At 34.6% G+C, this 72089-nt stretch overlaps 4 protein-coding genes and 1 long non-coding RNA gene across 20 annotated transcripts; 2 read left to right on the top strand and 3 right to left on the bottom strand.

Moving 5' to 3' along the window:
- Positions 1–31821: 31821 nt before the first annotated feature.
- LOC147384316 (transcription factor ALC-like) lies at positions 31822–38201 on the top strand. 4 transcript variants are annotated; one of them, XM_086425886.1, is made up of 5 exons: positions 32598–32823; positions 33367–33465; positions 33553–33618; positions 33724–33789; positions 34437–38201. In XM_086425886.1, the coding sequence occupies exons 1-4, from the start codon at positions 32776–32778 to the stop codon at positions 33757–33759; spliced, it is 249 nt and encodes an 82-aa protein (XP_086282012.1). In that variant the 5' UTR covers positions 32598–32775; the 3' UTR covers positions 33760–33789; positions 34437–38201. The 4 variants fall into 4 exon arrangements, 2 of the variants coding, with proteins under 2 accessions (XP_086282012.1, XP_086282011.1); XR_015172729.1 differs by lacking the exon at positions 32598–32823 and adding an exon at positions 31822–32583 and having other exon boundaries at positions 33724–38201; XM_086425885.1 differs by having other exon boundaries at positions 32603–32823; positions 33724–38201.
- Positions 38112–39925, bottom strand: LOC147384315 (uncharacterized). 3 transcript variants are annotated; one of them, XR_015172732.1, is made up of 3 exons: positions 38616–39432; positions 38326–38403; positions 38112–38251 (listed from the first exon to the last, which is right to left on the bottom strand). It is a non-coding gene; the product is annotated as an uncharacterized LOC147384315 (long non-coding RNA). The 3 variants fall into 3 exon arrangements; XR_015172730.1 differs by having other exon boundaries at positions 38122–38255; XR_015172731.1 differs by lacking the exon at positions 38112–38251 and adding an exon at positions 39601–39925 and having other exon boundaries at positions 38282–38403; positions 38616–38966.
- A 7402-nt stretch (positions 39926–47327) lies between these two features.
- On the bottom strand, positions 47328–51496 carry LOC147384314 (F-box protein At2g32560-like). Its single transcript, XM_086425557.1, has 5 exons — positions 50068–51496; positions 49340–49419; positions 48963–49141; positions 48684–48758; positions 47328–47792 (listed from the first exon to the last, which is right to left on the bottom strand). The coding sequence occupies exons 1-5, from the start codon at positions 50542–50544 to the stop codon at positions 47605–47607; spliced, it is 999 nt and encodes a 332-aa protein (XP_086281683.1). The 5' UTR covers positions 50545–51496; the 3' UTR covers positions 47328–47604.
- Positions 51497–54061: 2565 nt separating this feature from the next.
- On the bottom strand, positions 54062–60162 carry LOC147384313 (uncharacterized). 11 transcript variants are annotated; one of them, XR_015172618.1, is made up of 7 exons: positions 59584–60162; positions 58829–58948; positions 58514–58633; positions 58281–58412; positions 56524–56595; positions 55998–56237; positions 54062–54326 (listed from the first exon to the last, which is right to left on the bottom strand). XR_015172618.1 is itself a non-coding variant. In XM_086425559.1 (4 exons), the coding sequence occupies exons 2-4, from the start codon at positions 58640–58642 to the stop codon at positions 54312–54314; spliced, it is 276 nt and encodes a 91-aa protein (XP_086281685.1). In that variant the 5' UTR covers positions 58643–58948; positions 59584–60162; the 3' UTR covers positions 54062–54311. The 11 variants fall into 11 exon arrangements, 2 of the variants coding, with proteins under 2 accessions (XP_086281685.1, XP_086281684.1); XR_015172616.1 differs by having other exon boundaries at positions 58281–58351; XR_015172613.1 differs by having other exon boundaries at positions 58514–58948.
- Positions 60163–67463: 7301 nt separating this feature from the next.
- On the top strand, positions 67464–70829 carry LOC147384312 (LRR receptor-like serine/threonine-protein kinase EFR). Its single transcript, XM_086425986.1, has 2 exons — positions 67464–70156; positions 70257–70829. The coding sequence occupies exons 1-2, from the start codon at positions 67465–67467 to the stop codon at positions 70622–70624; spliced, it is 3060 nt and encodes a 1019-aa protein (XP_086282112.1). The 5' UTR covers position 67464; the 3' UTR covers positions 70625–70829.
- The last annotated feature ends 1260 nt before the right edge of the window (positions 70830–72089 follow it).

Below are 72089 nucleotides of genomic sequence, written 5' to 3'. Positions count from 1 at the left end.
GATCTGCATATTTCGCATCATTCATGCACAAAATAAAAATATTTAAGTCTCGAAGACCAAGCTTATTGACTTGGTCTATTGTAAGAATTATGTCATGCAAAGTATACCAGATGAAGATAGCATATGTGGAACCTAAATCGAATTAACAAGAAACAACTACAAACAAGGTTGAAGATGAGATTAGTAAGAAAGATTTAATTGAGAATGCTCTAGAGAGATTTCTAACTCAAACTCTTTTATCACTCAACTTAGGAGACAAAAGAATATAAACTAGCCAAAAGAAGCCACCGCATCCACAAACCAATCATTTAATGCTCTCTCTTAAAGCCAAAGTAACAAGATGTTTCATTTCCTGACCTCACCAAAATGGAAAAAATTGGAAAAGCCTTCTTCTGTACTACCTAGAATAGGTTAGAGAACTAAACCATGAGCGACATGTCACCACACCAAACATCCTTTTAAAAGTGAACTCTCCTCTCTAATCCACTCTAAAGCAAATGCACAAAAAATAACATCAATGGCATCTTCAAAATAGCTTTCCAAACTGTGTGTGTAACCATAGGAAAGCATCGAAGAACTTGTCCGCACAACTATCCTCAATGGACTATTTTCCTCCACCCCAAAGCGCCAAAGCGATTTACCTACATACGTCGAGTTCATAACATTAGCAAAAACTTTATTCTTTTAAGTTTCGTTTTAAATATATATTTTTATTTTAAATGCGTTTTTAGGTTTAAAACGTTGCATTTTTTAACAACAACAAAAAATTATTTGCTTATAAGCATACAATTAAATTTCATAGCCATACAGTTGCCTGTAATTTAGTATATCAATGTTGTTTAATGTGAGATTTGATGATAATGTCATGATATTACAATTTTAAAAAAATTTACGTGTGTTACTCTACTCAAAAGAATACGTTAATGGTTAAACATTTTTAATATCATAAAATGTATAATTATGTGAAAGTAAATTATAATGCATAGAAATTCAATAGTATTAGTTTTACTCCCAAATGTATTGGAAATTTAGAATAAATGTCTAACGTATTAGATATTAATTTTTTTAATTTTAGTATATATTTTTATATTTATCATTTTTTTTCGTTTTATTCCCGTTTCATTCCCATCTTTTCTATTTTTTTTCGAAGATTTCCTTTGTCGTTTTAAACCCGTATTCCAACTTGGTGACTTTGTTGACACCTATTCCTTGCTTCTTTTGGAGACACATTGTCTTCTAAATTACTAAATGAAACTTCATTTTTTTCCTTTCGTGCATACAAAAAAAAAAAAGATGGCATAACTTTTTTAGTCACTACTAAAATAACGTTATTTAGGGGCATTCTCAAAGCGGCTTTTAGGAAAATGCTGCAAATTCCAAATCAATAGGGGCACTCTTCCACAAATGCCGAACAGACCAGATGAATAGGGGTGTTTGTTAGAAAAATCACCGCTAAATCTAGATCAACACGACGAGTCTGAAATATTTGATGTGATTCCTTTCTGTCAAAATTTTCGTGGTATTTTATTTATTCTTTGTAGCGATTCCCTCACTATCTATCCCTTCCATCCTCTCCTCTCTTTTTCTGATTCTCTCTTTATCCGAAAACCCTAAAAATTGGAACGTCTAAGTTAGACTTCATCGGCACCGTTGCCACTTCACTAGTGAGCTCTCTCTCTCTCTCTCTCTCTCTCTCTCTCTCTCTCTCTCTCTATATATATATATATATATATATATATATATATATATATATATATATATATATATATATATATATATATATATCTGTGTGCATGTGATCAATCGAGTTACCATATTCTATGCTCAATAATGATAGATTTGATAAGGAATGTCAACTAAAATTTCTTTCAAAAGGAATCCAATGTTTAATCATCTTAGTTTGTATCAAAACTGATCATTGACCATGCCTAGCTTATATAGTTGATTATTTGGAAGCTTTGTTTTCAATGTGAAGGGAATTAATAACATTTGTTCACCTTGGAAAGTTTGCCATCCTACCCTAGATATTTTTTTACCCAAATTGTTTGTTATTTGAATTTTTTTTACCTTTCTTGAATAAACCTTTGTCGGTGTGCTTGTGTGCGGAGCGTATTTATCATTTGTGATGATTTGGTCTATTTTATCCATTTTCTTCTGTATTTAAATTTTGAGAATATCCTCATTTTGTTCCTTCCCTCCCTCTTATTCAATCCATATCAAGAAATAAAATGGTGTTTGGTTGTCTGGGCGTCCATGTGGACCCAACCCATGATTGTCATGTATTACGACTCATCTTGGAGTCAAAGTCCTAATAGGAGACTACAATCTTATTTCTTATATTTATCTTTAGAAGTAGGTATGTGAAAGATACAATAACAGAATATCAGATTCTCTCAATATTATTCTTCTCTCTACGTAGGTAGTTTTCTACATTTCTATTAAAAGATCTTAAGGTTTAAGACGTGTAAATGGTGACTACTCTAGAAACGTCGACGTGATGGTATTTGAATTTTCGATCTCCGGTGATCAACTCAACGTGACACGACTCTAGGTTTGGATCTTCATTGTGACTAAAAGGTACATTCCCTAAAAATCTTAACATTGGTATCAGAGCCTTATCTGTTTCGTGCACCGTTGTTTGAATAAAAATCTAAATCGATTTTTAAAACAAAATTTTGGGGGTTTTCTTCTCACCCTCGTCGGACAATTAGAATACCTTAGTTTTTCTGATTTATGTTATTTCTTGTTGAAGTTCGTAATAAATAAATAAAAAATCAAGAAGGGGGTAGAATTAGAGGAACGAAATATAACAAAAAAATTTATAGAAGAGGAGATCTGAAAGAACTCACTCGTTCTGTCTCTTCGATCGAAGCTAAGGCACGACTATGGCTATTGGTTCGCCATCAAGCTCTCCTCCATTACGAAGTTGAACGGCTATGGCTTCATTTGGGAAGAGAGTAAGTGACGATGAGGTTGAAGATCTCAAAATCCATGTTTACCTGTGATGAATCAAAACAGGTCAAAGTATTAGAGCGTGGCACAACCATGGCACCTACTTTGTCGCGATGTACTCCTCCATGCCATGAAGCTCTCCTAATTTGTTTTCCCTCCATTGGTCCCCTTTTCCTCTTGGACTTCATCGATCCAAAAATAAAACAGAGTAGATCGACATGTTTGATCCTGTTCAAGTGAGGAAGAGTGCAGAAATTTAACTCGAATGTTCTTCTCTATTTAAGTACAAAAATATAAAAAAGAAACATGATTATATACATCAATAGACATCATGTTTTTTATGTGCATTCATTTGACTTATTAACATATGTAATTTGTGGCTTTTTTAATTGTTTGGCTGGGATTTCCAATAACAATTCTTTGGTAATTTAAGACTCCACATGACACAATGTAATGTTGTTTTTATTTTTCCATAACATGTCACTATTATGCAACAGTGTGTGGGAGTTCTTTTATTGCATATTTTGTTTTATATAAAATAAAATAACAACACACTATCGTAAGTAATAGGATAAGTATTGATCAAGGTTATGATTTACTTTGTCTTTATGCAAATGGTTTTTTATTAATTTTATTATAAATGCTAACATAGCCACCATTGTAATCTATTATTTTAGTCTACCTTTCTTTGTATGGATATTGAAGTAGACCATACATTTAATGTAACACAATTACATCTTTTTTTTTTATATTGAGAATAACCCCTCTCTCATTATAAATTACAAATTATATTCTAATATCTTTTTGTTTTATCTGACATTGAATTAGATTGAAAGATTGGAATATGCTCATTACAATTAGTATGCCCATATTTGATCTAATCCACCAAAGCGTGGGTCTAACACGTAAATGTTTAATTGGGTAGATCAAATGCATTTCACATTCATGATTGTTTTCCCACAATTAATTGTTTGATTATAGTTGTTGGAATAATATGATATAGACAATTATTTTTTGTGATTAATATAAATATTTATTTATTTTTATCTCAATTTATAATAAATTAATTTTAATATTTATTAGTTTATTACTATTAAGAGTGGTAATCTTTTGGCTTCATCTTTAAAATTTGCGGGGTCACAGATTTAGCAATTAAAATCAAAATTATGTTCAAAAGAGATGATTGCTAACTTCGACAATCATCAATGTTTAGTTTTTCGATCTAATGTAATAATATTGATCTTGATTGACTGATCTGAGGGATTGGGCAAATTTTTTATGTGTGGCATAATTGATAGATATAACAAATATATAAATATTTTTAATTTGTGCATATATTTTATTTTTCTTTCGAATACAGTAAATTGTAATAACATCTAAAAATGTAGTAGCTGATTTAAATAAGAGAGAAACTAGATGGTAATAGTTATGACATTTGACACCGTAAAATCTAGTAGCTCCTAGATGAGTAAAGGGTCCTGGATATTTTGACCATAGTTATGGATAAATTAGAAGAAGGGACTTTTATACAATACCGTGGAAGCATGGAAACATACCTAAATTGGCAAAATCAAGATCGGTGTGCTTGTTTTACTATGTTGAGTAGCATGCATAATAATTTTATTGGTAAATTCGAGGGTTATTAGACAACCAAAAAAATGTGGGATGTTTTGACGCTTTCTTTTACGGGTAGCACAATAACCAGATTGCTCACATTGACACTGATGTTTGACTTATATAAGAAGGCTCCTAATGACACCATTGTCGAGCATCCTAGAAAAATATCTTAAATGATACACAATCTGAAAGTTACTGAAAATATTTTGACAGGTGAACGGCAAATCCTTGCTGTCTTGAGATTTTTGCTCGATTTTTAAGAATAAATGAAACTCAATATGATGTACAATGATATTATTACCAACTTCTCTCAGTTGTTGCGACATCTTGAATTAGAAGTTGAACGTTAGTCTGCAAAGATTAATAGTGTCACTTTTATTGCTGAATCCGGTAAGCGTGAGAACTTCATATCCAAGTAAAAGCCAATGAAAAGAACTCAGACTAATGATATTGTGCCTAAGAAGAACTAGAATTTTAAACATCGTAGAGGAAAACGTAGTGGAAAAAAAGACAAATCTAAGATGGCATGCCACAACTATGAGAAACTGGGTCACTTCGCTCGTGAATGCACTAAGCTGAAGAAATTAAAAATCTCTAATAACCCCTTTTTATTGTTTTGTTTGCACATAGGTTCTTGTTGTTGATTCTTGTGATCTAGATTGGATTGTAAATTCTGGAGTAACCAAACATATAGCAAGGGATATAGTAGGATTTGCAGAGTTTTGTCGAATCCCGTATGGTGGTATGAAGATTTTAGTGGGAAACAATTCTAGTGAAAGACGTAGTGGGAGTGGGAACATACCAACTATGGATGCGCATAAGACGCAAATTATTACTCCATGATGTTCTTTATGCGCCAGGAGTTTGACATAGTTTGCTTTCAGTTACATTGTTATTAAATTTAGGTTTTGATTTTCATTTTTTATTAAAAATAGTTAGCATTTCTTTAGATTCAATTTTTTATCGATACGTTTTTATTTCAAATGGTTTATTTAAATTAGATGTTAATTTTAATAATTTAAACCCGAATGCTTATTCGATCTCTAATGATATTGTTTCTGATTTTGTGAAATGGCATGCTAGATTAAGCTATATTAGGCAAGATAGGATGAAAAGACTAGTGAAAGATGGATTATTAGGTCCACTTTCAATAGTCGATCTTTCGATCTGTGAATATTATCTAGTTAGAAAGTCAAGTAAGAAACCATTTGGAAAGGTGGTAGTGCGTTAATTCCCTTAGAGTTAGTCCATTCTGACATCTACGGACCATTTAATGTGAGGGGCACGCCATGGAATAACCTATTTCATCACATTTATTGATGATTATTCGTGATTTGAATATATTTATTTGATTTCATATAAATCTGAAGCATCAAATTGCTCCAAGAAATTTATGTTAGAAGTTGAAAATCAGTTAGAGAGAAAAATTAAGACTCTTACTGACTAAGGATGCGAATATTTATCAAAGACTATGAAGATGCTTTGTGAAGAAAAAGGTATTTGCATGCAATTAACAATTTTTTCTACTCCGCAATAAAATGGCATAGTAGAAATAAGGAATAGAACCCTTTTAGACATGGTGAGATCAATGATGGCACAAACAAACCTTCTTATTTCTTTCTATGAAGATGCTTTTTTGACTGCAACCTACATCCTCAATAGGGTACCTTCTAAATATGTTACATTCACCTTTTATGAGTTGTGGACAGGTAAAAAATCCGATTTGTGTCATCTACGTCTATGGGGATTATATGATTTTATTCATATTCTTTTCCATCAGATTGGGAAGTTAGACATGAGAGCTAAGAAATGCATGTTTATAAAATATTCTGAGCATTCTAAGGGCTTTATGTTATTTATAAACAAGACAATGGTAGAATAATAGAAATTAAGTTGCGAGATGTGGATTTCATTGAGAATGATTGCCCAAGTAGAAAGAAAATCTAGACATCACATGAGTTCTATGAGATGATAAAACCAAATCTGAAATCAAAAAAGAAACCTCCACATATTCTTGATGAGAGTGGGGTAACTAAACCTTCTAATGATTCGATGATCATCGAGCATAGTGGGAGTGTACCACTAGACATTAGTAATAATGATCTTGAGCTACATAGGAGTAAATATGGAATAATATCCCATCGTCGATTTGAGATTGAAGGAGATGATGATGGATCTAGGAATTATTGGAAGGCATTGTCATCATCTACTTCTAAAGAATGGATGACTGCTATGTAAGAAGAATTTAGTTCCATGATGAAGAATCAAGTTTGGGAACTTGTTGATCTCCATCCTAGACGCAAGATTTGTATAAACAAATGGATTTTAAAAGTCAAGCGAAAGGTTGATGGAACTATTAATAAATATAAAGCCCATCTAATTTTGAAAGGATATACCCAAATAGAAGGTATTGACTATGATAAGACCTTCTCACTAGTAGTGAGACTCACATCCATTCGTTTTATTTTAGTCATTGTCGCACATTTAGATTTAGAATTCTTCTAGATGGACGTTAAGACGACTTTTCTCAATAGAGATTTGGATGAGGATATCTATATGGATCAACCTATAGGCTTCAAAGTAGAAGGACATGAGTGCAAAGTTCATTTATAGTTTGAAGCAATCATTTAGGCAATGGTATTTTTTATTTCATCGAGCCATTACTACAAATGGATTTACGATACTGGAAGATGACCATTGTGTGTACGTTAAACGAAATGGAAAGAGTTTCTTAATATTATTTTTGTATGTTGATAACATTCTATTGGCTGAAAATGATATGAAGTTGATTGTCGCCACTTAGAAGTGACTACCCTCAAATTTAAAAATGAAGGATATGGGTGAAGTAAATTTTGTACTTGGAATTAAGATCACTCGTGATCACTCCAAGAGACTTATTTATTTATCTGAAGAGACTTACATTAAAAGGGTGCTCGAATATTTTCGTATGTAAAATTGTTAACCCATAGACACTCCAGTCCAGAAGGGACATTTTTTACATCTTGGTTTTTGCCCTATGACTGATGCAGAGAAGGTAAAGATGGCACAAGTGCCCTATGCAAATACAATTGAAAATCTGATGTATGTTATGATGTGTACTCGACCAGATATCTATTTCGTAGTAAGATTGGTCAGTCGTTATAAAACTAATTCAAGAACTGCTCATTGGAAGGTAGTAATGAGAATTTTTCAATACTTGTGTATTACTGTAGATTATACATTATGTTACTAGGGAGTAGATTTGTGATTATAGGGCTATAGTGATGCGGATTAGGCTAGTGATCTAAATGAGTATAGATCCACATCAGGTTATTCATTATTGTTTAGAGGTGGTGTTATTTTTTGGTCTAACAAGAAACAATCTTGTGTTGCATTATCCATGATGGAGTCGGAATATATAGCATGTAGTGCTGTAATTCAAAAAGCTATGTGGTTGAAAAGGTTCCTTATTCTACTCAGTATAGTACATAATGCTACACATCATGTATCATTGTATTGTGATAGCATGAGAGCACTAGCATATGCAAAAGATCCTAAATACCATGAAAAATTGAAGCACATCGACATTCCCTACCACTACATTCGAGACATGGTTGCGCATAAGGAGGTAGTCCTATCACATATTTCTTCAGGTCAGATGGTAATAAATCCTCTGACTAAACCTATTTCCTGAGATATTTATCATACTCATGCTAGGAGTTTGGGACTTTGTAGGTGTTGATATATGATTGTAATAGACTTCTTATTTTATTATCACTATTGGATATATATATATATAGGGAAATGTTCAGCACCCTAAGCTTTACCCTACACTTTAACAAACGTGTTTTGTCCTACATGGGTTAGAAGTTTTGGAATAGGCTGATTTTTGTTGAGGATGATCTCTATGATTAGAAGATCATCCTCCCCAAAAATCAGCCCATTCCGAAATGTTTAGCCCCATGTTTACAAGTTGAAAAATCGTGGACTGTCCATTTTTTGTAAACCATTTTTGATGGGGTTAGAAGTTTTGGAATGAGCTGATTTTTGGTGAGGATGATCTCCTCCCCATAGAGATCATCCTCACTAAAAATCAGTCTATTCCAAAAATTTTAACCCATGTAGGACAAAACACGTTTGTTAAAGTGTAGGGTAAAGCTTAGGGTGGGGAACGGGACCCATATATATATATATATATATATATATATATATATATATATATATATTCTTTCCATTTGATTAAATCATCAATATATTGTATTTTTTTGGATTATCTTATGCCCACACATTTTTAACTATGTTTTTGAACATGGATTTGTTTTTCGTCGTCAGGCTAAGGTCATTCACTAACATAATGACTATGTTGACGCATAGACTATGGGCAGGAAGGTATTATTTAGAAATTAAACTTTAAAGGTTGAACCAATTTATAAGGTGCAGTGATTACAAGCTTGACAATTGTATTATTGTCACCTCAAATATTATCGAGATGAGATTCCTAAGAATCAATTATGATTCATAGACTTATAGAATCATAAAGCTTAGGAAAGTCGGATGTGAACTTTAATCAAGTGCTTTAGTAAGCAATTGGATTAAAAAGTTCAGGTTAGGTGCTCACAATGCGACTAGACTCAAATCCGTATGGTGTCAAAGTTGACGAACTTTTGAGGAGCTCTACTATAGCATGTTGGTCATACTACTTGTGCTATTTATTTTTGACATTTTATTATCTATATGAGTAAGTGAATGATTCCATGTTTCCTTACTGTGTCAGTATATTGAATAATTAGGTAATTATTATGCCTTAGTGACTAATGACTATGTTATAAAGTAGAAGTCAGTGTTTATTGACTCTAGTGATAAGGTCTAATGGAACATGACTGGAAAAGTAACTTAATCAAAACTAAGCAACATGAGGGCTTGAGGAAGATTATTTGGCATCACATTCTAATGATAGATTGTACACAATAACTAGAGCTTGTGCTAGTACTGATATCTTTACTTTCAAAACTTTTATATTGTATATTCAACTAAATGTATAGATTTACAAATTATTTTATTTTTGGAAAAAAAGCTCGTGCATTTTGTACAGGGTTGAACATTGTTCTAAGCTTAGGCTCATGAGAGTTTGAAAAATAGTCAATCCGATGTGGCCAAATAAGTCTGGGGCATATGTGAGTTATAGTAGATGAGATGTGTTTCGTCAGTTAGATAGAAACTTGACATAATGCTCTCTCCAGAAGTTAAACTCCCATTAGTCGCACACCTTATTTTCTTGTATGAAGAAAATACATGCATAACTTGAGATGAGGAGATGATTGTTGAGTCCCACCCTAGATGAGTGAGAGATGTTGGTTGTTTGGGCGTCTATGTAAACCCAACCCATGATTGTCACGTATTAGGACTCCTTTTGGAGTTAGAATCCTAATAAGATTGAGTTCCTTTTGAAATAGGAGACTGCAATATTTTTCTTATATTTATTTCTATAAATAGATAAGAAGTAAGGACGTGAAAGATGCAATAATAGAATATCAGATTCTCTCAATATTATTCTTCTCTCTAAACAATTTTTTTGGATTTCTATCAAAAGACCCTAGGGTTTAAGGTGTGGAAATAGTGACTACTCTAGAAGGGTCAACGTGACGGATATTTGGATTTTTCAATCTCCAGTGATCAATTCAAGAGACACGACTCTAGGTTTGGATCTCTACTGCGACTAAAAGGCATGCTACCTGAAAATCCTAATAAATGAGACCATGAAGTTACTGCTTTTTTATACATATTTTCCTTTATCTTTCTTGCCATTTATATGTGTCAAGTAATGTTTGTGGAGATTGGAACATTATAAGATAAAAATATATATGCAAGTATGTTGTTTACATTGCAACATTGGAGTTGTTTAGGTGATGAAGATAGAAGTGTAATTGAGAATTTGTGGTAATAGATGTTGTTATTTTCTTATTAGATAAATCAATCCAACTTTTGGATTTTTTCTTAAATAGTTTTAAAAATGAATAGTGGAGCTAAAGGTTTTATTTTGTTAGGGAAATCTAATAACTAGCCTATCTGAATGATAACACATAACCCTTTTAAGAGAGAGAAAGTGTATCAGAAACTATTTGAATATGAATATCTAAAACGATATTGACCAATGTATGGTTTAGAAAATTTACACTTGAGAAAATGACAGTGTGACTATCTAGGCAAGATGACACCTTGAGATTTGGATTCTGATTATTAAATGACATTCAATCATCTGGCCCTGATTATTGAATGACATTCAATTATCTGGCCCCTGAAAATGAGAGCTGGCCTCATAACTAAATCAGCTAGTTTTGAATCCTGATTTAGGCAATATGTTGGCACACCTTTTAGGCTCATTAACTTTTGAGGCCACCTAATGTTGGTTCTAGGTAGCAAAAAATTGGCATAAGCTATAGATCCAAGTCCCCAACAAAAATTCTAAAACTCCAATGGCTTGAAATAATTATCCAAAATGATCAAATCCAATGAAATCATGGACTTAGTAATCCTAGAAAAGTATGCCGCAAGTTATTTTAAATAAGAAGACAATAAGCGATTCAGTACAAGTCAAGTGCTTTGAAACTAAATGACAAAAAGAGTGGCCATGTTCATCTTGTACCAATTCATGCACCAGAAATATAACAAATGTTATTTTTTTAGCTTCTAGATTTGCTCGAATATTTACTTGTTGCAAGTTTACCATTTATTGTATAGAACTTGAGCTAAGTTTACGCATGCAATCAACACAAGAGTTTCTATTCATCTTCTTCACATAAAATTTAGCAAGTTGTATACTAGACGGTTCATTCCTCATTTTTTTTTATTGTAGAAGTTAGAAATGGTTGATCTAAGGAACTTGCTGTAGTCCTTTTATTGAATGGGTTGCAATAAGATGATTAAACTAAATATAACCAATGCAACCAATAATAATGTTAGTTTTTTTTTTTTATATGATTGAGTCATCTAATTTATTGCATTATAGTTTAGGACATCTGAATTTTGGTTTTATTAAAAAAAATAGGATAAATTTAGACTTATACATAAATGTGATGTTTTAATGCCTTATATAAATGTAGAATTTGTGTGCGAGCTAAGATGGTTAAACAACCATTTCCAAGTGTAGTTAGAAGCTTGGAAATCCTAAGACTTATTCATATTGGAAAAATGGAATCTTGCCAGAAATGTAAATGCCATGTTAATATTTATGGTTTACCTTTTGATTACAAGAAACATAATTTCACCTAACTTTGGATATTTTGTAATGCGTAGCTATTTCATAGGTAAGAATTCCTATTATTAAAATTTCGAAAAACTTTTTGGGATGCATTGGGTGTTTTCAAGATATTTCTTAAATTCTTATAGGTATTTATTTAAAAAAAAATACCTAAAATATTTGAGATATCCCTATGTTTTAAAATTGATTCATGTTCCTTACCTCTATCTTTTCTTATAGACTGTTAAAAATTATCATCTTCGTCATCTCCTCATCTAGTTTTGGAAAAAAACAATCAAGTTTCTAGACCATTTAAGTCATTTTTCATTAGTCCATTAGGAGAAAACTGAGGTAAAGGGACATGCCAATAGTTTTAAAACATAGGGATATCTCGAACATTCACCAAAGCGCAAATGAGACGTTTTCTTCAAAACTTTAAAATGCATCTTTCACATAAATGCCTCAAAGGATCCTTGTAAGGACAATACCTTAGAAAATAGGTTGTAGATATACGGACTTCGAAACCTTTTGGGGAGGTTTAGAGCTCTCCTATACGGGTTTAGGAGTTGTCACCATTCAATTAAAGTGTGACTGGATACATAAAAAAGTTTCTAAAAATGATATTTTTTGGCTTGTAGTGACTCACATATCCAAAAGGTAATAGGGAAGTAGTTTACCTAGAAATTTAAGATAAGAAAATTCAGTTGAAGGACAAGGAAGGTGTTAGGCACCTTGTCCCCACATCCTAAGATGGTTACCAATATACGACCATAGATGAAGATTAGAAACTCTTTTAGATTCTGAAAATAGAAGAAATTATAAAGAAACTTAAAAGAAAAGAAAGAACTATAATCTAATTCTATAAAATGAGCAAAATAAAATAATGAGCAAGTTAAAAAAAATAAAAGAATGTGCTTGTTGGAATTTTTTGTGAGCCTAGGATTTTGGTGAGGATCTATATGGATTTCACCTTATTAGATCCAAAGGCTCTTTTAAAGGATTATGTACTTACTTGGAAGTATCTTTTTGTTGGTTTAGCCTTTAGGAAGTGTCTATAAGTTGGATACCACCATGGAAAGACTAAGATCTTATACATGGAATGTGCCCTCTTTGAGACTGTTTTTTTAGTTTAGAAAGTTAGGTGTAGATCCCCACCTTTAACCCTTAGCTATTTCAGATAAATATGTGATGTGTGTACATGTATTGGACTTAAAAAGAGAAGATTACCTCCAAAGAGGGATTACTCTCTAGCTCTTAAGCCATTATGTAAGAAAATAGAAAAAAACATTCTTCTAAGAATTTAAAGTTGCAAGAAAAGTAAAGAACAATTAATCTAGGAAATTCAAAATTGCAATAAAATGAATGAACATCTCATCTACTTTAATGCTCTTATGGAGCTCCTTGAGGGCTTATAGGAAGAGATTACCTATAAGAGATTTTATTCTCTACCTCAAAGCCTCACTAAAGCCATTGAAGATCTACATTGCTACAAGAAAATAAAATAGAAATGTAAAGAGGAGAGTAGATAGAGAAGGGATGTTTAGAGGGGGAATTACATTAAAAAAAATCTAAAAATTAACATTAACACCCCATATTGGTATCTTTTTCTTCTTTCTTTCTTCTTCTTTTTGGACGTTTGGGAAGGAATTTGGACAGAATTTTGGTAGACTAGAAGGTTTTGAGGAAAGACTTGGACATAATTTAGATTACTTGAACTCTTTCTCCCCTCCCCTCTTTATCTTGGATATGAGTCCTATTTATAGGATTTTGGGAGACCCTTGGGGGTAAACTTGTCCTAAATTATAGGGTTCCCAATATTCTCAATAAAATCCTCATGCAAAGTTTCACTTCCACCTTCTAGCCTTGGCTTTGATGGTTTTTATCCTCTTGTTGGGTCTTGTCAATCTTAATCATCAATGGGTATGATGGTAAAAATTTAAAAATTTTAGAGAATTCTTGGTGATGGTTAGAGTAGTCTTAAGACCTTGACCTTGAGTCAATTATTAAATAACCAAACTAAATGGCATGTAATTAGATGATAGCTTTTTGGCCTTTTCGGTCACTTCTTTTGAAAGAATCTCTAACAAATTAGAAATAGATTGGCCATTAGGCATAGATTCTAGAGAATTCCCTAGGGAGGATAAAGTAGTCATGAACTTTATAAATTGATCAAATTACATTGAATGCCATAGAATGCTCTTTGAATTGTGAAGAATATGAGAAGAGTAAAAAAATGATTTGTTTTTTATGAGTCTCAACAAACCAAGGCTAGTGAAGGTAATGGGCCTTAAGTGGGGATCAAGCAAAACTAAAGTCTTTGTTAGAGGATTTGGTAAATTACTTGAAAAATAAGGTGAAAAGATTATTTAAAGAAATAAAAAAATGATAAAATAATAAATTGATGGGACTTCTTGAGGGAAATGCTATTAAGAAGAGGGTTAAGGGGTAATTAACTCTAAGAAAATTCAAGTACACATGGGATAGAAAACTATCCAACATAATTGGCCTTAGATGAACCATCAAATTTTATGCCTGGACGTGGGTCACCCTTGGACCAAGCAAATTTTATGTTTGGCCATGGGTGACCCTTGGCTAGGCTTAAAAATTGCTCTGGCCGTGGGTAACCCTTGGCCAAGCTAAAAATTTTGCCTGACCTTGGGTCACCCTTGTCTAAGTTAACTTTTGTTGAAAATGGTCCTTGGATCTTAATTGCTTGCAAATTTGAGTTTTTTAACCTTCTAAAATTTTTCTCAGATCAAGCCCCTTCTCGAAAAAATAAAGTGTTTACAGTTGCCCCTCTTTGTGAGAGTTACGTGCAACGAATCACAAAGACGTAGACTTAAACTCTTTTTTATCTAGCCAAACTCAAGGTTGCTTGTTTGTTCACATATGACTTTAGTGAACTTAGATTGAATCTATTAAAATACAAAGTTGATCCTCCCAAACTTTAAGTCTGACAAGGATTAAACCTAAAATTCTAGGCTTATTGGCTCGATGTATGGCTCTCGAAACTTTCAAAAAGAACAAGTTTTGTGGCACGATGTAGGGCTCTTGAAACTATTTGATAAAAGAAACGATTTGAAAGTAAGAATTTCAATCTATATTTACTTCGGTAAAAGTTTACTTTGCATTTGGAGCTGATGATTGCATGTCCACAAATAGATTATAAAGTGAAGAGAATTTTACTTGAATTTTACTCTTGAAGGGGTAGCTTGGGTTTAAACCCATGTCCCTTGGGGGAGCTTAAGCTTTTACTACTACGCCACACCTTTGGTGGGTTTGGGTTTGAATGTATATCCTTTGGGGACCTCAAGATCTTACTAGTACGCTATGCCTTTAGTGAATTTGGGTTTGAACACACGTCATTTGAGGGACCTCAAGCTCTTACCACTACACTACATCTTTGGTGGGCTTGGGTTTGAATATACGTTCCTTAGGGAATCTCAAGTTCTTACTACTACAGCACACCTTGGGTGGGCTTGGGTTTGAATGCTCGTCCTTTGGGGACCTCGAGCTCTTACTACTGCACCATACCTTTGTTGGGCTTGGATTTGAACGCACGTCCCTTGGGGGATCTCAAGTTCTTACCACTACGCCACACCTTTGGTGGGATTGGGTTTGAACGCACATCCCTTGGGGACCTCAAGCTCTTATCACTGCCCCACACCTTTGGTGGGCTTGGGTTTAAGCACACGTCCTTTGAGGACGTCAAGATCTTATTACTGCGCCACACCTTTGGTGGGCTTGGTTTTGAACACATGTCCCTTGGGGACTTCAAGCTCTTACCACTACGCCATACCTTTGGTAAGCAAGATAATGCTCAATTCATCTTCAAAAATTCATCTTTTTTCATGATATTGTTCTTCTGCCTTCTATGTGCTCTGAAACAACTTTTCGTGATATTTTTCTTTTTCTTGAGTTGCGTGTCCCTACATTAAATCAAAAAACCTTTTTTTTTGACTTTTTTTATTTTTTTGAATTTTTTGCTTTTCTTTATTTTTTATAATTTTCTAAATTTTTTGGATTTTTCTAATTTTTTGATTTTTTTTCTCTTGCCTATGTGTAAGGAATGGCCAAGCTAAATTTTTTTGCCTGGTCACTAGAACTTTTCTAAATTTCTTAAAACCGACCTTGAACCTTAGTTTCTTATTTTTTTGTAAATTGAACTTCATTTGCTCCTTTGCTTGTCCAAACTTCGACCAATGTATTTTTTGAACTTTCACTTCCAAGCTTGACTCATGGTATGAACTCAACTTGTGGTGAGTCATCTCGATCCGATTTTGTTTGCCACGCTCGATTCATGACAATTTGAAATTCACAACCAATTGTGATCGAGTTGATTCAATCCTTTGCCTTTAAACCTCAAATTTCCTTATAAGGTACATGGTTGTAGACACCCCATTTTTGCACTCGCCTGATTAATCAACTCGTCAATCCGATCGCAATGATTCCCAATGATGGATGTGTATTCCATTGCTTTATTTTGTTACCAGATGTGTTTCAGAAATCCGGATGAGGTATCTCGAATTGACAAAACCTTAGAAACCACGCTACGCTAGGAAAATACGACCCCAGAAACATAGAAACCATCATCTTGCATACCAAAAAGAAGCTTCACGATAAAAATCACTAAAATATTATCAAATTACCAAAATACCCCTAACCTCAAAACAACCCTAGAGCCTACGTTACGCTTAGGAAAACTCTCTCGAACACATAAAATAACAAATCGGAATCAAATAAATCATTTCTCCAATTTTAACAGAATTTGACAAAATTATGAAAATGCCCCTCATAAAGTTCACAATTATTTCACATAAAAATTTTCATAAATGACACAAACCAATATTCTCATTGAATTCCTTACGAAAAATTGATTCTAGAACATCCTAAAACGTCAAAAATAGACTTGAAATGTGAAAAGTCCTCTCTGGGGGCAAAACGATAATTTCACAATTTTCATAATTAAAAAATTCGAAATTAATAAATAAAATATTAAATAATTAAAGTGAAACATTGATGAAATTAATTTAAAATTTTGAACCTAAAAAATCGATCAATCGGACTTTCGGGTAAAATTGTTGAGGGTTCGTGGGATATTTCTTTAAGGACCCCTCCATTTGGGGATCCAAAGAATTAAAGAAATAATGGAGGGGGGTTCTCCAAAAATTAAAAGTAAATCAAGTAAGACTAAGGTCAATGTATTAAAGTCAATCAAGTGAGACTAAAGTCAAAATTAAAGTCAATTAAGCAAGACTAAAGTCAAGATATTAAAAGTCAATCAATTAAGACTAAAGTCAAAACATTAAAAGTCAATCAAATAAGACCAAAGGTCATAATAGAATTCTAATTAAATAATAACTCTATCTAATAGAGTTCTAACTTAAAAATAATTCTACCGAAAATAATTCTAATTAAAACACAATTATACCTAAAACAATTTTAACTAAAACACAACTCTAATTAAAAGATCTCTAATTAAACACTAACTCTATCCAAATCAACCCTAAAACAAATCTATAAATAGAGGTGCTCACACCTTATTTTCGTATAAAATAATAAACCCTAAGAGAAGTAGGCCTAGAAGCCCCCATAGCCCCCCATAAACCCTAGTTTTGGAGTCCCAACTCCTTATCTAACATCTCCCCTTCAATTTTAGTCTAGAAAACACCTAAAATCCCTCCAAAAACACCCCTAAATCCGCAACAAACTTGAAGAGTTCAGATTCAGAAATAAGGAGATACCTTGATCTAGGAGATCCGAAGTCAAATCCGGAGACAGAACGAAGTAAACGAGTACAGTACAAGGAGCTCTTTTTATCAGATCTGAGGGAGCAAAATCCTTGCTATCGGAAAGGTATGAATTTTTTTAATTTTATTTTTATCTAGGTTTTTAGCAATGTGATATATTTGGGAAGTTAGTAGAGACCGGCTTTGGCCGGGCGGGGTTGGTGCCTAACACCTTCCAACCTCGTAACGTGTTTGAAAAAAGGCCCCGGGCACACCCCACCCTGTTTTGCACACACCACATGCACGTTTACTGTTTTGAGCACTTACACGTCCCATTTAGCCAACGTGGCGCTAGTGCGTGGCCCGATCTCTTCGGAGATGCGACGTCATTCATGAAACCCACAACTCCAGTCACGTACCTTAGGGTATATCAAACTGGGGGCATTAATACCGTCTGATCAGGTGATTCTGAGAGATATATTGATGCACCCAGGCTGGGGCAACCTGAGCCTTTGTCCTATTGTAAGCCACACAGTCACATGTCCCGATTGCCAACGTAGTACTAGTACGTGGTCGGTCCCCTCGTGGGATGCTAAATCATTTATGAAAGCTACAACTCTTGACTCATACCCGTAGGTATAAAAGGTAATCTAAGTATATCAATTGCACTTCTTGGTCAAAACCGGTGCCTAAGCAAGATCTTGCCCCGCTGTACCCTACTGTACGAGGGGGATAGACTACGTCTATTCTAGACGAGAGGTATTTAAGTGGGCCCTTGCTCAACATTGTGCGCCACCTCTCAACTGGAGATCAAACTGGCTGTTTTTGGCTTTAGAGAAGTGAGTTGAGGTTTTAGATTATCACCTATACAGTATATCAAACCAAGTCACCACGTATCGAGAGGTATATAGGTGTGCTTGGGCAAGGGTGGCCAGATAAAAATGCATTGCACGTAGTAAGCTTAGAGTCTAGAAACCTTCCTCGTAGGTCACGACTCGAACTTATCGTGGGTGTTCCCGGGTTGTTTATTGAATGGAGCCTGTTGATTGATGAATGTAGGTGAATAATGGAATGATGAGATCAAAATGCATGTGAATGTATGTGAATGATGAGATAAGGAATGTATGGTTGTCCTCAAGGATAAAAAATTTTGTTTTGAAAATTAAAATGGGCGCACCAACCCAAAATAAAAAATCCATCTCTTGCAAATGACCTAGCCCAACTCGATCCAACAATCCTGATGGACCAGACCATTTAAATCAAAATGGAAATCGAATTTTCAAAGAAGAAAAAGAAAGTATTTTCTAGGAAAAAATGTTTCCTAAAAGAAGTGTTTTCCAGAAAAAGTGTTATTCTCTAGAAAAATGTTTTCTAAGAAAAAATGTTTTTTAGAAAATGTTTTTCATAAGAACAAGATTTACCAAGAGAAAATGTTTTCCAAATAAAAACTATTTTTCAGAGAAAAAATGTTTTCCAGAAGAAAATGTTTTCTAAAAGAAAAGAAAATGAAGGAAAAATGATTTACAAAAGATATATATTTGCATGAAAAATTATTGAAATATATTTTGAAGTTGTTATTCAATGAAAACATTATTTGTCAATATTTTTTAAGAGTGCAGTAAAATTATTTTTCTTCTGAATAATCATTACGTTAATGAATTGTTTAATGGATTGGTGCACAAAATTCAATAAAATCTCAGGGTTCATTTAAAATGTTATCAAGGGGTTGACACTGAAATTGGTTAAATTCACCTTCAAAGAGGTTTAAGGGTTATCATTGTATCTAAGCTCAATCGTCCATTGTCAAGATAGGGTTGTAAATCCGATCAGTTAGAATAAACGTCAATATCAAGTCAACAGTCAGAAATGACCTCAAAATTTCTCAACATCATCCAGTTGTTCTTTGAAAATCATAGTGCTTCAATCCTACCGGTTGTAAGCAATGTCTTAGTTCTTATCAAGCCCGTTTTGGTTAGTCTTGAGTTTTCATAGGTCATTTGGGTTAGCTCGAGTCCTTTTTTCTAGCAAGGTCATGTCTTCCTTAGATTGAGCCTACTATTTCTTATTGAGTCAAGTTAGTTCGTCGAGTTTATAGAGGTGTCTGTCGCCCCTTTTGAATTGATCGTACAAAAGAAATTTTTGAATATCTCGAGCGCATTAACGAATTAACTAATGATTTGATAGATTTCGTTTCTGAACAAGAAGATAAGAGTCGGGCTCCACCTTTAATCGAGAAAGGAAGGTCTTTGACCTCGAAATAAAAAAATAATTCCTAAAGAGATTCAAATAGAAACTATCTTATCCCTAGAGGAATACGAGGGGATAATGAATTTACTCAAAAATTTCAAAAGACTTGTTCGTGTGATCATATGAGGGTATGTTAGGTAGAAGCTTGGGTGTTGTTTAACATGAAATAAATACTCGTCTATATCAATGGAATCAAAGAAGATATTATAAAATGTATCAGTGCTATCCTCACTACATCTTGAGTTGCAAATCATATATTATCAGTCGATATGGGGATACCTTTTGAATTGATATCTGATAATGGGTCGTACTTCAAAACATAAATCACTACTCTGTGTTTAAAGTTAAAGATCCGGAATCACAAATCATCCCCCTACCATCCTCAAATCAATGGAACGGTTGAAGAAGTTAATAAGAGTCTCAAGACTATCCTTAGAAAAATATGTCAATCACATCGAGATTAGTCAGAAAAACTACCATTTGCACTATGGAAATATCGAACCTCAATTCGATCATCCACCAGAGCTACTCCTTACTCCTTAATGTATGGCATGGAAGCAGTCTTGCCAGTTGATATGGAGATTCCATCTCTCAGGGTTTTGTTAGAAAGTCAGTTGTCAGAAGCAGACTGGGTTCGCCAACGGTATAAAGAGTTGAATTTGATCGAGGAAAAATGACTAAGAGCGTTGTGTCATGTGCAAGCTTATCAAAGAAGAGTCGTCCGTGCGTTTGACAAAAAAATCAAGGCTCGTCACTTACAAGTCAGGGATTTAGTACTCAAAGATAATCGGGCACCTATTTTTGACCCTAGAGGGAAGTTCAAACCAAATTGGGGAGGTCCGTTCATCGTCAAAGAAATATTACCAGGAAAAGCTGTCAGACTTCAAGATCATGATGGAATCGAATTACCAGAACCAACCAACCTTGACCAAATCAAACGGTACTACATTTAAGGAGGCCATCTTTGGCCGAATCAATCATCATATTACCTAGTTACCCTGTTCAATATATCCTTTCTCAACCTCTTTGCAGCCTTTTCAAAAAGAAAAATAATGCCTTTTTCTTTCTCAGCCCGATCACCTAACCTAGGGGAGGGAAATTCGAACTACGTTTTGGACTGATCCCAAAATTCTGGGGTACGTAGGCAACCTGAGAAATTACTTCAGGCCCGACCACATCAAAATAAAAAAAAATGTATTTCCCACACAATATAAAAAAAATCAAGAAAAAATTTAAAAGAAAAGAAATATAATTCAAAATGGGAAAGAAAATTTAAAGAAAAAGAAATAATTTAAAAGGAAATGCCACACAAGGGGCATTTGGGTTTTGAGCCTCAAAATTCCTTTCTTTTTATATCCAGTCCTAAGCCTACCTATAAAAGTCCTCCTAAGTACCGTGCGAGAAGTCAAAGAAGATATCAAAGCATGATCAGACAGTAACTTCAGAAGTTCAGAGGAGAAGAAAAAGATAAAAAATGATAAAGCCTGCTAAGTTGAAAACCCGAAAAGGGCGACTTAGGCAAAAATTAAGGCAAGCTCGCAAGGTTGAAAATCTGAAAGGACAACTTTGGCAACAATTAGAGCAAATAAAAAAAAGAAGAGCTCGCTAGATCGAAAACCTGAAAAGGCGATCTAGGCAAAAGCTAGAGCAAGCTCGCTAGATTGAAAACCTGAAAAGGAGATCTAGGCAAAAATTTAAGCAACAAAGAAAAACAGAAGAAAATCCCAAGCTGAGAGCGGCCCAAGCTGAAACCAGGCATAGACTCAGAAGCCACAAGTATCTTGTCTACGATCGATCTGAAAATGTTTACTTCCCCGAGTGAACCAAGGGGGATAAGGGTGAATTCTATGATGAATCTCGAAAGGAAATAATTTTGTACTCTTGAGCCTGACTCAAAACCTCCAATAAAATTAATCAAATTTAAAAAGTTGAGTCTTTATTGCACTTGTGGTAATTAATTATTTCAAACCTTCATACAAGGGGCATTTTATTTCTTTTTTAATGTAACTTTTCCCCCTTATACTAGGGGCATTTTTTTGCACTATGTGTTCAATTATTTTCAAGGTCATGTTCATTGTCAAACTAGAGGAATTTTATTTTTGAGCAATGTTAGTCCTAAAAGATAATGAGAACCCCAAATTTAAGGTTACCCTCTTGATAACAGTTTTTTTGAAAAACTTTTGAGGTTCAAGAAAAATAAAAACTCAGGTTTTAAATTCATAAAACTTTTTGATAAATCCTTGAGGTTCAAACAAAAGCATTTTGGATCTCACATAGGAGATATAACATTCTTTCGTTCTCCAGATTCTTTTCCAAATTCAATCATTCTTGGAATCAATCATTTTTCTTCCAGATTCATTATCTTCCAGATTTATTCATTCTCGTTCTAATCAGTTTTCTTCAGATTCGTTCATTCTTTCCCAAAATTCATTCATTCCTCTACCAGTTTTGCTCAGTTGCTGCCAAGGGTTATCTTGGATTTTGCTCAGTTTCTCCCAAGGGTTATCTTGGATTTTGCTCAGTCGCCGCCAAGGGTTATCTTGGATTTTGCTCAGTTACCGCCAAGGGTTATCTTGGATTTTGCTCAGTTGCCGCCAAGGGTTATCTTGGATTTTGCTTAGTTGCCGCCAAGGGTTATCTTGGATTTTGCTCAGTCCCCGCCAAGGGTTATCTTGGATTTTGCTCAGTTGCCGCCAATGGTTATCTTGGATTTTGCTTAGTTGCCGCCAAGGGTTATCTTGGATTTTGCTCAGTTTCCGCCAAGGGTTATCTTGGATTTTGCTCAGTTACCGCCAAGGGTTATCTTGGATTTTGCTCAGTTTCCGCCAAGGGTTATCTTGGATTTTGCTCAGTTGCCACCAAGGGTTATCTTGGATTTTGCTCAGATACCGCCGAGGGTTTTCTCGGAACTATGCTCAATTACCGCCGAGGGTTTTCTCGGAACTATGCTCAGTTACCGCCGAGGGTTTTCTCGGAACTATGCTCAGATACTGCCGAGAGTTTTTTCGGAACTATGCTCAGATGCCGTCGAGGGTTTTCTCGAAATTGTGCTCAATTTATGCTCAGTTTATATTCAAATTATGCTCAGTTTATACTCAAATTATGCTCAGATTTTAAGCCACACACTTGCACAGTTGCTAAATCAGTCAAGGAGAATTTTCTAAAATTCAAGGATCTGACACTATCAGTGAGAGCTTGCGCTCAAGGACCTGATAACCTTTTAGTTCGGGGAGAGCTTTACCCTCAAGGATCCGAATACTCTGACGAATTATTGAATCAGGCTGCAAAATAAACTGTCACTAGCTTTGACATTCAGATATCGCACTATTTACCAAAATAGATTTGCTATCTAGTTTGCTTCAACCCTCTGTCAAAGAGGGACATCTGTAGACACCCCATTTTTGCACTCGCCTGATTAATCAACTCGTCAATCCGATCGCAATGATTCCCAATGATGGATGTGTATTCCATTGCTTTATTTTGTTACCAGATGTGTTTCAGAAATCCGGATGAGGTATCTCGAATTGACAAAATCTTAGAAACCACGCTACGCTAGGAAAATACGACCCCAGAAACATAGAAACCATCATCTTGCAGACCAAAAAAAAGCTTCACGATAAAAATCACTAAAAAATTATCAAATTACCAAAATACCCCTAACCTCAAAACAATCCTAGAGCCTACGTTACGCTTAGGAAAAATCTCTCGAACACATAAAATAACAAATCGGAACCAAATAAATTATTTCTCCAATTTTAACATAATTTGACAAAATTATGAAAATGCCCCTCATAAAGTTCACAATTATTTCACATAAAAATTTTCATAAATGACACAAACCAATATTCTCATTGAATTCCTTACGAAAAATTGATTCTAGAACATCCTAAAACGTAAAAAACCGACTTGAAACGTGAAAAGTCCTCTCTGGGGGCAAAACGATAATTTCACAATTTTCATAATTAAAAAATTCGAAATTAATAAATAAAATATTAAATAATTAAAGTGAAACATTGATGAAATTAATTTAAAAATTTGAACCTAAAAAATCGATCAATCGGACTTTCGGGTAAAATTATTGAGGGTTCGTGGGATATTTCTTAAGGACCCCTCCATTTGGGGGTCCAAAGAATTAAAGAAACAATGGAGGGGGGTTCTCCAAATATTAAAAGTAAATCAAGTAAGACTAAGGTCAATGTATTAAAGTCAATCAAGTGAGACTAAAGTCAAAATTAAAGTCAATTAAGCAAGACTAAAGTCAAGATATTAAAAGTCAATCAATTAAGACTAAAGTCAAAACATTAAAAGTCAATCAAATAAGACCAAAGGTCATAATAGAATTCTAATTAAATAATAACTCTATCTAATAGAGTTCTAACTTAAAAATAATTCTACCTAAAATAATTCTAATTAAAACACAATTATACCTAAAACAATTTTAACTAAAACACAACTCTAATTAAAAGATCTCTAATTAAACACTAACTCTATCCAAATCAACCCTAAAAAAAATCTATAAATAGAGGTGCTCACACCCTATTTTCGTATAAAATAATAAACCCTAAGAAAAGTAGGCCTAGAAGCCCCCATAGCCCCCCATAAACCCTAGTTTTGGAGTCCCAACTCCTTATCTAACATCTCCCCTTCAATTTTAGTCTAGAAAACACCTAAAATCCCTCCAAAAACACCCCTAAATCCGCAACAAACTTGAAGAGTTCAGATTCAGAAATAAGGAGATACCTTGATCTAGGAGATCCAAAGTCAAATCCGGAGACAGAACGAAGCAAGCGAGTACAGTACAAGGAGCTCTTTTTATCAGATCTGAGGGAGCAAAATCCTTGCTATCGAAAATGTATGAATTTTTTTATTTTTATTTTTATCTAGATTTTTAGTAATGTGATATATTTGGGAAGTTAGTAGAGACCGGCTTTGGCCGGGCGGGGTTGGTGCCTAACACCTTCCAACCCCGTAACGTGATCCCCGGACTCTTTTTCTCTTTCGTAGATTAGTTTGCTTTTTTTTTAGAGTCAATTTGGTTCCTAGACCATAACAACTAGGTGGCGACTCCCAAACCTCAAGGGTCAAAACCAGATCCGCGCACCCGCGGATCGAGGGCGCTTTCAGTGGTACTCTCCGAATTTTTTCAATTTGTCATTTAGATTGGGTCGATTGACATGAAGATTGAGTGTTTACGGGTTGGGTTGCATTTTATTGGAATTGAGTTGGATTTCAGGATTTGATGGGTGTAGAGAGTGTATTGGAGTTGGATTAATGGATTATGATGAGTTAAAAAATGATTTAATGACTTAAGAGAGGCTATTTTATTTCGGCACTCCATGTGTTTGATGAAATGCCTCAATGAAATTGATTGAAGAAATGATGAGGTTTGAGGATATGTAAGATATTGGATAGGCTTAGGTAAGGGTTTGGATGGTTTAAAAGGGATTTTTATTGACTTGGGGTGATTAATTAATGTTGAGCATACTACGTGTTCGACAAAATGCTTCAACAGGGTAGACATGTTGAGGTTTGAATTGGCTAAGGCATGGTATTTTTGGTGTTTTGATTTTTTATTTTTTGTGATTTTTGGGTATAACTCTCGGTTGGATTATGATATTTATCATACTTTCTTTTCTCCTTTGATGGATCGATTTAATATTTTCAAAGCTTTGAGGGGGAGTCTTCCTGTAAGAGTAAAAACAAGAAGGTTACTCCTCCTAAGGATAGCTTTTCAAGCATTTCAGACGAGGCGAGGCCTCAAGTACTCTTGGATAGTGGAGAATAGTATGAAGCAATACATGATCCTCCTCCAACAGTAGTAGAGACTAAGGTGGTGGCAACTGAGATTGATGATATTGTGGCGTTGAGGGTGATTATTTCCACTCAAATACATGATACTCCTCTACTATTCGATTTTCCTCGTCATATATCTGGTTGCACACGTGCCGGCATCAAAGTACCTCTACCTGATCAACAGTTTAGGGATAGCTGGCATACTTTCTATAGCATTTATGCAACTTTTTTTGATGCATTTAAGGCACAAATGGGTTGATAAGATTCGGTACTTTCTTTGAGATTCCCCACTTTATGGTCAATAGAACTCTGATTATTGCATTAATGGAGAGGTGATTTTCTCAAACTCATACTTTCCATCTCCCTGATGTAGAGCTTGGCATTCAACTCTCTGATTTTGTGGGTATTATTGTAATTGGAATTTGAGGACTATCTATACCTCTCGTAAAGGTTGATAATAAGGAAATGTTGAGACTTATCGGTCTCCAAGCTATTCCTGTTTGTAAGTGGTTGAAGGAGAGGAGGTTGAGCATCACCTGGTTGAAGGACATGTATTTGAAGAATGACCTTTACTTGCGGATTCGAGTCGATCATGCTCATTTTATTGTCATGTTTAGATGATTATTCCTTATCATATTGGGTGTTTGCTTTTTCTCCGAGGACTAAGCTTCAGTAGATGTCATTTTCCTTTCAACTTCACAGGGCATAGATTATATTCATGAATAAGATTGGGGAAGCATGATACTTGGGACCATCATGGGTGGAATGGATTGAGTGATTTCGGGTGTGATGGGATGGCCTAGTGATAGGTTATCCCTTCATTTTTTTGACCTTCTATTGAGGTATTTCCTGATTTTCTTTAATTTTGTACTCTCTTTTTCTGTGCATCACATTCATTTCCTTTCTTGCAGTTATCCTCACATCGCTACTTTCATTTCTATCGTCCCCGTGTGCCCTCCAAGGGAGCTGACTACCCCATGGGTCAAAAATTGGCTATCCATCCTAAAAAGACGCAAAAGAGTAGGGGTTTGTCTATTTAGGCTCACTTAGATTGATGCTTCGCCGAAATGTAAGTATTGTCCTGTTTTTCTATCATTCTTCACTCTCATTCATTTCTTTTCATTTGTCTTAGTTACTCATTTATTCTTTTCAGATCATTAATTCTCGAGTGCTCGACTTGCCACATTTTGTCTTTACTTATTCGGACTTTGTAGCTCCTTGCCTTCTCGACTTTTAGATGATGGCCTTCCTATGCTATATTAGCGAGCTTTCCTATGTGTTTTACTTGGGAGAAAGATCCTCATTTCAGTGCCATAACGACGCACGCATTCCTCATAATCCTCTACCTATCTTGACTTTCGGAGCCATTGAGGGTGGCATACTTACTAATTCCAATGTGATTGTTTCTAAGTCCTAGGGTCTCATTTTTCTAGCTTCGCGAGGTTTTTAAGTTTTCGAAATGCAGGACAATCCTAATTGTACGTACTTGCTAAATCAAGTGTAGAGATGGTAGCAATTATAAGCATACGTAATTTCTAAGTCGAAAGTGCCCAAGAAATATAAAATGAAAAAAAGAGAATTGAGAGGTCAGGGACTGGGCAGAAACTGAAGGGGAAATCGAAGGAGGGTCTCTCACAAGTTTTCTATTTCTTGGCATATTTTGTGCTCATCATTAGGAATCCATACCGAATGGGTAACGGTTTGTCGGATCAGACAGTTGCAAAATGGAGTGTCTACAATTTTATGTCTCTTAATTATATTCACATGTTTTGATGCATTTGTGTTTGGTTATCATATCTTTTATTTTGTTATCTATTTTTCATTAGTTCTATGAATAATTTTTTATCCATTCAATAAGACAATATTATTTTGTTATTGTTGGATATCCACACATAATTGAATTTTAACATTAAATGACAAAGAATTATTCAATCATTTGTATTTTACTCTACGAAATATAATCGAATGTTATTTTAATGTCCTAAAGGTTTGATGGCATATCCTAATGGAAATGAACCTCGAGGTACCTACTAACCATTCTACCCCTAATAGTACATAATAGAATATACACCAATTTAAGATACATAATAAGGCAACGAAATTTCAAAGCAACTAAACTATCAATAAAATATATCAGTAGCGGTGTATTAGAAAAACAAACCATCATAAAATGTATGAAGTGGTTTGGTAATATGATACCAATAACTTAAATAAATAAATAGGTTACTCATTTCTCTAACATATGTCCCACTCTCAAACTCCACTCAACCCTACTCTACTCTATCACCAAAGAAGATCCACACTAGAAGTATTATCCATGTTGCTACTCTTGTAAGTAGACTATTCATTTCTATATGACCAACCATAGGTAGAAACTCATCTGAAGGTTTCTTTTTGACTCTCCATGGCTATTGATACTTCTAAACCAGGAAATGTGGATAGGGTTAGTAACATGGGTTACCTAGTAGGAAAATTATCATATCTAACCAATAATCACCTAAACATGATATGATTAAACATGCTAATTTGTTTGTAATAGATATGCAAATTTCACAGAATAAGCACAAAAGACATATGATATAAAAGTACCCATATGAAAGGATTGTAATAATTTAGTTTTCAATCATCTTTATCCCAACTAAAATTCTCAACACACACACACACACGCACACAAGTTTCCTAGATACCTGGTTCTCTTAATCCAAAACTCACCTAAAATTGGTCTATTGCTTCTCAGTATTCACCTAACCAAATAAGTCTATTGCATTGATTTTATCTAGAAACTCATCCCCCGAAGAAATCTTCCTCAAGTGTAATTTCAAAGACTCACTTACACCTAAAGGAGTTTGTTATCCCCTACCATAGCAGTCGACTCATCATCACCTAAAGAAGGTATGTTTTCCACACTATAGTCCTGAGAAATTACTCACACTAAGGGTTCTATTGTCTCTTTTGGCACTCTGAGACTCATCCACATCAAATGGGTTTGTTATTTGGCACGACAACCCATAGATCACATTGACCAGAGGTTTGTCTCTCTAACAAGTCCTATAGACTCACCCTACTCAAAGTGGTCTACTTCCTCATCATGAACTTTGGGCATCGCCAGCAAATGGAGGCACCACGGCTAATTCCATATGGTTCACTCTGGGTACCTAAACACATACAAGCATACTAATTCACCATACAAATATAACCAATCCAATTGTCAATTTCCATATTTCATCATGTGAACCAAAGTGATTCCAAGATTAATTGAAAGCAATGACATGTAAAGTTTAGCAAATAACAATACTAAAATTCTAGTTTTTAAAATAAAAATCATGCATGAAAGTGAGTTTTGTCAGAGGTCTGAGCGGTGGTTGGCAATGCCACTACTATCGGTGGTCCTGGTGGTGGCAAAAACATGAAATTGGCAATGCCATCGCCAGATTGGGGCGGTGCCCCCACTAGTGTATGGGAAGTGGCACCTCTAGGTATCGCCCCCTTGTATGAACAATTTTATAGAAATTTGTCTACTAAATATCCAACATTAATTTTCTTTTTGTCGCATTCAATTTTGGATTTTCGTGAAAATGATTTGAAAACCTAAACTTTTGAATCTTCAAATCAATGTGTGTATTTTGGAAGTCATGCATTTATTAACTTAATTTTATGAAATTCAGGATTTTTGGATTAGGAAATTCTACAAAAATAACTATGATTACTAGAAAGGCCAGGAAATCCCTACTTCGATTCCTACGTTGTTATGACAACAAATAGGTTTTCAATTTCTCGATGTACTTGATTCAACTTGTTCCAGTCTTAACTTTGTTCGGTTTAGACTATAGATCTTTTCGCCACAATGTTTTTTTCCTTGTACATGATCTCCCAATTCTCGCTCTGTGACCTTTGAATCTTTTCTCAATTTCTAGGGTTTCACTAGGTTAAGGGCTCTCTCTAGGTTTGCACAGAATTAAAAGAGAAATCTGTAAATTATGTCTTAAGTTTTGTATTTATACTAATTAAGGGTATAATACTCATAATTTTTAAATTGTTTTAGTTTCTTAATTCTAATACTCTCTGGTATCATTATGCGCAAATAATAGTCCCTCTTAATGGTTTTTCATCGGGAATCTAATGGTATACTCAAAATTTTAAAATTCCTACTTTCCAAAAATACCAATGTTGAGTCCACACTCAGCACAAAACTCGAGAATTTTTTTTCAATTTTCTTCCCAAATCAAATTTCAACATGCTTACATGCCATCCTAAGATTTTTCAACATCATGTATTCAAATATAATGTTCATTTTTCATATAAGTTTGTCGTTTAGAACCTTGAGTTTTTGTTCCAAATCTTTTAGATTCTTGAGATTTTTCCTAGAGGATGTTTAAAATTTCCTAGGCATTACAATAAAATGTTGGATGATTGTAATTAAAACATCAATTTGTTGAGATCATAGCTAATCATTCTAAAAATCAAGATCATGTAATTGAGATTAAACCTAAGTTAATGCAATTAAAATCATCGTTTCTCAACAGTCAAGGTTGGATAATGGAGGATAAAATCAATCCAATGGGTATGAGAAATCCATACATTTATCAATTACCAATTTTTTTCCCTTAATGCCATCTTTGCGTAGAAATTATGTGTCATTTTACTATTAACTGTTTTGCCATTTTTAGTCAAAAATACGATTATACCATTAATCGTTTCTTTTTAAAAAAATTGTCAAAAATATTATGAACATATATCATTTCCTATCAAAGGTTTTCATCTACTCTTTTTCATCACTAAAAACTTCAGAACTCTGCCTTTAAACCCTTGAGTTTTTCTTTGTTTTAAAATTTTAATTAGCAAATCAAAATATATTTTATTTAGATGGGCAAATATAATAATGAAGTTATGTGTCTTGATTTGAAATTTGATAATGCAATCCAATGCCAAGGATCCATGTAAAATTGGTTGGCTTCAAACATTTTCAATAAGCAATGTTTACGGTGCGCCTATCAGCCATTGCTATATTGCATAATAAAATAGTTTGACGAACAATTTCCAACGAAGCCAATCAAATTTGGATAAGATTAAGTGGCATAACTTGATTCACATAGACAACCTAACTTTACCAAATTTTTAAAAGATTCAACTAATTAAGTTCTCAGAAACCAAAAGATTGGACTACAACTTCCAATTGTTCTGAAACCAGTAAACTTGGGTAAGCATTTTGTGGGGGATTTTTCGGATCTCACTTCTCAAGATATGTGTTACAAAAGATGTTCAAACCCTTCTTGAGATAAATGTTACAAAGAATGATTAACTCTTCCTTAAGATGCATATTACAATAAATTAACAACTCGATTGTCTTCTTCGATGAAGCTTTTAAGTTTTGGTTGTCTTCTCCAGTGAAACTTTTCTGTCTCCGATTTCAGTATGGTGCTGCCTTAAGCTGAAAAGACACCAATAGGGTGCTGTCCAAGGAGCCTCTGACAGTTCCTAAACTGTTTATCCCGAGGTTTACATACGGTTCCTAAACTAGTCATGTCAGGGAGTTAATTGAGTATACCACTTGGCAAGTCATATTACCACGATTCTAATTTTTTTGACCCAAATGGATCCTTGTCAATGCTGAGAAACACATGAGAAAAAACAGAAGTATATCTTTGGAATTATAATGAGAGAAGGCGGGATCCACATTAAAATGTGGATCTCACAAATAGTCCCCTACCTTTACATCTACATTTAAACTTAATCTAAGTGGAGTTATTTTGGAAAAAGAAATTAAGAAAATTGTAACTCACAATCCTTAAATCACGTTGATTAATTTTCAAAATTAGAATTTTTTTTTTTTTAAACTATCTAATCTACATAAACCTTTTGTTAGATATTATAAATAAGAAATAAGCACTTATCATGCATGTGCGTTAGCACATGCCACGTACCTTCTAGTAGTAGTATATAAAAGCATTTCCCTCTACTCGTGTTGGGATCCACATGTAGATCACAATCATCAGATTGGGGCGTGATTTACATGATAGGAAACCCTGAGAAATTGATTTAATTGGCACAACAATCATGGAAGTTTTGCCCAAGGCAAGACCAAGTGATGTACATAAAAGTCACGCACATGACATGTACCTTCTAGTAGTAGTAGAATATAAAAGCATCTCCCTCTACTCGTGTTGGGATCCACATGTAGATCACATTGGGGCGTGATTTACATGATAGGAAACCCTGAGAAATTGATTTAATTGGCACAACAATCAAGGAAGTTTTGCCCAAGGCTTGACCAAGTGATGTACACAAGTCAATTAGTCACTTTCATTAGCTCCAATCTTGATTGTTTTGTTATCAAGTTTAATCTTAGTACACGATGACGACAACTACTTCAACCAGAGGCCAGGGCACTCTCTTTAATTCTCTAGATGATCCCCCATGAGTCACCCAAACCAACTTTAATTAGCTTCACTTTGATTACGAGGATGAATGCATCTGGCTTCTTTCTCCTACATTCCATCCTTCTCGTTCTTGTCGATTTGTCAACTTCTAGCAATACTTTCCTAGGAAATGAAACTGATCGACTCGCTTTGCTTGCCTTCAAAGATGGGATATCTCATGATCCTTTTCAACTTATGAGCTCTTGGAACGATTCTCTCTATTTTTGTGAATGGTAAGGCGTTACATGTTGTACTCGACATCAAAGGGTGTTAAAGTTGAACCTCATGTCCCAAGGGTTGGTGGGTTCCATATCTCCTTCTATTGGAAACCTCTCTTTTCCAAGGATCATAAATCTAAAGAACAACAACTTCCAAGGTGAAATCCCTCAAGAAGTTGGTCATTTGTTCAGGCTACAAAAATTCAAAATGACCAATAATTCATTCATGGGCGAATTTCCAATCAATATGCCGCACTGGTCCAACCTCAAAAGTCTTCTTTTAGGCCAAAACAATCTCGTAGGGAACATACCCATCGAGATTGGCTCTCTGTCCAAGCTTGTTCGATTGGCTCTTCACAAAAACAATTTAAGAGGAGTGATTCCACATTCTTTAGGTAACCTTTCATTTCTCAACATTCTTTCTATAGGAGGAAATACTTTAGAACACTACAAGAAATTTGTTCTGCAGCAGCGAATTACAACGACGGCTTCATATAAACTGTCGTTATATCTATCTGTAGCAACCCAAAATTGATACCGTCGTTGTAGTGTGTGAACGAAATCGTAAATTTTTCTCATTCTTAGTGATGGGGAAGAAGAGCTCAGTCTCCATTTGCTTCCATCGTTGGCAACAGGTTCTCCCTCTCTCTCTCTCTCTCTCTCTCTCTCTCTCTCTCAAACAAACATACCTCCCAAGTCTTGCTGAGTTTTTCTGAAAGAACCTCTTTGCAACATTTCTGTAAAAACCTAATTCTCATTCTACACTCTGCAGTCGACAAAAAATATAATTTGCTCATTTTGCTCCCAATTCAGATTGGTATATTACTCTATGGAACTCAAAACCAGATGAATTGGATTTGAAATCCCCTAATTTTTGTGCCAAATCAATCGTTTTGCCTTCTTTCTCATTCAACTCGATCTCTAAGGTTTATATCAAATTTGCGCCTCACACGATTTATCTTCTCTATTCAACTCGATCTCTCTCATCGACTCTCTCTCAGACTCTATTGGATTTCACCTATCTAGGGTTTCGATCTCTCAATCGAATTTCAACTCTCCAGGATTATGGATGTTCGCATTGAGAAAGCGAGGTGTTTGTTTTGTTGTTGAATCTCAATTGTTAACCTTAAAAATCAAATCCAATTGAGGTTTAATTGGTCGATATTGTTTGAATGTAGGAGGGTTTTGAGGTGTCAGAGGGATCTTCGAAGCCTGTTCCTCCTCGCAATTCTTCCAAGAGAAGCCGAGCTGCAGAATTCCATAATTTATCTGAAAAGGTAAAAATTTCCATTCTTAATTATCTCTATTTCTCAGGAATTTGATTTGAAGTGGTTTAATTATTAATATTTGTAAATGTTGGACAGAGGAGGAGGAGTCGAATTAATGAGAAAATGAGAGCCTTACAGAATCTAATTCCAAATTCTAACAAGGTTTTTAAATTTTTTTTATTTTATATTAATTTTCTTAATTTCGGAATCCAGTTCGGTTTGAGCTCAAATAGCTGACCGAACAATTTGATGTTCTATTTATGATAGACGGATAAGGCATCGATGCTTGATGAAGCCATCTAATATCTCAAACAGCTTCAACTTCAAGTTCAAGTGAGTAGTTTTCACTTCTCATTGGTAGTAAATCTCAATCCTTTTGGTATTTCTTTGACTATTCCTTTCTTGGTAATTTTGGTGTTGTAGAGATTATGATGATGATTAAGTTTTTAGTTTAAAATTCCAATTAATTGGGTTTCTTTTTTTCCTTTTCAAATTCCAACTTTTCTGATGAGGGATTTTAAAGCTTTAGTAAGTTTGGATCGACAAATGCATTGTCTGAATAAACTGACCAAAGCAATTAGTTCAATTTTCTATAACAACAAGTTCTGGATCTTAGAGTCAAAAGTTCTGATTCCAAAGGGTCAGTAATTTTATTGCTACTGGAACAACAAGGAGAAATCAATTCTCTTATTAGTAAAGTTGGAATGATTAACTAAATGAAAAATACATCTACGCATCTCCTTAGTTTTTGCTTTTTTTTTTCCTCTAATAGAATTGTTTTTATCTTATTTTTCATTGGAGTAAGAATCATGTCCTTGGTGCTTATTCTCTACTGAAATTCTAAGGAACAGTAACTCTGTCCTGGTTTCAAGAATCCTTTGCTCTGTAGTAAAAACTGAATTTTTAAATCTTTCTTTATGCATTTTTACATTTCTATCCCAAATTTTCTTTAACGACTTTGGCCACTATTGGTGTTGAAGTTCATCCATTGAATTTCTTCACAAACTGTGGGAAGATCAGATTCTACTGCTGGGATACTGCAGGTCAGGAGAAGTTTGGAGGACTTAGAGATGGATATTAGTAAGTTTCAGAATAAGATCTGATTGTTTGTACTATTTTCATTTTAAATCGTCCAATCTGATACCGGCATTTGTTGGATCTGATGAGAATTGGATATTTTTGGTCCATAGTTTTGACTAATTTAACCTATTTATGATTTGTAATGTAAAACAAATGTTTGATTTCTATTTCTTGAGGTTTGCATACTCAAGCTACTGTTAGTTTGCCATCTATTTGTTTGGATACTAAGCTTAGATCAGATCACCACATATACAATCCTAATGGAATGGTGCATTGTTTCTAATCATAATATGGTTTTGTAGTGCTTGTTCATGTATGATTGTTAAGCTTTCTAAGCTTATCTCTGTTGGGTAGTTAGGGTTCTGAAGGCATGAACATACATTTGGTGTTGATTTCCTTCCAGATTATTCAAGTGTCAGATGGTTATTTTTCGATTGATTGATTACAGCCCTACAAATTCTGCATTGAACATATTTTTGTTTTACTTTGGAGAGAAATGGGGCTAAATGGTGTTTTTTAAGGATTTATTTACCCAAATATCTGTTACTATTTCATAATGCCATTGAGCCTGGACCAATTCATGTGTTTTTCTTTTCTGACTTGAATTATTGTTATAGTTATAGTTTTAGTGGAGTTCCTTTTATGAATCAAGTTCTAAAGTGTTTAATTGCTTGAGTTTTCAACTGATATTTACTGAAACAATCTGGATTTTTCTTCTGTTGTGATAAGTTTAAAAATCTCAGTTTTCTAAACCATAAGCTACTCTCTAGAAATGCAGTCCGGTTCTTGAAAGTGAATTTACATCTGTTGGATACACATTTTAAGTTTTTTTAACCGTGAGGTTTGTTTTTTGCATATGACCAACATAGTAGAACCCATGATTTACCTTTTGCCTTCCAAGTTTTTATCCCCTCATCTTTCTTGTTTTTCTCCATTGTTGGCATCACTATGTATTTAACTGCTACCTTTCTCTTTGCTCATGTACTATCCATGGACAATGTGCAATCATTATGTTCGATGTCACTGCCCGCTTGACATACAAGAATGTCCCTACATGGCACCGAGATCTCTGCAAGTGTGCCCTGTAATCCATCTTTGTATATTTTATTTGGTAGCTTTGACATTGTATTATTTAAAGATGATTGGTCAGTTTATTACTAACTAACTACTTTGATTCCCCTAACATTCCATCCACCCATGTGGCTGACTTACTCATCAATGCTACTATTTAGGCAAAAAATCTGAAGACTGGTAGTGATATCTAGGAAATCTGTATATTTCTTTCATCTAAGCCGATTTTTTTAAATATATGCTCAGGTTTAATTTCTGTGGATGCTAATAGTTTATATTTATATGCTACTGACACTCTTGATGTTTCTATTATTTCTTTGCTGAACTAAGGTATGCTAATAGGGGTATATATATGCTACTGACAATCTTATTGATCTCCAAATAAGATGAGACAGATTTATCCACAGAAGTTTGAGTTTCTTCTAACAATTACTTACAATTGAGACCCATTGATTGGGTTATTGTGTGCCATATGTTCTGATATTCTCCTTTAATGCTTGGGCGTTCATCTTTCTTTATGAAACATAGACATTGAATAACCCTTTTAAGAGCCTCTTAACATAGCTTCCATGTAAAGGTGCAGCTTCACATTTGTCACCCCTTTAAAAGATGAAAAGTTGCTTGCTAACCAGTTCATACAGTTGCAAATTTTCCTATTCAAGAATTTAGAACTGTGTGTTGGTTTAGTGAGTGAGTTTTTTTCCCCTTCTAGGAGTATAGCAAAGATGATGATGATGTTGAGTGGGGGTAAAGCATCTTTGTGTTCCTTCGTAGCATCTCTTTTTAATATGTTTTTTTCCTTATAAAATTGTTAATTTGTTATATCCAATCATTAATCTCCTTTCATCATTTGTCACTATCTTTATGCTGCCTTGTATGGAAGATATTTGGTTCTGGCAAACATGCTAATGGAATCTGAAGTGAACCCATTCGATGGGCAGGAAGCAAAACCATAAGTTCTTTATGAGTTTTCTTTTAATACTATATTGTTGTCGATAGTGCACTTGAAAGCTCTTCATATATTTAAACCTGTCACTACATTCTATGAAATTTCCATTATATAGTTGCACATTGTTATTGCATTTCTTTAAGCATGGACAATATTTTAACAGAGTAATTTTCACTATCATTAGCTTTTGCAGTAGCTAAATTATGTATCCTGGATACTGATAAGGATTACTGCAATGGTACAGTACATGTATGACTATGAAATTAATCTTGATACAGCCTCAGCCACATCCTATAGAGTCTAGAGGGATGATTTGCCAATTCATGTAAAATCTCGGGAGAAAATTGATATAAAGCAATCCAAATTAGAACAGCAAAATTGAGAAATGTGAGCCTTTCTATCAAGACATCATGTTGTTTCTTCTTTTTTCGGTTTGTTTAAGAGCATTAGGTTTGCATTCCTGGTCTCAAGCCCAAATAAGAAAGATGATTGCATCATGTTATTCTGTTTCCTTTGCACATGCCTAAGCCATTTCAAATGAATTTCTCATAGTTTCTAATGCAATTGATGCCTGTAATGAAAAAAATAGTGAAAACTCCAAGTCCACCTAGAATATTTAAGGTCATGGTGAATGATCCTGGAATATATCTTGCATATCGTCATAAGTGAAACAATACCACTCTCAATACGTTTGACGTAATCTAGGAGTGATCCCAATAGGAGATAAAATGAAGGCAAATCAATTGTGATAGTTTTGACTAGAAATACAAAGAACAATGATGGCTCAAGGGAAGAGAGTATTGGTAAAAGTCAAGACCTCTAAAAGACGAGAGGATGGTCAAAAATGACACAGAATAGGGTAGTGAGAAAAGATCAAAACTCACATGCCTTCACATAGGACATAGCTTTAGATAACACTGAATTGAGAAAAGGAAGGATTCACGTTGTTTGACCCCTGATATTGGGATAAGGTATAGATTACGATGATGATCATGATATTACCAAACTTTAACCAGCATCAGTGTTAGATTAACCATTTTCCTCTAGAAATTCTTTCATGAGAAGACATATATGAGTGTGTGCAGGACAGATACTCTTTAAAAAATATTTTACATGGATATATAAACCCACATCGATATGAGTAGATGTTTGTTTTTAATGGATGGCTATCCTCGTCATTCTGATATGTTCTTTTGAATTGACTTGGTATCAAACAATATAATATATAAAACAATATATTATAAAATGAGCAAAAGCAACACCTGATCCAAATATTTAGCAACAGCTTTCGTCAAGGCATTCTCGTTGTTGGCAGGTACATTTTCATGTCCATCAATTGATACCGCATGAGAATCTATTGTCCAACATCCTCAAACTCTCCAATATAACCTAAAATGGGAAACTATTGAACCTCAAAAGCTAACCGTATTTGATCTCTCATATGGCTTAAGCATTCATGAAAGTAAACAAATTCACAACACAGAAAATTTGACTATGCTTTGACCAGGAGTGATTTACAATAACAACAGCATACCATTCAAAATTATAGAAGAGCAAGATAATAGATATAGGCATGATCATAGAAGTTGCACTTGTTCTTGATGTTGTTGTACACTCGATCATATATAACTACGCGATCCCATGCATACTCTACCATTCCCTTTTGATCTGTTTCATCATCCAGCAATGCGTTTCCTATCTAATGGTAATATTAGAGAATAATATATTGCGTCAAAAGAATATAAATGATAAATTAGCAGATAGAATACCACTTCACCAAGCTTCCTCTTGCTAATGCGCTCCACGTCTACATGGCAAACATTTGATAAGGCATGCACTCCTGCATCCTACAACAGTAAACAACTAAATCATGTCCTAAGAATATTAAGGAGTTGAAAGTGCATTTGGGAAGGGTTTAACTATTTCAAGACAAGCCAAAAGATGTCAATATTTTGTTCCAGTCTCCATTTCATAAAAACCTTTCAACCATTAAACTCACTCGTGTGAACGAAAAAAGCCATAACAAATCAATTTTGTTTGAAAAATGTTGTGGTTGTACCCCAAATTGTGTTAGCCAGCTCACACATGACAAGTCACTTATCTAGAGCAGCAGATACTCCATTCCTTTCCATTTGAATAAATTGTTCCTGTCATAAGTTGATCATTGCAGTCAATTAGAAGCATATTGGGATAAAAATTTTACTCTATTAGAGAATTTTGTGAATAAATCCATGTGATGTACTGTATATAAAGCTGAAACAAAATGCATAGTGTGAGCACCACTGAGCAGTAACAAGAAACAGGAACAAATTAGTTGGTACCCAAACTTATAATATTACCCTTTTAACTTGGAAAAGGAAGTCCACTGTCATCCATCGCAATAACTTGATAGGTAATGAAAGGCCCCTCTCTGTAGTCAAGAAACTTCAATGACATCATTCCATCACTATGTAGACTCACTCCTCTAAGAAGAATCACTCTTCCAAATTTGGATTTTCACACACACACACTGTTCTTACAAATTTGGATTTTCACACGCAAGCACACAAACTCAACCACAAAAAAATCAAAAGAAGTAAGAAATCTACAAATATCAAACAAAACATGTCTAGGAACTTCCTTGTACATATATGTTTATATTTATAGAATGAATCAGGATCATAACTCTTATAGAATTAGCATGCTTTAAGTGGATCCAGTAAGGTGTTGTGTCTAAGTGGCATGCTTTAATTGGAGTTTAAAACACCTTGGGCTCCTAACCAAAAGCTGTGCAGACAGCCCAATGTGTTTATTCTGCAATCAAAATGTGCCACGTAGACACCATTATGGATCAGAACTCTTATAGAATTAGTTTAAAAAAATAGACAAGTCCTACACAAGAAAACAATTGTAGTAGTAGCACATGTTGAAGAAGAAAATTTGGATCTTAAATTTAGTGGAATCGAGTACCTTAGATCGATTGAATCAAGTAGGAAAAATAAAATCGACCTTTCTCGTCTGAAACATACCCTAGATCCACGACACAAAAACACATAGATAGTTACCTTGATGTGATCGATAAGAAACCCTAGTTCTCAGCCAATTTGATTCGTTTTAGAAGAACCAAAATCGATTGATTGATCGAGAGAGATCGATCTGAGTGAGGGAGTTATGAGGTTTTGGATCGATCGATCAAGAGAGAGAGGCGAGGGTGAGCTTTCTCGAGTTGTGAGGTTTTGGATGGATCTAGAGAAAGAGGCAATGGCAAGCTTTCTCAAGTTGTAAGGTTTTGGATCGATCGAGAGAGAGCTTGAGTTGTGAGCTCTTGCAAATAAGACGTGAGAATGGGAAGAAAGGTTTTAGAAATAAACGGTGCAAAAGAAACTCTACAGCGACATGGTCGGTAAATTACATTTTAGCAGCCCAGTAAAATGAGCTGTCGCTAGATGTTGTCGCTATTTATGAGTTTTCTTGTAGTGGTTGGACACAGCAACACGTGCACTCTCTTGAAAGTGGGGTGGTGTAACTAATTCATTGAGCTAAACACAATCATGATTTTAATATTAGAGTTCTATATTTATTAAGCAATGGTGTATAGAGTTATTTCTTTACCTGTCATTTATTCCTTAATTTATTTTTATTTTGGAATACATTTCCGAGTTAAATACAACTAAATATTATATTACAGTTTGTATGCATGTTTCGAGTTTCTCAAAGGTATCATGTTAGAGACCTCATATTCAGGTTGGATGTAAAGGCATGTCCATGTTCTTGTCTGTATCCTTGTTACATAGCTATTAAGTGGTCATACTTGTTCTTACAAGATATTTTACAAATATTGATTGGATGATTGTAACTGTCAGATCTATCACATTCTTTTTAATTAAAAGTTAGAAATTGTCCCCATGTTTTTGTGTAGGCCTATGATGATGATGATGATGATGATTTAACAAATAGAAATTGTGGAAAATAATGGGAAATTTTTTATCCAGTCAGATCTGGGAACACCAACATTTATTGTTTTTATTTAATCTAAAATAACTTATTATTATTTGACTAAGGGTTTGGGGGTCAATAATACGAAATAAAATTGCAGTTTAAAGATCCCACCGCTGCCATGTGCATTTATGATGCAATGACATGAGGCACTAGAGAAGACATAGAAGGTTCATGAACCACCCCATTAACGTTAAGTTTTAACCAGCCAGGAGGATTAATCCATTGAATCTGAAGAATTTTGAAAGGTCTACAATCGGACACTGACAGACCACTTCCAGCAAAGCTGCTCGCTCCCTTGAAGAACACTCTTTGGAAAACTGACCTGTTGAGTTCAGTTGGTGCATCCAACAACAGATATTCTGAATTTCCTGAGGAATAGATGGCTGACTATCATAAAAAATCGAAACCAAATTGAGACTTGATAGATTTTCTCCAATAGCAGGCCTGCAGGAAAGAGACCTCAGTTCTTTGCGATGCTGATGTTTCTTTGATTGTCTTTTCAAGTAAAGGAAAGCTCTATGAGTACTCCACTGATTCCGGGTAACAACTTCTCAAATTCTTTCAATTTTTTCTTTTATTTTTTCTTGTTTGTATCTCATAAGCAGTCTGTGAGACTTTCTGGACTTCATTTAAGCTAAATTTATTAATATTTGAAAGTTTCATGTATCTTCTTCATCTTTAACTCTATGTATCTCTCTCTTTTTTTCACTATTTTTTAGGGATTTATTGATAAATAAGTGTTTCTACAGAAAAGAACAATATTTTATGTGTGTGCGTGGTCGTGTTTGTACGCATGTGTGTATGTGTGCGCACTTGTGTGTGTGTGTGTGAGTTGGAGTGTATGTGTATGTGTGCGCCCGTGTGTGTATGTGTGAGTTGGAGTGTGTGTGTGTGTGTGCGCGTGAGTTGAATTCCGGTGACCATCTTATAATGTGTGAGTTGGATTCAGTGAGAATTTATATTAGTCTGCAATAGTAACCCAATGAGCTCTAGTAGAGAGGGCATTTGGGACTTTTCATATTGATAGTTGGGGTCGAGGTCATCTATTTCAAAACATAAGGGTATCTCCAACATTCAGCAAATAAAATTAAAATTTTTTTTCAAAAGCTTCTATAGCGACGGCCAGGCCAAAACCGTAGCTGAAGGATAAATTTTTTTTTTATAAAAAGACTACCCTATAGCGACGGCCAATAGCGGCTGTCGCTACAAGTCCTGTACCTAACGCCGTTCCTGCGAATTGTTGACTGTCGATATAGCATTTATTAGCGACGACTACCGACGGCCGCCTTGGCTGTTGCTAGATGTTTTGCGACGGTAGTTTGTACTTATAGCGACGGTCCGGACCGTCGCTATAGCCCTATATTACTGTAGTGGCAGGAAGAATTCCAGATTCCTTAGGCCAACTGAAAAATCACAAGGCTATTGGACTTGGTCCAAATACTTTGTCTGGTATCATTCCTCCTCTTTACAATATCTCATCTTTAGAAAAATTTTCTGTTCCAGAAAACAATCTAAATGGGAGTCTTCCACACGAGAGAGGCCTCAATCTTCCTAATCTTCGTTTGTACTTTTTTGGAATGAATCATTTTTTTGGATCTATTCCAGTATCATTGTTTAATGCTTCAAGACTTGAAAAGCTTGCTCTTGATAATAACAATTTTATTGGAAAAGTTCCTATTGAGGTTGGAAGTCTTAAGGGACTTCAAAGGCTAAATTTAGCTGTCAATCATTTTGGAAATGGAAATGCCAATGATTTAAATTTCCTTAATTCTTTGACTAATTCCACAAATCTGCAAATCTTGATAATCTTCAACAATCATTTTGGTGGTAAGCTACCCAACTCCATATCCAATCTCTCCATCCAACTCAATTTACTAAATCTAGGAAAAAATCAAATATTTGGAAGCATTCCTTACAGAATTGTGAACCTCATTAACTTGATTCAATTGTCCATAGAGGATAACTTTCTCACTGATAGTATACCCAAAGGTATTGGGATGTTTCAGAAGATTCAAATCTTGAACTTAAGTGGGAATAGATTATCAGGATCAATTCCTTCGTCCCTAGGTAATAGCTCTCAATTTATCATACAATTTCTTAGAAGGAAACATTATTTCTGATATTGGTAAATATCAACATCTGCAAACATTGGATCTTTCTAGAAATAACCTTAATGGTACCTTACCAAAGCAGACTATCAGTTTGTTCTCACAATTAAATACCATTAATTTAGCTAGCAATTCTTTAACTGGGTCCTTACCATTAGAAGTGGATAACCTGAAGAATCTTCAACACCTAGATGTTTCTGGGAACAAAATGTATGGTACAATTCCACACACACTTGGTAGTTGTTTGAGCTTGGAAAACCTTCTTTTGCAGAATAATTTCTTTGAAGGACCCATTCCTCCATCTTTAACTTCTTTGAAAGATATTCAATACTTAGATCTTTTGTGCAATAATTTTTCTGAAAAAATTCCTAAAGATCTAAAGGACCTTTCTTTTTTAGAATATTTAAATATGTCTTTCAATGATCTTGAGGGTGAGGTAACAGTAAGAGGGGTCTTTCAAAATGTGAGTGCATTTTCAATTGTTGGAAATAACAAGCTCAGTGAGGGTGTTTGTGAACTTCAATTACATACTTGCAACTCCATGAAATTGAAGAAACAAGGAATATTGTCTCTTGCTTTCAAGGTGAACATTGGGATATTTCTTTCTTTATCAATTGTGGTAGAATCTTTTCTTGCTATTTATTGGAGCAGAAAGACACAAATGAAATTTTCTTCCACACTGTTCCTCAATGGGGATTGGTACAAAAGACTTTCTTATAATGAACTTCATAAAGCAACAGAGGGATTTTCTTCAAGCAACTTGATTGGTATGGGGAATTTTGGGTCTGTGTATAAAGGAGTTCTTTATCATGATGAGATGCCCATTGCCGTAAAGGTATTCAATCTTGTCGTAAGAGGAGCTTTCAAGAGTTTCAGAGCTGAATGTAGTGCCTTGAGAGAACTTCGACATCGAAATCTAATCAAGATCTGGACTGCATGCTCAAGTGTCGATTTTAAAAGTAATGACTTCAAAGCTTTAGTGTTTGAGTTCATGCCTAATGGAAGTTTAGAAAATTGGTTGCACCCCGACTTAGATGAGCAACGAACGTCAAGAAATTTGAATATTCACGAACAGATTGAACATAGCAATCAATGTTACTTCTGCTTTGGATTATCTTCATAATCATTTCGGAACACCTATCGTCCATTGTGATCTTAAGCCAAACAATGTACTTCTCGATAATGATATGGTTGCCCATGTGGGTGACTTTGGATTGGCAAAGTTTCTCACAAAGGGAACAACCAATTCAAAAATAAAGGATACCAGTACACTGTATTTTATTTTTAATATTTTTAAATTTATTTTATTATTATTTCAAGTAACTCCATAACATGAAAAATCATACTTAACTTACGATGCAAGAACTACAGAGTATGGTATGGGTGTGGTGGTATCTACACAAGGGGATGTATACAGTTATCGGATACTTTTATTGGAGATGTTTACTGGAAAGAAGCCAACTGATGACTTGTTCAAGGATGGCCTAAGCCTTCATAACTTCTCTAAAATGGCTTTGACTAGTCGAGTGATGGAAATTGTCGATCCACGTCTACTCTTTGAGGAAGATCATGATGAAACAATCAATGATACTGAAAAACAAAAAGTAACATGACTGTTTGATTTCAATCATTAGAATTGGAGTTGAATGTTCTCTAGAGAAACAATGTGAACGAATGAATATCAAGGACGTTCTCATGGAACCATACATAATTAAGGAGGTGTTTCTTGGGGTTGGGATCCATGGAGAGAAACAAACTACTCTCGAATAAGATTTAGATTTGGCTTTTGGCCAATTGAGATTGATGTAATTCTCTCTAAACCTATCAACTTATATTTGTGTCCTCCATATATTTATTGAATTTCTTTTATTATCAATAAGAACTTTTTATCTAGGGAAAATTACTTAATTGATCCTGCATGAGAGACGTGTTTCTAAATGCACACTAAGTTTCGGGGTTGTATCTTAACAACCCAATTAGTAAAATCTTTCCATTTTAATGCTTCCTTACCCCCCCAAGATCAACAATTCAAAACTATGATCTGGACATTTGAATTGTTGATCTTGATGATTCATGGTGAAACATCAAGATTGACAATTATAACAAGGTTGATTTCGACAATTTAAATGTTGATCTAGATGATTCAAGTTCAAACAGTATCAATGTCTATAAAAGGTAATCTCAATAATTGGTACATAGGTTGATCTCTATGAAGGTCATTTTAGGGATGTCATACGATAGAAACCAAGAGTCAACCTAGAAAGATTTTCTTTTAAGAAAGTAGGACTTAGGCCAAAGGATAAGTTACCCCCAATTCAAATCGGAACCGTAAGTAGCGTAAACACAATGTTCATTGTGTAAAGATGTATCTGAAAAAGACAAAAACAAAATATAAAATTAAAATTAAGTATAAGAGAATTATGTGTGGCTTGTGTCTCATGCCTTGAACGGTATAAGTCTCTCTATTTATAGATTAGACTCATTAAAAGAGGTAACAAACTCAGTTGTAACCATTCAACATGTTCTCTAACATTTATGGTAATAAAAGCCCATGATGCTTTGATAATAATGAAGACCCACTTCACATGGTTCTTGTAACCTCCATAAGAACTGACCTTAAATATGTAACTGTTCCAACTCGATGACTGTTCAATTCTTCAAATTGACTCAGTTGAGTTAGATGTCTACAACTCTATGAGGCACCATAAGTGTTTTACCCTGGTGGTAGATCATATTGTAATGACATTTGCTATTTAGGTAACTTTATGATGACTATTCATAGTACTTTGATGTATTGCTATTCAGGTAGTTTCACACAATTCTCTTAATATATCAGGGTCTGTTATTTATAGAAGCCTAGAGCCTGAAAAGTCACATTCAGCAGAAGTTTGCTTGTTATAGAAGCACATAAGTTAGAAATTGATATTCGTTTGACAACTTTTTATTGTTGGATTCTGGTAAACTGACTAGAATACCGTTAATATTGATAATGCACCTAGAATGCACTAAAAATGAGAAGAATACCTTAATAAATATATATAATAAATTTATACTAAAAAATTATAAAAATAATTATTTTTAATTTAAATAAATATATAAATTTTATAATTCTATCCAAATTTCAACATCTCTTCTTAAAAATGAACATATGAAATTTTTTGATAAAAAAATATCTGCATAATACATAATCCAACATCCACATAAAGATGAAGGGTGTTTTGATAATAAAATAGTGAAGATGAATCACTTTTGGTCTTAGTAGTAAAGATGAAGAGTATTTTAGTAGTAATCTCCTTTTGAAAGACGAAGGGTATTTTGATAATCCCCTTTTGTTTTTACGGTTAGGTTTAGTTGAAAATTTGATTAAAGATGAAGGGCATTTTGGTAAGGATGAAGAGTATTTGATAATTCCGTTTTATTTTTTTAAGGTTAAATTTTGTTGAAAATTTGATTAAAGATGAAGGATATTTTGATAATTCTCTTTTGTTTTTTAAGGTTAAGTTTGGTTGTTAATTGGTAAAGATGAAGAGTATTTTGGAAAAGATGAAAGGTATTTTGATGATCTCCTTTCGTTTTTTAAGATTAAGTTTGGTTAAAAATTTGATTAAAGATGAAAAGTATTTCGATAAAAAGGAAGGATATTTTTGAAGATGAGGGTATTTTGATAAAGATGAAGGTATTTTAGTAATCTCATTTCATTTTTTAAGGTTAAATTTGGTTGGAAATTCGATAAAAGATGAAGGGCATTTTGATAATTACACTTGAGCTGTTTTACGTTTTTGACTTCCCGCAAAAGTCATTTGAAGAAATTCCTCTTAGACGACTTCTTTTAGGAGTTACTTTTAAGCTTCAATTGAAATCCACGGGAGTCAAAAAAGTCCAAACGAATATCATCTATTTGGCTTTTTTGGTTTAAAAGCAAAAAAACACTGACTCCTGAAGTTCAAACGAATAGGGCCTCAATCTCTTTAGAGTAGTAATAGGAGGAGAAGTCATAGTAGTAGTAGCTGCAATAATGGTATTTACTATTGAACAATAGTAGGAGAAGAAGTAGCAGCATCAACTACTGAGCAAAAGCGTGAGAAGAAGAAGCAAGGGACTGGCTCCTTGAGAAGACTAAACCTTCTTAGGATGAAAATAACAAAGGGTCAGCTCCTTGAGGAGGCCGAACCTCCTTCGGATGAAAATAACAAGGGGTCAGCTCCTTAAGGAGATCGAACTACCTTATGGTACAACGAGTGAAAAGAGACCAAACCACTTTGTAGATAAGAGGATGAAAGGGTCAGCTCTTATGGAGGCCGAACAACCTTACGGTTGAAAGGTTGAAGGAGTTAACTTCTTTAGAGACCGAACCTCCTTATGTTACGATTATAATGGGTCGAATCCCCCTTAGTTGTACCGATTGTGGTATGGGTCAGACCCATGGTATGTTTGAACCACTTGAATGGGATTGAACCGGATCCGAATGCCTTGATTTGGCAACTTTACCAATCCCAAGGAGTGTTTTTTTTTTGTTTTTTTGTTCCTACACACTTGAATTTAGACACTTCGAAGTAAAGTTTCCGAGTTCTTAAGTAATGGTCTTGAATACACGTCTTGCTTCAAACATGACGAGATTAAAATAATAGTAAACATCTCATAAATCATAAGAGATGAGAGACAAGTGTAGAAAAGCACACTGTACATAAATGATAAACTTTCTTTATATAATGTTAAGTATGGTACCTTCGATTTGCATTTAAAAAGATGTGAGGATACTGGATGAATTGGAGTCGCATCGAACAGTTGTAAATTCCTCAATGGCCAGAAAAAAATGGCTTACACATACATCCACCCAACAAAAATCTAAGCCTTTCGATCTGCAAATCCTAGAAACCATTTTTTACTCTTAAATTCTATATTTCAAAGTTCAAACAAAAAGTCTCATATATAGAGTAGTCGTGACGAGGCATAACGGGAAACCTAATCCAAGATTCTGGTTGGCCAGTAATTCTTCCATATTGAGATCTCCTCCTCGCTATAAATTTTCCTGATTCCACCATAATATCCATCTGCTTCATTACCTTTTTCCCGATGGTCCTTCCTGTTTATGATCGTTTGCCTCCACCTTGAACCGGGGGTGTACTGATTGAAATCCAAGATCACAGTATCTGTGAGCATGATTTGGGTGTTAGAAATATAACCAAAGTTCATAGTGCTAGACACCTAACATAAACACCACACAAAGTCTCAACAAAAGAAGAAAACAAGAACCATAATAACAACATAACCAAAAGAGATCAAATACAATATATTTGTCCAAATAACAGGATTATATATTGAGCTAAAATGGTGCTTCTCAGCTGGGTGGTAGACTATAACATTATTCTAAGAATGAAACGCTGATACTTGTATATGGTGATGAGGTCCATCAAATTTTTATGTGTGAGATAAGCTCATTAAAACTTGCGTGCCAAATAGTCCTGATGAACGTCTATGAGACAAATGCTCACAATCAGGCAATTAGGATGATTTTTGGAAAGTTGACATAATAGATCTTCTTGGAAGACATATCGAATAGTGGGTATAGCTTGAATCATGAGTCCCATATGTAGTGGTATGGCTTGCTGGATGGCCAGTAATTAAGGCCACATATCATAGTGGACAATCTATAATGTGAGTCTGGCAAGAAGTGTCAAGTGTTAACAGGATACATATTAAATTAAGGGACCTGACTGTGAAGACATGTCAACACGCACTGACACTCCTTGACACAGCATGACACTTCTAACAGGGTGCCAATCACAATCACTACTTTTTTTTATTTAGGTCTTTGTCTTAAATTAAGAGAAGACATTGTTTTACATAATAGAATGAAGCAACAACTTTCGTTCGACCAAGCCAAATTTTTTGGGATAAGACTTCGATGATGATGGTGATGATCTTTGTCCTACAAATTTGTTATCCATCGGAAAAGAAAAATGAAATCCCATTTTTCTTAAAGTGTTCGAGTTTAAAGAAAATGGAAAAGAATACTAATGAATATTGTTTAATTTTCTTACCACTATTATGACAACCGCAGTGATTCTCATTCCCGTCACATAATTCCAAGTGACCCACGACCCCGTACCACCAACCTGTGATACATATACCATACATCATAAAGTTGTAAATCTCCATGAAAAGATAGGTGTTTTCATGCTTAAATCAGTAATAAAATTTTATTTGTTGGTTTGAGGAAAATTCAAAATACTACTGTTGGAAGATTCATAAATTGGGTTAGTAAACCATCACAATTATAATAAAAAGTTGAGAACTGATTTTAATATTCAAAAACACACCATAAGGGAATTCTTTATTTCTTCTCCATTGAATCTCAATATGATCACCAGGGCATAAATCATTTAAACAATCAGATTGATGAAGATAGTGAGCAGGAGTATCGACAGGCGGTGCTCTTAGCCTATCCCATTGCACACCTTCCTCTATCACTGCTGTCCGCTGTCCATGAGGTGGATACCTAAAATAAAAACCACCCGAAGATCAATAAAGGTCCAAAGTCTCACTAATAGATCACAAAATAGGTAATAATGCCTTTATAAATGAGGTAATAAACATGAAAACAATGCCAAATTCGTAGCTCCTGTTAAAGCAGAACAACATAGGTCACTTGAAGTTGTTGGGACTCAAGTTTGAAGAAAGCTATATAGCATGATACCTTGCATGAAAAGTGTCCATGCGGCTATCATAGCTAAGCTCGGCATCGTAACAAGACAACATAAATCCAACATGTCCATGCTGAAGTAGAAGAAAAGAACAAAGTTTTTAGTAATTTTCTAACAGAACAAGGAATCAACAATTGAGTGCCACACATCAAACATCAAAGCTTATATCATAAAAAAGAGTTCCAAGACATTTAGAGCTCAAAGAAAGATTTATCTTCGTCTGCAACAATATATTTGTCAAAAGAGCTAGAAACGGCAGAAATCAACAAAAGTGCAAAATTGAAAATAGAAAGCAAAAATAATAGTTGAAATTACAGTTGTTTCTAACAGAAAAGGCATCAACATTTTGCTGACATAAAAACTTATAGAGAATCAGGATCAAGTACGATGTCCCATTCATATAGAATAGGAACAGTGTCTACGTGGCACATTTTGGTAGGGAGTTTAAAACACATGGGGCTCTTAACCAAGACATTTTTTACATGACACACAGACCAATGTGTTTAGTTTAATCTCCAAACAAAATGGCCACATAGACACCGTACATTGTTAATTGAACGGGACACCACCCTGGATCACGACTCAAGTGAGACATTTAGAACTCAAAGACAGATTTTTCAACTGAAAAATAATAGATTTCTAGAAGTACGAACTATAAAAGACAGTAGTAATTAAACAAAATATAAAATCACAATTAAAATAATGTATCTATGATTGATACCTCACGATTATAGACCTGCGCTGGGAACCATAACTTGCCACTCTCAAGAGAAAGATACCAAGACATGATCAAATCACGTGGCAAAGAATTCCTTGGCCTGACACTATTTTTGTGCTTTGATCTAACCCATGGCATAGACATGACACAAGATAGAGACCTAACCAATCCTTTCTTCTTCTTTCGATTCCTGACATTAGAATCCCTCATCGAGTAAACATGCCATTGCCATTCTCTATGAGCAATGCTACCGATCACTCGACCCCATTTCTCTTTCATGTGTCTCTTCCATAAGTAGTCACTCCAACATCTATCTCTCAAAGACCTACAAACTCCTGCCATATTACACAACCCGGATGGAGGGAGCTTCCCTAGAATGCATTGCAAGGCTAATTCAGGCAAATCCAACATTGTCATCTCATTTTCCACCCCAACATTCTGTACTTTTGATTTGGAACACTTTCTTTTGAAGGGCATCATGACGGGAATTTCAATCAAATAAAAAAACGTGAAATTTTTTTCCAGAATGAGAGAAACAACAATCTTACCTCACACGTCAATGATGGAAGAAGTTTGAGAGAAAGGAATTTGGAAAGGAGGATGAAGCACCAATAGAGGGAATCTTAGATGAATTGAATTGGGTTTTACATAAAGGATAAAGCAAGTGAAAGGAGGAACCAAATTCAAGAAAGCAATGTGAAACAATTGATGCCCTCTTTCCTCCTTTACATACCGAGAATAAATTAGAGTATGGGTAAAATATTTGATTCCACAAAGCCCACCAAATTCAATCAGTGGGCCTCGTCGATGGCTTGTAAAAAAAAGAGGGATATCTATAGACACCTCAAACCACAATTTTATTTTCTTGGTGCTGATAAAATTTAGATCAAGCGAGGAATCTCCTTTAATCTACTGAGCAACCAAAACTATCATAGACAGGTAAGAATGACAGAAAATTTTAAAAATATACAGAGTTAGAATGAGAGAGATAGTACAGAAATAATTGGAGAGATTCAAGTTCTGTTATGGTTTCTGAAAATATGTAAGAAATCACCTGAGGAGTTGAAATTGGATCTCCATTCATAAACCCATATCTCCAAAACCAATAAAAACCATACAGATCTTTGAAAATACAAGAAAACCCAGATCTAGGTGATTGGAAATTTGCTTTAATTAAGCTCAATTTTGGACTAATTTGTTGCAAATTTAATGAAGATGAAGATGAACCTGAAGTGGGTCCTCCCTCCTCAGTTCATCAAAATCTTCACCTCACCCCCAACAAACCCTCTCTCTCTCTCTCTCTCTCTCTCTAAAAAAGAAATAGATTCCTAAGGTTAAGAGATTTGGTGGGTAAGCCTGACAACCAAAGAAGGCAGAAAGCCCATCATCTGAAATTTTCCTAATTTGCACCAAACTTTTCCCTCCAGAAAATCATTTTTTACAGGAAAATCCGCCCAACCAGAAAATGCAACCTTTGTGATGACCTCAAGTCAAATCTATCTTTTTATTGGTTGTTACGAAAGCGCCACCCTAATTGCAACTTTAAAGATTCCTCCAATGGTTTAGATTCTCTACTCCTGGAGTCGAGTTATGCTATCCAACTCAGGTGTAACTTTTCACCACTTGGCACTAAGCTGTCAATGGATCGGGTTTGGAAGGATTGGTATCCTTCCACTAAGAAATTTATTGGACCCGGACCTGATTTGGATCCGATCAGCTTCATCATTTTTATATTTGGATCTGATCCAATATGATGCGTATTTTTCTGGATTCCATCTATAAAATCAATATTTTCAAATTGATCCTAATCCAACTATATTCGATTTAATAAGAGTAAATATATACCATACATTTATATAAAACATATATTTCAAACACATAGCAGATTAAGCCCGTGTTGGACCGAAATATGGTTGATCCAAAGCCAATCCAATAGATTATAGGATCGATCTTTATCAAAATCCAAATATTCGAACAAAATGAATCATATTTTTAGGTCTGACTCTTTAGGGTCCATTGAGCCATGAATTTGCCCATGGTTGGTCGACCTACATATTAGCACACTCTTTAAAGGTCTATTGAGGCATGAATTTGTTACATCTTTTGGTAGATCTATGTATCAAATATCATCCTTTAATACAATCTAGCAATTTCATTTGAGCCTTTTTTTTTCACCATGGGCATCATGAAATCGTACTTTTGATGAGCCTTGTAGAAATGTGAGGTTAAAATTTTTTCGGAATTTTGATCTCATCTACTTGGATTTTAGAATCGTCAGCATTCAAAGAGTTTAGGTGTGAATGGACACCATAAAATGAGTTTTTAACATTCTTTTTGGACTTGTAATGACTCACTTTCAATGGGTAAAGAAAAAGTTTACCTGGAGATTAGGTAAAAATGTTTGGTTGAGAGACAAGGAAGGTGTTAGACACGTTATCCCACACGTCTATTAATGGTTACTATACTGTCAGAATCCGATAACGGTTCTGATGGACTCTATTGCACTGATTCAAAGTCGTTTCGAGTACCTCCTTCCTCGCGGTAGTGTGGTACCTGTCAAAATCACTCCGACGCTTAAGTTAGAAAAGATGGAAAATAGTTTAAGATCATTGGTTAGACTTTGATACCTCTAAAAAAATCCTCTTAAATAGTGCTTACTATGCTATTTATATTCCCTCGCTATGTATCAAGGTTTCTTGTTCTATAAGTTGTAATCATGGGATATCTATTGACTTTGTGAAGTTGTTCACCTAACGAAGATCTTTTGGATTGATCGTACTAAACTGCAAAAATCTCTTCCGGGATTTCTGGGATTAACATGTGCGTATCAGACTTACGATTATTCTATGACCTAGTCTGCCTAACTTGGCAGACATGGATTTGCTTAATATTGTGCTACCCTACCAGTAAGGCTAGGATCTCTACTCCAACCTGTCCTACTTGGAGGGCAACGGTATGCTGATCTGCGACTGGTACCACTTAAGCGGTTTAGACACGTATACGACTTAGATTAATGCACAATTATTTCCTTTTATAGTTACCATTCCCTATTGAAATAATTCGAATCAATTTACTTTTGTTAAAAGATTAAAACTATAATATGCTTATTTAAATTTATTTTCTTTTTGATATATAATAGTATTAAATAGAAAATTTTATCAAAACGGAGCATCAATTTAGATTAATTCTCAAAATAGAGCAATATTGAACTTATTTTCGAATTTTTTTTTTTACCAAAATGGTAAAAAAAATCTAAATAGTAAATTAGTAATATTTAATACCGAAAATATCTTTTAACATGAGTTCAGAATATAATTTTGTAAGTTGTCAAAAGGATCCCATTGACACAACATTTTTTTTTTAAATTACTCAATGTCAATAGGATCCTCTTGACATGAGATCAAACTTTATTTTTGTACACCGTCAAAAGGATCAAATTGACACAACATTTTTATTTAAATTTCTCAATGTCAACATGATCCTCTTAACAAAAGGTCAAAATTTATTTTTGTATAATATCAAGAGAATCCCATTGATGTAGAACATTTCACTACAAAATTTTAAGTTTTTAGCGGGGGTCAAAAACCGCCGCAAATACCCAAAAAACCGCCGCTATTATTAATAGTGATGGCCATGTGTAGCGCCACTATATATGGTGTCGGTAAAGGCCATATGGAGCCCTATAGTGGCGGTCAAAAACCGCCGCTAATTTAGTGTATTACTATTGCTATAGGTATGAATGAGACCTATAGTGACGGTCATAAACCGCCGCTAATTGAAACTACTACCGTCGCTATAGATATAAATGAGACCTAGTGGCCGCCGCTAATTTATTTTTTACCGTAGTTATAAATACGATTTTGAATGCCTATAGTGGTGGGAATGGCCGTCGCTAATAAGAATTTTAAAATTATTATTTTTATAATAGAAGTATAATGTGTATTTATAACTGTGGTATAACTGAAAGCAAAAAAAATCAATTGCACAAGTCCACAAGGGGATCAAAGAGCTTATTCAAGAGTGTAAATGCAACGCCAACTTAAATGATCATCTTCTCATATCAACCATTCCGCTGTATGCTACAATCATTATATCAACACTTCATTGAGAACTTGGGTGATCCACATGAGATCCTATCCATTGTTTATGAGGATGAAATTCAATACACATGTGCTTTTGAAGGGAATGTCTCAACTTCATCATCCAATGTATACATATGAATTGACCTATAATCTAGCCGGACATTCTCATTCTCCCAATATCTGCAGATCAAAGTGAATATCAGTTCCAGCCACAAATAAATAAATAAAGGATTAAGAAGAGAAGCAATTGATACAAGTCAAATGAAATCAATAATTAGTAGGTTTCACCACCATTGCATACAACACCTGTTGAGACACCAATGGTCTCTCAAGGTAAAAGCCTAACTGTTACCATTAAGACTTAAAACTGAGGCCTTTACATTTATTTAGCATCTAATGTTACTGTTGGAGAAACTAAAGAGACAGTCTAGCAACATCATAGGAATCCACCTGGCATGTTAACGAGTGGGTCGGACTTTCTTAGAAGATCTCCTACTTAGAAAGTTGAAATACATTGTGTTACCTAAGCATTATTTTAGTAAGAATCAACTATGAAAACATCAACTAAACAAGCCCTATTCACAACTAATAATCTTAGAAAACAGATTTTGTGGAACATCAACAGATAGAGCTTTGCAGATTTGTTCATCGGAGAAACAGGGAGATAGGGAATTTCATATTATCAAATGTATTTAAATATTCAGATTATCGAAACTGCTTTAAAAGTGACTAGTCTAGTTTGTGGAAGCAGATTTGACTAAGTTAGAGTATTGAGTTGAAATGAACAAAGAGATAATGAAACAAGTTTTGTTTTGGCCCAAGTAATGAAGTTCCAATCTAGGAACTCAACGGAGTCAGATCCAAACCTAACGCCAGGAGGAATATTCAAACTCAACAGCACCTATCCGGCATTACATTAGACTTGGATCAAGTTTGAGTCTATACTTGATCGATTTTAGTGAAGCATTGCACCAAGTTGTACGTTGTCTCATATCTAAAGCTACGCGCATTTTGTCAATGATGTCATGATCACCATCAAAGAGTTATCACAAATATTTGGGGTTAGCCGTTTTTTATAATAATGTCCAAAACAATAATATAATTGTAAATCAAATTTCTTTCTTGCATTCTCATATAAAAGAACAAGTCTTCAATTCAAATCAAGTGATACAAAACATGCTAAGAACAGAACTTACATTCAATAGCAATGTTCTATCTTAAATTGACAATCTAGATTAGAGATTAACGTTGGAGTGCTAAAGTAGAACATAATACAAGAATATTTCATATAGAGTATACTACAAAGAGGAAGAGACACTGAAAAAAAGGACCTTTGTGTATCTCCACATAATTCCTATGATTTAGAAGTTAATTAGATCAATAAGAAAAGTGTTTTGGTTTCTTTTTTCTGTAGTTAAAGAATCTTTTTTCGGATGACTACAATGGGGATTTAATTTATTCCGTTGTTGGGCTGTCCTTGAGACATTAGTGATCCAAGTTTCGTTGAATGGTGAGAAAATACATCCATCAACATATAATAGAACAGATCATAAGAAAAGATATGAAGATTGACTAAGTATATAACTATAGTTGGAGAATTATGTTGCTGTTGTGGCTGACCATGTCACTCAAGATCTAGAATGTTAGAAAATTCTTGAGATAGAGAACACATGACACATGAGAACCATCTAATGGTCTAGACCTTGGCATGATGATCTGGTTTTTGGGGTTGAAGATAAACTACAACAACCAACAACCATTCTATATGAAGAAATGTTTCATAAATAATGTAGATGCTAGCATTCAATCAAGAAAACAAATAATAATTCTGAAACTATGAGGAGATCTTACATTGTTCCATCTGTCATCAAGAAATTCATTGATGGCTATGGCATTTTGCCCATACATCATAGGAAAAATATAGTAGCCCCAAACCATCCATGGTTGAAGATCATCGGCAGACACAGATAGAAATAACTAAGCAGCAGATGCTGCATCCATTCCCCGTTCACATTTCTGCTGGGTTTGCTCAGCCATGAGTTGCAATTGTCTTGCTTCCTAGTGTTCTTGACTTTCCATCCGTTCCTACTCCTGAAGCAAAGTAACATTGATGAAAGAACAAAGTGAACATTAGTTGTATTAAAGTTCAACATAAACATAAAGCATGTAAACCATCTTGTATCACCCAAAATGAGTCAATGCCAACTTAGGCACTGGTATGCGATTAGATACAGAAACTTTTACAGCCTAAAAACCCACTACAAGTTGCACTAACTCGCTTCCTTTTAAGAAAATGTGAACGATGTCATATAATATACAAATTTGTTATAAAAAAAATGGTCGTATCATGAGCACAAAAAATTGAAGGATGCCTAACCAGAGATATGATGGAGGTCATTGCTTCCAACTTCAGTATCTAACAACTCCAAACTTTTCAAGCGCAGAAGACCTGAGTTTCAGAAATCAAAACAGGAACATGGAGATCATAAATGTCGAGGAACCCGTTTATTATGTTTTTAAAATCTGTTTTTTGTATAACTACAAAAATATGGTCAGTCCAACGAGATTCTGATAATAAAAAAATGTCTGGAATCAGAATCTAATAATCTGAACCAAATGCGTTTTTCTCCTATATCAATTTCACACAAAAATTTATAGAGTTGCTATTGGTACCCCAATTTTAACTTATTAAACAAAAGGTAAAGGGAGATAGATAGGGTCTCCTTGCCTAAAGGCCCCTTTTCCCCTCAAAGTAGCCATTGAGGCGGCCATTAATAACAACAGAAACATACATAGGGGAAGAGATACAAAGCATGACGCTGCTAACAAAAACTAGAGGGAACCCCATGAATTTCAAACAGACTTCAAATTATCTTGGATGGTAACAAACTAGAGGAAAGGCTGACCAATATGCAGCTCAAAGAGCAAGGGACTTTTATCTTGGATGGTAACAACCTCAACCTCAACATTATCATTTTTTTTTTGTTTCACTAAGCAAGGTTTGTAGGTTTGGGAACCCCATTGAGTCACTCACAATGGGTTTTCTAACAGATCTCGGTATCTCCTCTACTGAATAGAACACTCGAGTTAGACTAAGATTCGATACAGGATTGCCTAGTCTCATGCTCAACTATCTAATTTTATAGATGGGATGCTATATGAAGACGAATCCATGTCGAAACTACATTTTGGCCATCCAATTTGCAAACTTCAAAACCTCCACGGGGGCTTTGAATTTTTCATCATTGTTAGTTGCCTTTCCAAAGAAGAAAATCGTAGCCTATAGAATGTGACCCTGAGAATTTCTAGCAATACATTACCCACCTGCAATAAATGCAGCTTCCATCTGATATAGCCTGTCCCATTCAGGTTTTCTAAATTTAATGTATTAGACACGGATAAATCTATGCCTTTGTTAGACAGTTCATAATCAAGACTACAATTTAAAAGGCCAAAGTATCTAAATACTCCATAGTCTGTTAAGCAATCGAATGCAAGCTCTACTTTTGGATGTAAGGCATCAGAATAATCTACAGTTAGAAATAAGGTGGAACATAAGGGCAGTGTGCGGCCAATGGAATAGCTACACATGGCACATGTGCAGCAGGTGGCACTGAGGATCATACAACTAGTTATTCTTGTAGCCCAAACTTGAACCATTTTATCCTTTCAGCAAAATCAGGAAGTTATAGCAGGCCAATCAAAAAAGTTTATGAATCATGTATTGGGTGAGTCAATTCTACACTTAAGGGATCTCCTATGTGCACCTTCAAATGATCAGTCTTTCTAATGAGGGACCTCCAATGATGGGTCTCACAGCCGCATGTGCACCTATTTATGGCGATGCTGTTGGTAGACTGCGATCAACAATCCACTAGACATATACCAAGCTACATGAAACAAATGCTGTGCTAAGGAAGCACTTTACATTGCTGTTTTCTGGGTGAATTTTGTGTACAATCAGAGACCATTAGACGATACCTAGTTATGTCCATCCCATGAGAATTGAATTAATCTTAACATAGTCAAACCATTATATAAACAGGGTTAGCCACGTGAATTGTCTATGATTTCTCAGTCTAGAGAATTGAAAAGAAATAAGAAAGAATCTTAACAAGCTAAAGTATATAATACCTGCCGATATAGTGGTGACTGAAATTTGAAGTCCACCAAGAAATAAAGGTCACAAGTTCCGGGAGCAGGTCCTGGATTAAACTCCCAAATATTAATCAAATGGTCGAAAAGGCCACTTTCCGATGAAGTTGTCTAAAAGTGAGACAACAATAACAAATCAAAAGAGAAACAACAATTAATGGAAGAATAAGGGCCATAACAACTTCTCATGGAATTAAGATAAGATAAATTACCTTTATGGATTTTGGTTTGTTCAATTCTACATGAGAGACGTAACTTTCACCCAAGAATTTGAAACCAATCTTCAGCTCAGCATCAAAAGATCCATCATCATTGTGTCGAATGATCTTTTTCTGTTTCATTGCAAAAGAAGGGTTGTCGAGTAGAGCGAGCAACAAGTTAAAGGTACCAAAGCCAAGTATGTCAAATGGGGCAAAAAATATGAAATCATTACAGCCAATGGGAGAAGATGACACAACCCAATCAAGTAGGAAAAATGATGGAGAAATGGGAATTTCAACTTCACATTGTGCGTCAACAGGAACAACCTCCAGTTTGTGGCTGTGTCTGGCTGTCTGGTTTCAGATTCACATCAACCATGTCCTCTTGCTTTTTTGTAGAAATGTTTCCATTCCTAGCCATGTAGCTGTGATTTTCCTGAAGAGTACCTGTTTATTTATTTATTTAAAATAAAAAATAGAGAGGTTCAGGAATCAATTGAAAAGGAATAGGAAAGGATGGGATATTGCTCTGCTGGGTCACTAATACAGGATGGACTGATGGAGTCATGAGTGACTCACACCATCTGACTTATGAGCTGATGGTGTTGAACTCGACACAATTTATATCACACCACGAAAGGAAAATTGACGAAGTTGAAGGAAATGCTGAAACACACACACAACCTAGAAGAATCTCCTGGGACAAAAACCCATATGGTGAGATGAGAGGAATTATCTGAACTATCTAATAGTTTTTCTGATTGGTAACACTGACTTTGCAGCACAATAACAAGGACACAGCAAGGGAAGAAATTTCCTACTCATAGATATATGAAGAAACACTAGTTTAGAACAAATCCTATATGAACAAATGAAACAAAATCTGAAATGAAGTAACAAAACAAAAAATTTGCTTACAGAATGAGAATATTTGGGTGAAATGAAGTAATATTTTGGTTGATTTAAAACAACAAATCAAGAAACATCAAGTCACAAATGCTAAAATCCCTCATAATCGAACCAAAAAAAAAAAAAAAAACTCTTAAATCAATTATACAAAATCTGGAGTTTCAGGATTGTACCTACTAATTGAGTAATCTTGTTTATCTGGATCTCTAAAACCAGAAAATTTTGCTCAGATTCAAGCAATCTCTGTTGAAAATCTCCCCCAAGTATCGTACATAGATGAAGGACAAAAGCTTAATTCTAAACCATAAATCCATCGAATTCGATGGGAGAAAGAAACCCTAAAAATCTTGTTATAAGAATCATACCTCATTCGACAGAGTTCAAAGAGCTACGAAATCTACGATTTGGATTCTCCAAACTTCAGAGAATGTGAAAATCTGCCATTATTTTTCAACATTAAGATATCGAGAGATCGAGAGAGAGAGAGAGAGACCTGTTAGAAGGGGAGTTACCGCCATTAAATCAAAACCCTAACTGTAAAGGAGATGAGAAGAGATTGTTACAGAGAGAGAGAGAGAGAGAGAGAGTATATTCACGAAATTTCATTGATAGGGAGAGTGTTTTTACGAAAATCCGTTAGTTTTCGCGCGCAGGTTATAATTTTTAATATCTTTTATCATAAAAACGTATTCAATAGTGGCGCTAGTTTGGGCGTCGTGAAAAATGTGTCGCTAAAAGCTTACATTTTTGTAGTGTTTTATATATATATAGGGTCCCGTTCGGCACCCTAAGTTTTACCACACACTTTAACAAACGCGTTTTGTCTTACATGGGTTAGAAGTTTCGGAATGAGCTGATTTTTGGTGAGGATGATCTCTATGGTGAGGAGATCATCCTCACCAAAAATCAGCTCATTCCAAAACTTCTAACCCTATCAAAATTGATTTACAAAAAATGGACGGTCCACGATTTTTCAACGTGTAAACATGGGGCTAAACATTTCGGAATGGGCTGATTTTTGGGGAGGATGATCTTCTAATCATAGAGATCATCCTCACCAAAAATCAGCTCATTCCAAAACTTCTAACCCATGTAGGACAAAAAACGTTTGTTAAAGTGTGTGGTAAAACTGAGGGTGCTGAACATTTCCCATATATATATATGGGTCCCGTTCGGCACCCTAAGTTTTACCACACACTTTAACAAACGCGTTTTGTCCTACATGGGTTAGAAGTTTCGGAATGGGCTGATTTTTGGTGAGGATGATCTCTATGGTGAGGAGATCATCCTCACCAAAAATTAGCTCATTCCAAAACTTCTAACCCCATCAAAAATGATTTACAAAAAATGGACGGTCCACGATTTTTGAACCTATAAACATGGGGCTAAACATTTCGGAATGGGTTGATTTTTGGGGAGGATGATCTTCTAATCATAGAGATCATCCTCACCAAAAATCAGCCCATTCCAATACTTCTAACCCATGTAGGACAAAAAACGTTTGTTAAAGTGTGTGGTAAAACTTAGGGTGCTGAACATTTCCCTATATATATATATATATATATTTATACCATTTTGATAAAAAATATATAATTCTGAAAACGATAAATTATCATTTTCAGAATTAAGTTCAATAGTGCTCCGTTTTGAAAATTATTCAATTTTGGTGCATGTTTTGGTAAATTTATCAATTAAATATGAGTCATTAAATAATCTTCTATATATAAATTATAGTCTTCCCAAAAGTCTTATCTTGAAAATGAAACCCTTCAAAAATGTGTATTTTCAAGGGTGTTTTACCAAAAATCCACTAAAAAAAATGAAAAATTACAAAAATAGTACACTAATCCTTTTAATCTCGAAAACAGTATATTATCAATTTTGAAATTAAAATATTTTTATCAAAATGATAAATTTTAAAATAAATAGTATTTTAATATAAAAAATGCCCTTTTAGCATCCTTTATAAAACAGTATACATATTCTCTATTTAAGTAGACACATAGAAAATGATGGTGATCTAAAAACCCATAAATCATCATCTCCATTAGAGTTAATTTCTTATAGATATATAACCAAACTTGCAGATCTAAACTCTAAACGTTATATTTGTTTTAACTGTGAACTTTGTGGGTTTTCAAATCTCCACTGATGTCGAAAATTTCCTACAAGGCTGTTGATTGCTAAAAAAAACTAAATCTTGAAACGAAACATCACTGTAGTAAAAGATTTATATTTCTCTTTGTTTACTTAAACAATTGATATGTATATTGTTTTATAAAATGATGCTAAAAAGGATGTCTTTGGTATTAAAACACTATTTATTTTAAAATTTGTCATTTTAGTAAAATATTTTAATTCCAAAAATAGTAATTTATCTTTTTCAGAATTAAAATGAATAATGTGCCATTTAGGTAATTTTTAAATTACAACTAATTTCTCCAATTAACCAAATGATTATGAAATCTTCGGTTACATTGGTGTTCTCTTCTTACATGTGAACACTTTGGGTGTGCTTAGGGAGGTGCCTTCTATGGAAAAGTTATGTTAAACTATTTCTTAGGGGTGCAACTTGGTAAGGTTTGGTTCGGTTTGAGGTCAAATTGGAACCGAACCGACATAGGTTGGTTCCACGAAATAAGAACCAGAATTGAACCAAATTCCATTGGAACCAAACCAACCCAATCCAAATTAAAGTTGTTTTGATTCGGCTCTATGAATTGCCAATATTCTATAAATTGTAAAAACAAATGTAAAAGTTGATACGATAAATCCCAAATCTATCTATAAAAAGTCTATCCCAAATCTCTCCCTCTCTCTCTCTCTCTCTATATATATATATATAGAGGGTCAGGTTCAAGGGCCATATGAGAAAACTTTCGTTTTTCAAAGTAAGGGTTAGAGGTTTTGGATTGAGCTGATTTTTTGCAAGGATGGTCACTATGATGAGAAGATCATCCTCATAAAAAATCAGCTCAATCAGAAACTTCTAAATCCATCAAAAGTGATTTACAAATTTGTGATAAAAATTGGTAAAAAATCGATGGTCCACATTCTAAATCACTTTTAATGGGGTTAGAAGTTTCAGATTGGGCTGATTTTTTTTTTTTTTTTGATGATCTTTCCATCATAGAGATCATCCTCACAAAAAATCAACTCAATCCAAAATTTCTAACCCATATTTTAAAATTTTATTTACCGTCCAAAGTTTTCTCATATGGCCCTTGAACCTGACCCTATATATATAGGGTCAGGTTCAAGGGCCATATGAGAAAACATATGAGAAAACTTTCGACGGTAAATAAAATTTTAAAATATGGGTTAGAAATTTTGGATTGAGCTGATTTTTTATGAGGATGATCTCTATGATGGAAAGATCATCCAAAAAAAAAAAAAATTCAGCCCAATCTGAAACTTCTAACCCCATTAAAAGTGATTTAGAATGTGGACCGTCGATTTTTTACCAATTTTTATCACAAATTTGTAAATCACTTTTGATGGATTTAGAAGTTTCTGATTGAGCTGATTTTTTGTGAGGATGATCTTCTCATCATAGTGACCATCCTTGCAAAAAATCAGCTCAATCCAAAACCTCTAACCCTTACTTTAAAAAACGAAAGTTTTCTCATATGTTTTCTGCCCTTGAACCTGACCCATATATATATATGGGTAGCGTTCAATGGCAAACTTTTTAGCAAACTTTTTGGCAAAACATTTTTCAAAACATGAGTTAGAGGTTTTGGAATGGGCTGATTTTTGGTGAGGATGATCTCTACGGTGAGGAGATCATCCTCACCAAAAATCAGTCCATTCCAAAACTTCTAACCCATGTTTACAAGCTGAAAAATCGTGGACCGTCCATTTTTTGTAAACTGTTTTTGATGGGGTTAGAAGTTTTCGAATGGGCTGATTTTTGGTGATGATGATCTCCTCACCGTAGAAATCATCCTCACCAAAAATCACCCATTCCAAAACCTCTTACTCATGTTTTGAAAAATGTTTTGCCAAAAAGTTAGCCATTGAACGCCCCCTATATATATATAGTTATTGCATAGGATTCAATTCTCGCTTTGATTCAGTTCTATACAAACTTGATCAAAGAACCAAATCAAATTAACTAGTTCTCCATTTTTGTAATCAGAAACAGAACCGCAACTTATTTCAAATCGAACCAATCACCCTAAAACTATCAGTTTGATTCAATTCTCGATTTGAACTGGACCAAGTTCCTCACCTACTATTTCTAATAAATGATCCAACCAAAGCAAACTCAAATGTGATGTCACATTTTTATGTCTTATTTGGTGTATTTATTAGATTTCGTTTTTGCTTGGCAGGCCCAAATTTGACCAACGAGGCCTTGCATTAAATCCAAGACATTACAATCAAATGTAACCACATGTTACGCCATCATTTAGAATAACCAAAAGCTCAATAGAGACATTGTGCTGATCAAGGATGATAAGAATGCTTTGGATCTTGCACCTATTCTCACGAAATAAATAACTGCCCTTTTTGCCTCACGCCAATGCAATTAGAAATAACATGAACGAAGAGATCCATATCCTTGAGAAGATTAGCTTGCCATAGTCCCAGCTATGAACCCATCTTTTTATATACGGAAAATTACTTGAAGGACTCCCAAGGAGGGATTCTTTCTATTTAGTCCCTAAGTTTTAGGCCCTCTCTTAATAATTCATATAGTAAAATTTTTATTTCTAATCAATCCTGAACCTAATGTCCCACATTTCTTACAATTGAATGTCCTAGCCGTTCAAACTCACTGTTTTAATTCAAAAAAATTTGGATTTTTGGCATTCCAATCGAGTTTTGGAGATTTCATTCCATTGGAAAGGATTTAAAAGGAAGAAGAAGTCATTTTTAAGAGTTTTTTTTTTCAAATTTTTTGAAGATGAATGTAAAAAAATTAGAATTTTTTTTTTTCACTTTTTCACTTCATTTTTTGGTGAAAATTGATCAATAATGATTCTTTTGGTTTGAAATCATCTAAATGATAAGTTGTTATCTCAAGTTTTTAATCGATCTTTTATGTATTTTAGTCAAAAAAGCTAAAAAATCGAACATAGGTGAGTTTTACTAGTGTCGAGTTCACCACTTTTTATTGTTGAGTTCGATTTTTTTTTTCTTTTTAATTTTTAAATTGTCGAATTCAACAATAAAAAATGTCGAACTCGACAATAAAAAGTGGTGAACTAAACAATAAATAAAAAGTGGTGATTTCGACAATAAAAATTTTGAACTCAACAATAAATAAAAAGTGGTGAGTTTGCCAATAATGAGGAACCATTAAGAAATAAAAAGTTCGCTATATGGACTATTAAGAAATAAAAGTTTACATTTATAGCTGTTCCATTGTATTCAATCGATCCCAAATAATTCATAGTTGTATATTAATGATTGATTTCCACTAAAAGATTATTCGATCATTATTAAGGTTAAACATACATATCTATATATGCATTACATGAAAATTTGACAAGGGCCATGAATTTTAGAAACTAAATTTTGATGGTCTAAGACCATCAAAATTCTTGATGTAACCAGGTTCGATTGCTTAGACCCATTGAATTTCTCTCATCCTTCATTAATTTGATAGTTTTAGCCCATTAAAAAAAAAATTGACAATGAAAAATTTGATCCCTTGATTTGTTGAATTTTATGAAATTCAACAGTCTTGGATGGTCAAATTTGGGCTTTTTTCACATTGTGATGGTCCCGTTAGGAAGCCAATGTTGGGAGCCAAAATTTGTCCCATATGAATGTCAAAAGTTTCAGATTAAGCTGATTTTTTGTGAGGATTATCTCTATGGGAGGAGATCAAACCCCATCAAAAGTTGTTTGGGGGCGGCTATCAAGGGCCAAACACTTCGCCAACAGGGTTCGTCCTCTATCGCTTCCAAGTTTCAGAATAAGATTTGCGGGTGTGTCTGTAACACGTGTGCATTCACAGGTCTTATGTAATAGGTTCTACTTCTAATGCATGTCTCATCGATGCATATGGTTCGTGGGTGATTACATCTGAAGATATTAGACCTTCCTTGTCAAGGTGGGAACGTCATTATAAAAAATATAAAAGTGCTGAACCAATTTCCTTTGACACTGTGCTGATGTGATAGTGTAGAGAACCATAGATTTTCTTGTATCTCAAGGAAAAAAAAATCTATGACTCTCTACACACTGCCACATCAGCACCGTGCTGAGCGGAGTGTCGAACGAAATCAATTTAGACCTTGCTTGTCAAGGTTGGAACATCATTATAAAAAATATAAAAGGAAAGTGCTGAACCGATTTCCTTCGACACCGTCCTGATGTGATAGTGTAGAGAATCATAGATTTTCTTGTATCTCAAGGAAAAAAATATGTGACTCTCTACACATTGTCACATTAGCGCCGTGTTGAGCGGAGTGTCGAACAAAATCAATTTAGACCTTCCTTGTCAAGGTTGGAACATCATTATAAAAAATATAAAAGGAAAGTGCTGAACCAATTTCCTTCCACACTGTGCTGATGTGATAGTGTAGAGAGCCATAGATTTTCTTGTATCTCAAGAAAAATAAATCTATGGCTATCTAAACACTATCACATCAGCACCGTGTTGAGCAGAGTGCCGAAGGATGCCAATTTAGAACGACTCAAAATAAAGACCTAAAGAGTCTTCTTAGAGTGATTTTACAGGACACTTCGTTCAACACTGAGCTGATGAGGAGGTATTCACATAACCATTAATGCTTTTTAATCATATCTCGAGGAAACACATCTATGATTCTGTACACTATCACGTTAGCTAGAAGGCAGTGTCTTGCACAGTCACGTTAGCATTTTATAAAATTAAATTCTTGTCTCATTCTATGACCTACCATCAACTTTCTTTTTATCAAGTGGCTGGCATGTGTCTGCATTTTCCTACCTAACTTAGTAAGGAAAAAACGGTTTTGGTTTGACAGTGGATGAGCTTAGCAAGGTTTTTTTCCTTACTAAGTTAGTAAAACTAGTGGGACGTTCTGTCCTATTTGACTAATAAACACATAATTATAAAAAGTCTTTGAAAAGGAGGCAGGGGTGCAACTTGGTCCGGTTCAAACTGAGAACCGAACCAAACTGATAGCTTTGGGGTGTATGGTTTGGTTCTGTTTGAAACAAGTTGCGGTTTGATTCCGAGTTATGAAAATGGAGAACCGACCAATTTGGTTTGGTTCTCAAATCAAACTTGTATAGAACCGAACCAAACTGAAAACCAAGTCTTTATGCAATAAATAAATATATATGTATATAATAATTATTATGAATTATTAATTTGAGGAGTTGGTACATAGATTAATGATTTTTTATGGATAAATTAATGACTTTTTATGGATAAATTAGTGATTTATTATAGAAAATTTTATTTTATTGTACGTTTGTTTTGTTCATTAAAAAATATTACTTACAATTTATAGAATATTGGCAACCCATAAAACCGAACGAACCAAACCGACTTTAGTTTGGTTTGGTTCCAATGGAATTTGGTTCGGTTCTAGTTCTTATTTTGTAGAACTGACCTATGTCAGTTCGGTTCCAATTTGAGCTCAAATCAAACCAAACCAAACCAAACCAAGTTGCATCCCTAGGTAGAACTCATGCACACACGACTTCTAATGCATATGTGTCACTCTTGGAGAAAGTGCACATCAATCTCTAATAATCTAGTGGCCATGGCTTTGTACATATGCCCTACTAATTTATTCTATTGGACTAATAACGCTGCATTGCAAAAAGTCTACCTCTAATAATCTAGTGGCCATGGCTTTGTACGTATGCCCTACTAATTTATTCTATTGGACTAATAACGCTGCATTGCAAAAAGTCTTTTGAGTACCTAATGCCTCAGTGTCTAAAGTCTCCAAATAATCATTAATAAAGCTGGCCCAAGAACCTTTTTCAGCTTTGATTTTAGCTATTTGTGTCAATGCCAATGTTATTCAACTACCACCCTCTTTGTCTATATATTTCACCCATATGTTTCTCAAATCCTCATAAACTTAACATTGTTCAAGATGAGTGCCCTTGGTTTCTTTCTCCCTCATTCCCTCCTTCTCTTATTTATCACTTTATTACCTATAGGATTGGCCACAACTAGCATTTTAGGAAATGAAACAGATCGACTCGCGTTGCTTGCTTTCAAGGCTAGGATATCTCAAGATCCTAAGCAAGTTATGAGCTCGTGGAATGATTCTTTCCATTTTTGCGAGTGGTCAGGAGTTACATGTAGTCGTGGGCATCAAAGGGTTTTAATTCTGAACCTCAGGTCCCAAGGGTTGGTGGGATCCTTATCTCCCTACATTGGAAACCTCTCTTTTCTAACGAAGATAATTCTCGAAAAAAACAACTTCCAAGAAGAAATCCCCCAAGAAGTCGCCCAAGAAGTCGGTCGTTTGTACAGACTTCAAGAATTCAATGTAAGCAATAATTCTTTTGTAGGGGAAATTCCTTCCACTTTGTCTCACTGTTCTAATCTTAGGAGTCTTCATTTAGGTTTCAACAAACTCTCAGGGAAGATTCCCAGTGAGCTTGGTTCACTATCAAAGCTTGTTCTATTAGATCTTCAAACCAACTATCTAATAGGGGGAATCCCATCTTCCTTTGGTAACCTTTCATCTCTTGAAAATTTTTCTTTAGCAAGAAATAATTTGGATGGAAGTATTCCAGATTCCCTAGGTCAATTGAAAACTCTAAAGGAGTGTTCTCTCGCTGCAAATATGTTCTCCGGTACGATTCCTTCTTCGTTTTACAATATCTCATCTTTCGAAATTTTTTCCGTAGCAGCTAATCAAATAGTTGGGATTCTTCCACTTGACATCGGTTTCATGCTTCCTAATCTTCACCAAATTTTTATTGGAGGAAATCATTTTTCCGGATCAATTCCTGTGTCATTATTCAATGCTTCAGGTCTCGAGACAATTGACTTTGGTCAATGCAATTTTAGTGGTGATGTTCCTATTAATGTTGGAAGCCTAAAGGGCCTTCAGTATCTAGGTTTGGCTTACAATAATCTAGGAAGTGGGAAAGCCAATGATTTGAATTTCCTCAATTCCTTGACTAATTGCACTCATTTATGGATGTTTGATATCTTCGGCAATAATTTTGGAGGTAGTGTACCTAACACTATAGCCAATCTCTCAAACCAATTGAATGAACTATATTTAGGAGGAAATCAAATATCTGGAAACATTCCTTCTGGAATTGAGAACCTCTTTAACTTATATGTGCTGGGAATGGAACTTAACTTTTTCAGTGGTACTATTCCCAATAGTATTGGGATGCTTAAGAACCTACAAGTCTTGTTGTTATATGGAAACAAATTCTCAGGACAGATACCTTCCTCCTTAGGAAACATGTCTCGATTATATCGTCTCAAATTATCAAACAACATCTTAGAAGGAAACATCATTTCAGATCTTGGCAAGTGCCATTTTTTGCAAATATTGGATCTTTCTGAAAATAGTCTAAATGGTTCCATACCCAAACAAATCTTTAGTTTATCCTCACAATTGATTTCCATTAAATTGGCCCATAATTATTTAGTTGGGTCCTTACCTTTGGAAGTGGGCAGATTGAAAACTCTTGAAAAGCTAGATGTCGCTCATAACAAATTGTCTGGTCAAATTCCTAGCACCCTTGGAAGTTGTTCAAGTTTAGAATATCTTTATTTGCAGGATAATTTCTTTCGAGGATCCATTCCCTCATCTTTTAGTTCTTTGAAAGGTATTCGGGTTTTAGATCTTTCGCACAATAATTTATCTGGACAAATTCCAATAGATCTAGCGGACCTTGCTTTAGAAAATTTGAACGTGTCTTTTAATGATCTTGAGGGTGAGGTACCAATAAAAGGAGTCTTTCAAAATGCAAGTGCATTTTCAATAGTTGGAAATAATAAGCTTTGTGGAGGCATCCTTGAACTTCAATTACCAGCGTGCCTCACCAAGAAATCTAAGAAACGAGGAATATCATTTAGTTTCAAGGTGGGAATTGGAGTACTGATCTTGTCTTCAATTGTTCTAGCATCTTTTCTTCTACTTTATTGGCAGAGGAGAAAGTCGAAAATGAAGTCTTCTTCAACACCTTTCTTGAATAAGGATTGGTATGTAAAGGTTTCTTACGGTGAACTCCATAAAGCAACAGATGGATTTTCTTCGTCCAACTTGATTGGTATGGGAAATTTTGGAACTGTGTATAAAGGAGTTCTTGATAAGAAACCTATTGCTGTGAAGGTACTCAATCTAATGAAAACAGGAGCTTCAAAGAGTTTTATGGCTGAGTGTAAAGTCTTGAGAAAAGTTCGACACCGGAACCTACTCAAGATCATAACTTCATGCTCAAGTATGGATTTTAAAGGTGATGAATTCAAAGCTCTAATTTTTGAGTTCATGCCTTATGGAAGTCTGGAGAATTGGTTGCACCCCAGTTCAGATGAGCAAAAACATGCATCAAGGAATCTGATGAACTGTCGCCAAAGGTTAAATATAGCAATTGATATTGCTTCTGCTTTGGATTATCTTCATAATCATTGCCAAACACCTGTTGTTCATTGTGATCTAAAGCCAAGCAATGTTCTCCTTGATAATGATATGACTGCGCATGTGGCTGACTTCGGGTTAGCGAAGTTTCTCACTATGAGTAGCAGCAATTTTGATACAAATGATATAAGTTCAATTGCCATAATGGGAACTATTGGGTATATTCCTCCAGGTATGAATTTCAATTATAATATTCATTTTGATCTTATAAATAATCTTAAATGGTTCCATGGCATATATATATAATTGACTTGATAATACTTGAATTGTAGAGTATGGCATGGGTGTCGAGGTGTCAATACATGGGGATATATATAGTTATGGAATACTTTTGTTGGAGATGTTTACGGGAAAGAGACCGTCTGATGACACGTTCAAGGATGGTTTAAACCTTCACCAATTCTGTAAGATGGCTTTGACGGCTGAGCAAGTGATGGATATTTTGGATCCACTTCTACTCTTGGAAGAAGCTTCTACTGATGAAAATAAAAAAATAAAGATTTCAAACAAAATGCAAGAATGCCTAGTTTCTGTCATTATAATTGGAGTTGCATGTTCTGAAGAATTACTAGGTGAGCGAATGAGCCTCAATGATGTTCTATTGGAATTACATGCAATTATGGAAATGTTTCTTAGGTGAAATATATTGACGCATTATGTGTTTGTAACATATTGTCGCATTTATGTGTTTCTAATATGTAATATGTAATGCCTATTGAGTTATATACTAGTTTAAACTTTCACCAGTTATATAAAATAGCTTTGATGGCTGAGCGAGTGATGGATATTTTGGATCCACTTCTACTATTAGAAGAAATTTCCGTTGAAGAAAATAAAAAAATAAAGATTTCAAACAAAATGCAGTCACTAGAATTGGAGTTGCATGTGTTGGAAAAATCTGGAGAAATTTGCAGATTTCTATGACCAAGTGGGTCACTTTGAGTTCTGATTTAAGTGGGACTCACACTTTATTTGAAGCAGGATCACTTGGAAACTTATTCTTCTCTTTGAAGAGAATAATTTCATTTATTAAGTTGTCAAAAATCCATTTTGAGTGAATAAGAAATCGACTCCAAACAATCCTTATTAGTCATGGTTTGTTAGTATGTGATTTGTAAAACTATTGAGTTTATTAGTGAAACTCTTTAATCCCACATCGGATAAGAATAAGAAATTTATTGAGTTCTTATATAGAACTTCCCATACTATTTTAGTGAATATGAGAGACTTGGGTAAGGTCACGCACGCGCAAGGGGCCTATGGGCTCAAGAAATATTTAAATTATTGGTCCAAAAAATTCTTAATGTGTGTGCGTACACACGATGTGCGAGCAGGGTTGGGGTGCAAATTTCGACAATTTGGCTTCATGTTCAAATTTCAACATCATGTCTCTTTGAAATCTTTTCTAAGACCTTGGTAGATGGGCATGTTAGGTAGGGTGCAAATTTTGACAATTTGGCTTCATGTGCAAATTTCGACATCATGTCTCTTAGAAACCTTGTTTAGGACCTTGGTTGATTCATTAAAATTTTTCTTTTTTCTCCTGTTTGATTTGCATTCTAAATTTTTCGTCTCCTTGAGAGTGCAAACTTAATGTTCAGTTCGTTAGACGTGTAGATTGAAGTGTTGCCATCGTTGTCTCTTGGGAGACAATTGTTCATAGATCCGTGAGCACCAATTTGTTGGAACAAAATTGTCTTAAAGACATTGTGTTCAACACAAACCTCAACTAATCTTTAATTTGTTCGGTTTAGATTTCTAACCAATTCTGATTTTACTTATTTTGAATCGTTGCTGCTGATTATCTTGTGAAAATAGATTCTCGGATATCTACCAAATAACGATCTTAAAACAATTTTTGTATTTAATTATTTCTGATTATGTTTTCACAGATTAAAATGAATCACCAAAAAAAACTCGAGAAATTTAATGACTCAAATTTCAAGCGTTGGCAACAGAAAATGTTGTTTGACTTGATAACATTAAATTTAGCCAAATTTCTTTAAGAAGATGCTCATGTTTTTAAAAAGAATGAATCATATAACACAACTGTTGCTGCTGTTGAAACATGGAAACATTCTAATTTCTTATGCAGGAATTATATC

The sequence above is a fragment of the Akebia trifoliata genome, chromosome 15, assembly GCF_017979445.1.
Source record: "Akebia trifoliata isolate Shusen 1 chromosome 15, ASM1797944v1, whole genome shotgun sequence".
Lineage (NCBI taxonomy): Eukaryota > Viridiplantae > Streptophyta > Magnoliopsida > Ranunculales > Lardizabalaceae > Akebia > Akebia trifoliata.
The sequence above is the reverse complement of the archived record's forward strand: the minus strand, read 5'-3'. Positions and strand labels throughout refer to the sequence as shown.

Excerpts from the sequence above, each read along its gene's own strand:
- LOC147384316 (XM_086425886.1), top strand. The coding sequence starts at position 32,776 with ATGGGGAAGAAGAGCTCAGTCTCCATTTGCTTCCATCGTTGGCAACAG. Across the intron at positions 32,824-33,366 it reads GCTTCCATCGTTGGCAACAG|GAGGGTTTTGAGGTGTCAGA; the intron begins GTTCTCCCTCTC and ends GTTTGAATGTAG. Across the intron at positions 33,466-33,552 it reads TCCATAATTTATCTGAAAAG|AGGAGGAGGAGTCGAATTAA; the intron begins GTAAAAATTTCC and ends AATGTTGGACAG.
- LOC147384314 (XM_086425557.1), bottom strand. The coding sequence starts at position 50,544 with ATGATGCCCTTCAAAAGAAAGTGTTCCAAATCAAAAGTACAGAATGTT. Across the intron at positions 49,420-50,067 it reads CGCAGGTCTATAATCGTGAG|CATGGACATGTTGGATTTAT; the intron begins GTATCAATCATA and ends CTTCTACTTCAG. Across the intron at positions 47,793-48,683 it reads CTGCGGTTGTCATAATAGTG|ATACTGTGATCTTGGATTTC; the intron begins GTAAGAAAATTA and ends TCATGCTCACAG.
- LOC147384313 (XM_086425558.1), bottom strand. The coding sequence starts at position 58,642 with ATGAAACAGAAAAAGATCATTCGACACAATGATGATGGATCTTTTGAT. Across the intron at positions 58,352-58,513 it reads ACAAACCAAAATCCATAAAG|GACCTGCTCCCGGAACTTGT; the intron begins GTAATTTATCTT and ends AGTTTAATCCAG. Across the intron at positions 54,327-58,280 it reads AGTCACCACTATATCGGCAG|ATATTGGGAGAATGAGAATG; the intron begins GTATTATATACT and ends TTTGATCTGCAG.
- LOC147384312 (XM_086425986.1), top strand. The coding sequence starts at position 67,465 with ATGAGTGCCCTTGGTTTCTTTCTCCCTCATTCCCTCCTTCTCTTATTT. Across the intron at positions 70,157-70,256 it reads TATTGGGTATATTCCTCCAG|AGTATGGCATGGGTGTCGAG; the intron begins GTATGAATTTCA and ends CTTGAATTGTAG.